General features: G+C 48.7%; 3 protein-coding genes and 2 non-coding genes across 9 annotated transcripts in view; 2 read left to right on the forward strand and 3 right to left on the reverse strand.

Annotated features, from left to right (window-relative positions):
• The window catches only part of Bmp8a (bone morphogenetic protein 8a), a 30,381-nt gene extending 10,744 nt beyond the window's left edge, over positions 1 to 19,637 (forward strand). Inside the window, exons 2-7 of the mRNA XM_027399189.2 lie at positions 8,668 to 8,857; positions 9,267 to 9,415; positions 15,752 to 15,946; positions 16,520 to 16,599; positions 16,959 to 17,069; positions 19,488 to 19,637. Coding sequence (XP_027254990.1) covers positions 8,668 to 8,857; positions 9,267 to 9,415; positions 15,752 to 15,946; positions 16,520 to 16,599; positions 16,959 to 17,069; positions 19,488 to 19,637 — 875 coding nt within the window. The remainder of the gene's footprint in view (positions 1 to 8,667; positions 8,858 to 9,266; positions 9,416 to 15,751; positions 15,947 to 16,519; positions 16,600 to 16,958; positions 17,070 to 19,487) is intronic.
• Positions 10,367 to 12,035, forward strand: LOC100772647 (succinyl-CoA:3-ketoacid coenzyme A transferase 2A, mitochondrial). Its single transcript, XM_027399188.2, has one exon. The coding sequence runs from the start codon at positions 10,367 to 10,369 to the stop codon at positions 11,939 to 11,941; it is 1,575 nt and encodes a 524-aa protein (XP_027254989.1). The 3' UTR covers positions 11,942 to 12,035.
• A 10,290-nt stretch (positions 19,638 to 29,927) lies between the features above and the next one.
• Pabpc4 (poly(A) binding protein cytoplasmic 4) lies at positions 29,928 to 46,587 on the reverse strand. 5 transcript variants are annotated; one of them, XM_027399185.2, is made up of 16 exons: positions 45,720 to 46,587; positions 42,494 to 42,687; positions 40,398 to 40,513; positions 39,148 to 39,287; positions 38,733 to 38,827; positions 37,718 to 37,855; positions 36,611 to 36,706; positions 34,909 to 35,181; positions 34,580 to 34,667; positions 34,400 to 34,471; positions 33,820 to 33,906; positions 33,601 to 33,725; positions 31,482 to 31,575; positions 31,251 to 31,381; positions 30,910 to 31,022; positions 29,928 to 30,244 (listed from the first exon to the last, which is right to left on the reverse strand). In XM_027399185.2, exons 1-15 carry the CDS (start codon positions 45,910 to 45,912, stop codon positions 30,921 to 30,923), a joined length of 1,944 nt encoding a protein of 647 aa, XP_027254986.1. In that variant the 5' UTR covers positions 45,913 to 46,587; the 3' UTR covers positions 29,928 to 30,244; positions 30,910 to 30,920. The 5 variants fall into 5 exon arrangements, with proteins under 5 accessions (XP_027254986.1, XP_027254985.1, XP_027254987.1 ...); XM_027399184.2 differs by having other exon boundaries at positions 34,352 to 34,471; positions 45,720 to 46,586; XM_027399186.2 differs by lacking the exon at positions 33,820 to 33,906 and having other exon boundaries at positions 34,352 to 34,471; positions 45,720 to 46,586.
• LOC113833920 lies at positions 36,258 to 36,390 on the reverse strand. The gene has a single exon (XR_003482109.1). It is a non-coding gene; the product is annotated as a small nucleolar RNA SNORA55 (small nucleolar RNA).
• LOC113833921 lies at positions 38,102 to 38,234 on the reverse strand. Its single transcript, XR_003482110.1, has one exon. It is a non-coding gene; the product is annotated as a small nucleolar RNA SNORA55 (small nucleolar RNA).
• Positions 46,588 to 70,113: the final 23,526 nt, after the last annotated feature.

Raw genomic sequence — 70,113 nt, forward strand, 5'->3', positions numbered from 1 at the left:
GTGCCTGGCTTGTTTTTGTTTTTGTTTTGTTTTGCTTGTTTTTCCAAGACAGAGTTTCTCTGTGTAGCTCTGGCTATTCTGGAACTCACTCCATAGACCAGGCTGGCTTTGAACTCACAGAGATCTTACTGCCTCTGCCTCTTGGGTGTTGGGATTAAAGGTGTGTGCCACTATGTCTGGCTTTGTTTTTGTTTTTAATGTGGGTTCTGGAATTCAAACTCAGGTCCTCATGATTCTCTCATTGTCCCTCTAGCCATTAGGAAGCCCTTTCAATGTCAGCTTCTTAGTACGCTTTTTTTTTTTTTTTTTGAGATTTGGGTTTTTTGGGTTTTTTTCTCCGTTTTTACTCTCTCTCTCGCTTTCTCTCTCTTTTCTCTCTCCCTCTCTCTCTCCCTCTCTCTTTCCTCTCTCTCTTTCCTCTCTCTCTTTCCTCTCTCTTTCCTCTCTCTCTCTCTTTCTCTCTCTCTCTCTCTCTCACTCTCTCTCTCTCTCTCTCTCTCTATCCCTGGCTGACCTAGAACTTGCTCTGTAGACCAGGCTGGCCTTGAACTCATAGACATCCACCTGCCTGTGACCCCCCCACAAGTGCTGAGATAACCTGAAAAGGTCAGAAGAGAGCACCAGACTCCCTAGAACTGGAGTAACAGTTATTAGCTGCCAGCTGGGTGCTGGGAACGGAACCTAGGTTATCTGCAAAAGCAACATGTACACTAAGTGCTGAACCATCACACCTTCACTACGAATATATAGTCAAATTGCTCCGATTTAAAAATCACAAAAAACAAAAACAAAATTTTCCTCATTGTAGCTAAGCCCCGGACACAAGATACAATTAGTTCAATTACTGTGCTTTGAATTTTGCTAGGTTTGCATCGTTATTCTTGCATTTGAATTGATTCTTGTTTCATATTTTTGTGACATCTTTACAAAACAGATAAAGCAAGGAGCCTTGTCAAGCGGTCTGATTCCTTTTCCATGCCCTAAACTCTGTCTCTGTCTCCTCTCACCACTCACGAGTAGTAGTCTTTTCTTATTATTTTTTTATTTGCGACTTAAATTTAAAATTTTAATTTTAATTTTAAAATCTATAGTTGCAGAGCTCGGGCAGCAACTCAGTTAAGACCCTTTGCTCTGCCCATGAGGATCTGGTTTGAATCCCTAACACCCATGTTAGAAGCTGAGCACAGCTTTATATGCTATAACCCTAGCATTGGGAGGTGGAGACAAGCAGCCTACTGGCCAGCCAGCCTCACTGCATCTGGAATCTTGCTGTTCAGTGAGAGACCTGGTCTCGCACACAGAAGGTGGAGAGTAACAGAAGAAGACACCCAATGTCCTGCTCTGGCTTCCACATGTGTGCACACAGGCATACCCCCCATACATTCACATGCATACACCACACATACTACATATGTACCTGAACCTGTGTGCATGATAGATGTATGTGTTCATAGTATTTCTTTTACCCTTTATTAGATAAAGGATTATTATCTACTTTGCTCCCGTGCTTTTTCCAGAGTTGTGATGTTTCTAGAGAGTATGTCATGAAGACTACACATTACATGCTTCAGCGGTGTTCCCAGCTGTGTGGCATCCCGCTGAGATGTCCTCAATTCACAGCTTGTCTCCTATTGCTGCTTGGATTGTTTCTGGTAGTTAATGCTGCGACAGCCTTGTACACATCTCTTTATGTATTTTTGTGACTGTCTTTGGGACATTTTCTTGCAAGTTGAATTTGGAAGTCAAAAAAATTTCTAATTGTTCTTGATTATTACTAAGGCACCCTAAACCAACAGGGCTGAAGAGAGAGGTCTGGCGTCATTTAAGGGAGGTGCTTTCCAACCAGGCTCAGGCTTGCCTCCCGGGGGCCTTGGACAGTCAATTTTGGTCATTGCTAATGGGGAGGGGAAAAGGCTGTGGACATTGTTAGCACACCCTTCCCTCTACAGGACTGTGCCTGTGACAGGCCAGCCTGAACATGAATCTGGCTCAGGAGAATCATAGATGAGGAGCACACCCCAAGTGAGCAACTCTTGGAGGGTCCTTACCACCCCTAAAGTAACTCCACTCCAGACTGGGCCTGGAGGCCAGAGTCTGAGCTCAGATTATTGCAATAGCTGTGTCATCGTGAATACATGGACACAGAGGACAGGTGCATGCTCAGGTGTGGGCTAGCTTATTTCTTGACTCTGACCACTGAGTCGACCTAAAAATGACACCCAGTAGTCATGAGCAACCTGGTACCCAGACCTGCTTTCTAAATGCCCCTCCAGCAAAGGAAGCTAAGCTCCCTGGGGAGAGGTGGAACCTACATCATCAGATGGAGACTATGTGTCAACAATCTCAACATAGAATGGACAAGGAGCCTTGTGTGACAGTGCACACTTTATCTCAGAATTTAGGAAGACTGTGACTTTGAGGCCAGCCTGGGCTACCATAGTGAGAACCTGAGCCAGGAAGGAAGGGAGAGAGGAAGGGAGGGAGGAGGAAGAAGGGAGCGGTAGTATAGGATGTTAGCCTAAGGTATAAAATAAACAACCACTAATCCATAATGATGTTAATGTAATTAAGAAAAAGGGCTGGGCGTTGGTGGCACACGTGCTCAGGAGGCAGAGATAGGTAGATCTCCGTGGGTTCAAAGCCAGCCTGGTCTGCAGAGCGAGTTCCAGGACAGCCAGAAAAAAAAGAGATAGAGATAGAGAAAAGACAACTCTTAATAAGTGAGGAAGGAAAACAAAATACTATTGCAGATACTGTAGAGTGATGCAGGCAAGATTTACTTGTGGATATTAGCACAGGTTTAAAAAGAAACACGTTATTCACATCCTGGAGCTGGAGAGACGGCTCAGACATTAAGAGCACTTGCTCCAGAGGACTCAGGATTCATTTGCAGCACCCTCATGGCAGCTCACAAGTATCTGCAACTCCAATTCCAAGGGATCTGATGCCCTCTTCTGGCCTTCCCAGACACCAGGTACACTTGTGGTGCATGAACATATAAGCAAGCAAAAACCCCCATACACATACGTTTAAAATAACAAGAAAAGCCTGGAAATACCTTCCCCATATTATAAAAGGGAAAATGGTAACCTCATAGCAGGGGAAATCTGGCAGACACCAAAGAATTGGCTACTGTCATGGACATCGTGCGTGTAATACGATGCCCTGAAGGAGGTGCGGCCACTTGTACCCTCCTCCAAAGTGCACTGTCATCATGCTCACCAGGAGAAAATGCCACCAGCACCCTTCAAAGGTGCCGAGGTACTAAGAGATAAGGGAAGACTAGCCATTGTGACAGATCAGAAAAGCCACGGAGAGATGACAAGGAAACGCAGTGTGATCCTGGACTATAGCCTGAAACAGAAGGAGGCATTAGAGAGAAAAGCCTGGCCAGATGCACTGGTATCGGCCTGCTCTTCTTCCTGATAATCTAGATTAGTTCAGACAATGTAGTAGCAGAACGTATAGAAGGAATAAAAGATCTCTGTTATTCTTGTAACCTAAATAGTTAAAATTATTTCAGAATAAAGTCAAGAACATAAAGTGGCCCTAAATAGTCCCTGCACTATTCTCAGTCTCACTGCTCCCCACCCCTCAAGGACACACACTAGCTCTGTAGTGCAGGCTGGCCCAACTCACCCTGTAACCCAGGCTAGCTTTGAATGCAGTTGGCCTCTTTCCTCTGCCTCTAGACTGCTGTGATTACAAGACAGTGTACGATGACTGTGGGTATGTATATCTAGATAGATAAGTAGACAGAAACACATACACACTGAATTAATGAATTAATGTAATTTAAAATGTGATGAATAAATGAGGTAATCTTTGTGAATGTTATTAGGGAAAATGAATGCAGAAACTGAAGGATTAAAACAAACAAAATTTTTATTTTATGTATGTGTATGCCTGTGTGCATATATGCGCACTATGTGTGTGGAAGCTCTCTGGCCAGAAGAAGGCATCACATGCCAGGCAGTGGTGGCACAGGCCTTTAATCCCAGCACTCGGGAGGATCTCTGTGAGTTCGAGACCAGCCTGGTCTACAAGAGCTAGTTCCAGGACAGCCTCCAAAGCCACAGAGAAACCCTGTCTCAAAAGAAGAAGAGAAGAAGAGGAGGAGGAGGAGGAGGAGGAGGAGGAGGAGGAAGAGAAGAAGAAGAAGAAGAAGAAGAAGAAGAAGAAGAAGAAGAAGAAGAAGAAGAAGAAGAAGAAGAAGAAGAAGAAGAAGAAGAAGAAGAAGAAGAAGAAGAAGAAGAAGAAGAAGAAGAAGAAGAAGAAGAAGAAGAAGAAGGCATCACACACACAGAAACTGGAGTGACAGGCAACTGTAAGCTGACAAGCAAGTGCTGGGAACTGAACCTGGGTCCTCTGCAATAGCAATAGATGCTTTTAACTTCTGAGCCATTTTGCCAACAAAATTGAAGGATTTTATAAAGCTGTCAGAACTGTGAGAAGAAAACATCCAGAACCTTCTCCCACCTGCCTCAAAGTAACATTCTAGGACCCCCCCATTTATGCATTATTAACTGCACAGCGAGAAACTTCTTCCACATACCCCAAAGTGAGATTCTGGGACACCCCCCAACTTATTCATTATTAACTGCACAAGGAGAGACACCCTACTCAGAGACAGTATTCCAACCACCAACCACTCCTCCTGGAGTCACCTCTGAGAATTCCTGGAAGGGCATATCTCACATGGTCAGGATGCAGGACAGTGGCCAGGAAATTGTCAGTGTGTTCCCCCAGACTATCTGATTCTTCCAGGGACCGAGTTTTGCCAGCATCACAGCCAGCAACAGGATTTTACTGGGAAAACCCAAGAAACCACATCTTCCAGGCCATGCCCTTTCTCAAATTCGCTCAGTGGACTCTACAGCCAGGGGCTGGGAAGCACGGCAGGCCTTTTATTTACTTCCCCTGGTCATCTGTCCTGATTTTGGCTAATTCTAACTCATTTTTACACCATTGCTTTCATCAGCACATGGTGTCAGGATGCTGTGATGGAGAGGACCCTGCTGAGAGCTAGGACTCCTGGGTCCCATGCCCAGATGAAACAAAAGTCCAAATGCTACATAATGCTCTTGTCCCAGCCGGAACATTGTTGAGGGGCTGCCTCTTGGAGTGTCGGCATCTTTGGGAGATTCCAGACCCTAATTTATGGGGAGGTGAGGGTTGGGAGTGTGTGGAAAAGGAAATGCTTTTCATGGTGATCTTTTGGCACCATAATGAAGGTTCCCAGTGAACTGTCAAAAGATCAGATGGGTGGAAAGACAGCGCCTTGAAACCTTTCACAAATATGCCTTTGAGATGAAATATTTTCATGGCATGGTTTCTTGTTCATAATTGTTTAGAAAAATAAAACTGAGGGCTGGAGAGATGGCTCAGCAATTAAGAGCACTATCTGTTTTTCCAGAGGACCCAGGTTCAAATCCCAGCACCCACATAGTGACTCACAGCTGAGTGTAACTTCTGTTCCAGGGAATCTGATGTTCTCATACAGACATACCTGCAAGCAAAACACCAATGTACATAAAATAAAAATAAATACATTTTTTAAAAAATTATAAGAAAAATAAAATTGAGCTGGAAATGGTAGCACATGCCTTGAATCCCAGCACTGGGGTGGCAGAGGCAGGAGGATTTTTGTGAGCTCAAGGCTTGCCTGGTCTTCATAGCCAGTTCCAGGGACAGACAGGGCTACATAGAGAGACCCTGTCTCAAAAAGAAAAAAGAAAAGAAAAAGAGAAAAAAAAGAATGTGCCTCCTGCTCTTCTGTGGCTTTGCGTTTCAGACACACCCTTCAGATGGGACTCTCTGAAGGCTGTCCCGTTGACACACAGACTCTCTGAAGGCTGTCCCATTGACACACAGCTCTCTGAAGGCTGTCTCATTGACACACAGGCTCTCTGAAGGCTGTCCCATTGACACACAGCTCTCTGAAGGCTGTCTCATTGACACACAGGCTCTCTGAAGGCTGTCTCATTGACACACAGCTCTCTGAAGGCTGTCTCATTGACACACAGGCTCTCTGAAAGCTGTCTCATTGACACACAGGCTCTCTGAAGGCTGTCTCATTGACACACAGCTCTCTGAAGGCTGTCCCATTGACACATGGGGAAAGTTGAGAAATTGGAGCTCAGATGGCTGCTACTCATCCCTCAGGTCCTGCACTTCTGTAGCCCTGCATGCAAAGGATCCCGGTGTGTGTTCTCGTCACATAGACATGCTAAACTCATACAGGGGATGACCCTGGGAGCTGCCATGATAAACAGGCTACACTTCTCAATGCTACCACATGACTAAAGCAGAGACAACTGTTGAGAAGTTCCATGGGGGAAATCGAGGTCCCAGCAAATGCACTTGGGTGCCCCCACCCCCTTTCCAAATCCAAGTCAGCACAGAGCATCCACCATTCTGCAAAGAAAAGTGGTGCTTCTCTTTAGCCACTTCCAGCAGCAGTGTCTGTTTTGGTGTGGCATCCCAGGACCTTTGATCCACTTTAGACAAAAATCACATCCATTTTCCGAAAAGCTTTCCAGATCAGCCTGCTGGTGATATGGCACATGCCTTTGATCCTAGCACTCAGGAGGCAGAGGCAGGCAGATGTCTGTGAGTTCTAGGCCAGTCTGGTCTACATTACAGAGTGAGTTCCAGGACAGCCAGGGCTACACAAAGAAACTTTGTCTCAAAAAAAGAAAGAAAAGAAAAGAAAAGGAAAGGAAAGGAAAGGAAAGGAAAAGAAAGAGAGAAAGAAAGAAAGAAAGAAAGAGAGAGAGAGAAAGAAAGAAAGAAAGAAAGAAAGAAAGAAAGAAAGAAAGAAAGAACTCAACAAAAAACCAAAAAACCAAATTCTGTCTGGAACAACCAAGACAGAATTTCTTGTGCTGGAATCCCTGGCTCTTTATTTCACAAACCCATAGCACAGAAGTCTGGAAGTGAGAGCCAGTTCAATCCAAGAGTATTTAAAGACACACATCATTAAGGGAGGGTGGCCACAGAGCTCAGGGTCAGTCTCCTGATAAAGTTCCCAGGATGCACTTGAGTGCCCCACTGTGTCCTGAAAAAGGTGGAGAGGAGGATGTGCCTGAGAGACACGATCTGACCATACCCTGTTACAGGCAACAGCCTGGACCAACTGTATCCTGTACATCAGGACCTGTGAGCACAGTCATGTAGCTGAGGTGCCTGTGCAGCTCCTGGACCCACTGAAATTGTCAACAACACTGTGGGTGTGTAAGTAGCTAGGTAGGGAGGAGGACACATGAGGATAGATTTTCACTGCAGAAAAAAACATAGGCCAAGGTTCAGAACCCACCCTCAATGATGTCTGCTGTGTCTCAATCTGTCTCTTGACTTTTGGGCTGGCATGTGCTGTGTGCCCACCATCTTTTAGTGCTGTAGGACACTGTCCATTCCTTCCTCTCCCTTTCCACCTGCTTCTGCCCAGATGTGCCTGTCCCTTGGCTCTGCCCAGCACATCTGTATTCCATTCATCACTGGACCAGGACTCTAGAGAGAGGACAGGAAATACTCCTCACATCCGCTCACCCTGGTGCTTTTTAAAACCCGCCTGTGGTCACTGAGCCCATAGCCACAGAGAGGATTTTTTTTTTTTTAAGACTAAACATACAATTAAAATCTCTGTTGGGTTTTGGGGACAGTGCTGGGCGGCTCCCCACCCCTTCTTTCCGGAAACACAGATTTTGGCATTTGAAAGTGACAAGTGGCTGAAATGAGGCTACCCTAAATATACCATTCTGGGCACATCAGTGCAGCTGGGGAGCGGGTTTTATTCTAAAATCTTGGCCTTTCCATAGGGAGCACAGTTAGCTTCCATCCCGAGCTCTTCCTCAGCTATCACCCTAGACTGCCAATACCTTCATTCACCTCCAGCAGGTCTTGTATGGGGTCCCTTAGACCACATGGCTCCCACTAACACAGCCTTGCTCCCAGCCCTGGATTTCAGCCAAACCCACTGCTACACCCAACAGCCATGGTCTACAGACAACTGCCCTCTGCCTAGAGCATGTTTGGCCACTGCCCAAGACACCTTCTTGTCCATCAGTTCAGATGTCACCATTTCCTCTTGCTTTCTGCCTGCCTTCTTCCCTTTGTTCTCTAGCAGATCTTTTGTCCCCTAGTTGCTGACACTGGTTGGTCCCTCCCTCGCTTTCCTAAGGTCCTTCTGTTGCTGATCTTGTAATGTGGCCTGCGCTCTGCACATCTCTCTCCCAGGACACTGAGGAAAACTCAAACAGAACTAACAGCCCAGATCAGCTGACAGATCTGAGCTCCCCCACCAACCCTCTCATCAAGGACAGGCTCTGGAGTCCTCTGTCCCACTGAAATTCAGACAAATTATGTCCCTATAGTCAGGTTTTCCCGGGAACTGTGGTAATTTTCTACCTTGGGACCAATGTCCATCTCACTGTTGACCTAGGAGCTCTGAGAGGAGGCACTGTGATTCATTGCTGGGTCCAGGGGCTGCAGAGCACTTGCTGAGTTTCCCACTATACCACGTCCTGGGGCCTGGTGTGCTTCCCAGAGCAGACCACAAGCTGTGTGTAGAGCAGGAGCAGGCCCCATCCAGGCTGCCTGGGGTCCTACTATTAGCACAGCCATATTGACTCCTAGAGATGACCGTGTTCCTACATTGTCTTCCAGTGGAGCGCGACCGTACCCTGGACTACCAGGAGCCACACTGGAAGGAATTCCTCTTTGACCTGACCCAGATCCCTGCTGGGGAGGCTGTCACAGCTGCTGAGTTCCGGATATATAAAGAGCCCAGCACCCACCCACTCAACACAACCCTCCATGTCAGCATGTTCGAGGTGGTTCAGGAGCACTCCAACAGGTACCTTCCCTCTGCCAGGGTGCCCACATCACCTCATGCTCTCATGGTCTAGGCTCTGGCAGGGCCTGTCCAGAGGGTGCATTTCCAAGAAAAGAAAGGGGCACCTGCTGGGAGAGGCACCTCAGACATGAGAATGGGGCTTGGCCTGAACTCCCTGCCCTGCCAGTGACTGTGGAGCCATCAATAGGTCACAGCACTGAGCCATGGAGCCAGTGTCCCCACCAGCACACGGACACAGTAAAATGTCAGGGGTTGGTTATCTATGGAATGTGGAGGCTCTGTGTGACCTAAGGAGGTCAGTCCAGAGCCAGGCAGGGAAGGGGCTCTGAAACTGATCCCCAGGGCAGGCACAAGATACAGGCAGGTGTGCCAACCTCAGCCTTGGTTAATTGTTCTTTCATGTCCACAGGGAGTCTGACTTGTTCTTTTTGGATCTTCAGACGCTCCGATCTGGGGACGAGGGCTGGCTGGTGCTGGACATCACTGCAGCCAGTGACCACTGGTTGCTGAACCATAACAAGGACCTGGGACTCCGCCTCTATGTGGAAACCGAGGATGGTGAGGCTCCAGGCCTTAGCAGGGAGCTGCCCTGGGGGTCTTGGGAGGTGGTTCCAGCAGAGGCTGCCAGCCTAGTACACAGAGCCCTCTCCCTGGGCCATACTTGGCCTTTCTTGAGAACTCGGTGGGTAGAGGGGTGAGGCCCTGGATGGGGGAGGCCCCAGCCAGGCTGCCTTCCTGCTCCTCCTAATAGCAACTGACCTCCTGAGAGCCAGCTCTGGTATCCTTTGGGGGAGATGGGGGCCGGGGGGGGGGGGCACGGGAAGTGAGGTGGGGGGACTTCTCCATGGGCAGCAGGCTCCACTCTGAGAGGTTCTGTACTAGGAAGGAGGGGTGGGGGATCTGCACCCCACGTTCTGAGTGTTGTAACTCAGTATCTGAGTCTCAGTTTCCTGGCCTACACAGGTTTATAGTCACTGATTCACTCACAGGGTTTTTGTGGGACATTTCCTTTATGTCGGGTAGTGAGGACAGAAAGGGCAGCTGGGGTCCAGCAAAAGGCTGGAAGGATAGCTTGGAAGGAGAGGGGCAGAGAGGTGTCAGGGGTCACTCTGAGTTAGGGAAAACTGGCAAGGTACTTGGAAAGTTTAGAGCCCTTTAACAGCAGTGGGTGACAGATGTGACTGTGGCTTTAGAAGACCTAGCTAACTTCAGCCCCTCAAGGAGGGGAATCCTAACCCTGCCCCCAGGTGCACTCTCCTGGGTACCACAGGGCCACAGCGCTGGCAGCCAGTTGTCAGCAGCATTACCAAGGGTTTCCAGTGCCTGTCCAAGATCTTGTGAGACAGGCCAGGCCACAGGGATGGACAAGGCGGTCCTCAGTGTTTAGACCCGTGGCAGTCACGGTCGGTGTCCTCCCTGCTCTATGACGCAAAACAGAGGTGGCGTGGGGCAGGCTCACAGGGTGCACCCGGCCTTTCCCCTCTCTGGGAGGCCCGTGGTAGGTGGACCATGGCGGCGCTGAGGCTTCTGGCGTGGGCGCTCCCGCGCGGGGTCTCCGCTTGCCGCCCACGGCCTGCGCTGCCACACCACCTTGCCCTCCGCTTTGCTAGCGACCGCTCCAGCAACCGCAGTGGACGGGTCTACTTCTACACCGATCCGGTGAAGGCGCTGGAGGGCGTCAAGGATGGGTCGACCGTCATGCTCGGGGGTTTTGGGCTGTGTGGCATCCCCGAGAACCTGATCGCTGCGCTGAAGACCAAGGGCGTCAAGGACCTGAAGATCGTCAGCAGCAATGTGGGCGTGGATGACTTCGGCCTGGGCATCTTGCTGGCCTCCAAGCAGGTCAAGCGCGTGGTGTGCTCGTACCTGGGGGAGAACCAGCTGTGCGAGCAACTGTACCTGTCAGGCGAGCTGGACCTGGAGATGACTCCGCAGGGCACCCTGGCCGAGCGCATCCGCGCAGGTGGCGCCGGCGTGCCCGCCTTCTACACGCCTACGGGCTACGGCACGCTGGTGCAGGAAGGGGGCGCCCCGATCCGGTACTCGCCCGAGGGTCACCTGATTACCCTGAGCCAGCCGCGGGAGGTGCGCGAGTTCCAGGGCCGCCACTACCTGCTGGAGCATGCCATCCGCGCCGACTTCGCCCTGATCAAGGGCTGGAAGGCCGACCGCTCAGGCAACGTGATATTCCGGGGCAGCGCGTTCAACTTCAACGTGCCCATGTGCAAGGCCGCGGACATCTCGGTGGTGGAGGTGGAGGAGATCGTGGACGTGGGCTCTTTCCGCCCGGAGGACATCCACGTCCCCAACATCTACGTGGACCGCGTGATCAAGGGGCCGAAGTTCGAGAAGCGCATTGAGCGCCTGACTACGCGCGACAGTACACCAGCGTCTATGAGCAAGCAACAGGAATCCTCCAGGACGCGCATCATCAAGCGCGCAGCTCTCGAGTTTGAGGACGGCATGTATGCCAACCTGGGCATCGGGATCCCTCTCCTGGCCAGCAACTTCATCAGCCCCAAGATGAAGGTATACCTGCACAGTGAAAATGGGATCCTAGGCTTGGGCCCGTTCCCCTCGAAAAATGAAGTGGACGCCGACATCATCAACGCGGGCAAGCAGACGGTGACCGTGATTCCCGGGGGCTGTTTCTTCGCCAGCGATGACTCTTTTGCCATGATCCGCGGGGGACACATCCAACTGACCATGCTCGGTGCCATGCAGGTTTCCAAATACGGTGACCTGGCCAACTGGATGGTGCCAGGCCAGAAGGTGAAGGGCATGGGCGGGGCCATGGACTTGGTGTCGGGTGACAAGACCAAAGTGGTGGTCACCATGGAGCATTGCACCAAGAAAAAGCAGCCCAAAATCTTGGAGAAATGCACCATGCCGCTGACCGGCAAGCGCTGCGTGGACCTCATCATCACCGAAAAGGCCGTGTTTGACGTGGACCCGAAGAAGGGGCTGACGCTGGTGGAGCTGTGGGAGGGCTCGTCACTGGATGAGGTCAAGGCCACCACAGGCTGTGCCTTTAAAGTGTCCCCCGACCTTAAGCCCATGCAGCAGATCAAACCTGATGCTTGAGGAGTTCTGACCCCTCCCTCCAGGGCTGATTTGTGACCATTGGCTTCCAGCTGCCAGATGGTATCTTCTCAAGAGCCGAGTGATTTTAATTAAAAACCCCAAGCTGAGCCTGTGTCTGGTGCCTAACTAAAGCCCTGCACTAAAACAATCAAGGACACTGGTTCCGGGCTCCCACTTTCTGTGACCTTCACATACAAGGCTCCAGATCATCCCATGACAGGTGTCAACACCAGTGCTGCTGCTCCTAACTGAATCATGAGGCCTGGAGACAAGCACGGGGTGGGGTGGGGTGGGGTGCCAGGAAGGCGGGGGCAGGAACAAATCCAGAGTTCACCTGGTGCCATTTACTGCTGCACGAGATGCAGACCTGTAGTTCTGTGAGCAGGAGGAACTCTGGCTTCTCTTCCTGGGCCCTGGATTCTGCTCCTAATTTTGTTTCTCCAAATCTGCCCCCACCCGACTTCCTCCGGGAAGCTGCATAGGTGTTCCGAGAAGGGAGGCATGCAGGCAGGCCTGTCGCCTTTAGATTGGGACTAAGGGAAGATGGTTGGTGCTGATACTCCACCTGGAAAACCCGCTGTACTTTAGCAGTTCCGGCATGTGTCCACAGAGGCCTGGGCTCAGCATGCGTGGTCTAGAATCTAATCATTGCCATGGATGGATTCTCACCTAGTAAACTGCAGTGTCTCCTGTTGTCCCTACAGTACTGACATTCTGTTCTGGAAGTCCAGCTGGCCTCCCTTCCTTACCCCAATGTGGCAGCTCTGGGGTCTGTCATTCTGAGTCTCAGGGTGAAAAGTGAAAAAAGTTATAAAGAGGTGTGTGTGTGTGTGTGTGTGTGTGTGTGTGTGTGTGTGTGTGTACCCTGAGAAAGCACCCCCACCATGCTTTTCTGTCAGAGCTGGAAAGCCTGATGGCCTTCCACCAGATAGGGTCCTATGTGATGATAGTGACAAGGAGCAGAGTTGGGAGGGAAGGTGCACTCGGTTTGGACATGAGCAGCTTCTCTGGGTCTATCAGATACAGGACTGTGAAAGAAAGAGCAGCATCAATCCCCATGGGCTTCTGCCCACCTCACCCAGTCTCTGCCTTGTCTGGGCAGGGCAGGAGTTTTTTGGCTCTGCAGCTGCTTGGTCCAGGCCTTGAACAGTTGATGCCATCTCTGGGTCTTAGCTTGTGCGCCTGTAAAATGGGAACCTTGGTTTAGCTGCATCCATGGGCTCTCAGTCCAGCTCACCTTGACCTGAGAGCCTCCAGAGGTCCCCAGCACCCATGCAGGCTGGCTTTGCACTCTACAAGGCTCTTCATTACACAAGACCAGTGACATGATAGGAAAACAAATGTGGCTGGGGGACACAACCCAGGGGACACTGATGGCCTTTGTGTTTCTCAGAAGCCAGGGCTCTGGGACTCCACAGTAAGTAGCAGGAACACAGGGCCTGTTCTGGGTCCAAGCCTGCCCCTTGTGTCACTTGTAGGGCCTGACACTGTGGCTTTCACTGCCCTTCCTGCTGCCAGCTGCTCCATCCTCCCAGTGTGTGACCCTGGGGCCCTCCCTGTCTGTCTCCTCTGCCTGAAGCTTCTCTGCCCCCTCATGCCCCATCTGCTGTCCCACCGTCTTCACTCTGGGCCCCATTCTTCCTGCCTGACCTCCCTGGAGTCTCTGTCCCAGGCCATGCCTCTTGTCCCACAGCTCTCTGTCACAGTCCTGGGATGGAGTCCCACAGGCCTACCATGTTTGTTAGTGGCAGGTGAAGTCATAAGTCAAAGGTTGTGTTGGGCTTTTCTTTCAAGTGGCTGGTGGACATCTGTAGAATCCAGTTGCTCACATACGACCTTTAGAGTGGACTGCCCACCACAGGCGGACAGCGGCCTTGACTCAGTGTGTAATGAAGAGATGAAGAGCCTTGTAGATTGCAAGTGGAACAAACAGTCCTGAGTGTGCACACACAGAGGAGTGTTGTTTCGCCATGGTTTTGTGTTGGGATTTTACCTAAGGCTTCATGCTTACTAGGCTGGTACACTACTGCTAAGCTGTGGCCTCAGCCCTTTGGCTTCTTTTACATTTTTCCAGCACTGGGGTAGAACCCAGGACATTGAGCATACTAAGCAAGAACACTGATCCACATTATTGTCTGAGATTTTATATATGCACCTACATGCATGTGCATGTGTGTATCAGTGCCTGTTACATGTCAGCTGAACAGTGGTGCTGAGTTTCGTGATATAGGAAGTGAACATTGTCGAGCTTTAGTGTAAGGAATCTCATATGGGCACAAAGGGAAATGGTTCTGAGTCCTAGCATGACACCAAAAAAGGAACCTGACTGCCTGGTGGGAGGTGACCCCACCCAAAGTGAGCTGCTGAGCGTGGGTGGTTTTCCTGGAGAACGTTCTAACAATGGGAAAGGTTTGCAATGCTAAGAACTGTTTACAACTTAAACCAACAGGACAGAAGCAGCCCAGGGTATGAAAGGAGAGCTTTGGAGCTGTGAAGGGAGTTTATGGTCTCTTTTCCTTCTTGAAAGTTCCTTATCCCCCTGTGGTTATTACACTCTTTACCTGTTTTTATTTGGTTTGGTTTTATTTGGTTTGGTTTGCTTTGGTTTGTATTTTTAATTTTTAGTTGTTTGTGAGGTTGGTTGTTTTTTTGTTTTTTGTTTTTTTTGTTTTTTTTTTTGAGACAGCCTTGGTGGGTCTGGAATTCACCTATGTAGACCAGGCTAGCCTCAGACTCATAGAGTTCTGCCTCTTTCTGCCTCCTGAGTGCTAGAATCAAATGTATGTGCCTCCATGCCGAACCTTGTTTGATTTTTTGAAACAGGCTTTTATGACAGGCCTTGACTGACCTCCAACTCAATATGAGTAGAATGACCTAGAATTCCTCAATCTCCTGCTTTCCTCTGCTGAATGCTGGGTTTACAGGAATGTGCCAACACACCAGCTTAACATGCTACTTTTACAGCTAGGGCGGAGGCCACTGACGGGGGACCACCAGCATAGCCAGAGCTGATGCTGGAGGCTTTGCTCTCCCTGGGTTGACATCTTCAGTCCTTAGTGGATCAGAGAACTCCCCACTCCTTTTATAGGTTCCACTCTTCCTGTGGACAAGCTCAGGTCTGTCTCTCTGAAGCCCCTTCCTTTCTCTGAAGCAATCGGCTGGCCTGGTGAACACACACTGGAATGAGCCTGATGTGACCCCAACCCTGGGCTTTGTGACCGTTCTGACCTCTGGCCCTGCTCAGCCTGGGGCCTTGGCTGTGACTGCACTGCCCTTGGATGATCAAGTTTGCTACGCTGGGAGAAAAAGCCCCAGCGATGTCTTGCAGAGGCTGCCATGAGCTAGTGTGTCCTGACCTGCACATTCTAGTCCCCAGAAAGCACAGGAGGAAGTTGGGACCTGGCTGTTAGATCACTGGAACAAGGAAATCTGGGTCCTGAGCATCACCAGCAGTGAACTCTGTTCATCTCTGAGTGACTGTGACTTGGGTTACAGTGAGGACCAACTGAGGAAAGTAATGGGCGAAATCCTTGACACCTGCCAAATGTTTCCCATCTGTCAGGTTAGCAGCAGCAGGAATGCCTGTGGATACTGAGGTCCCTGTCCCTGCCACGGCAGACCTGCTGGCCAAAGTGCTTGGGATGTTCTCCAGATGAGGAAACTGAGGTTCATGGTGCCATGTCACCACCACCAAGTCTCTCTCTCTCTCTCTCTCTCTCTCTCTCTCTCTCTCTCTCTCTCTCTCTCTCTCACACACACACACACACACACACACACACATATATCTCGGTCTCTGTCTCTGTCTCCCAGGGCACAGCATGGATCCTGGCCTGGCTGGTCTGCTGGGACAACAAGCACCACGATCCAGACAGCCTTTCATGGTCACCTTCTTCAGAGCCAGCCCAAGCTCTGTGCGGGCCCCTCGGGCAGTGAGGCCACTGAAGAGGAGGCAGCCAAAGAAAACAAATGAGCTTCCACATCCCAACAGACTCCCAGGGATCTTTGGTGAGGGTGGGGTTGAGCCTCATCCGAGGCCTCTTTAGAAAGTGATGGCCTGCCAATGGATCTAATTGCTGAGCCTGGCAGGGAGGGGGCTGTGCCTGGCTGGGAGGGGGCTGTGCCTGGCTGGAAGGGGGGCTGTGACTGACAGGGAGGGGGGCTGTGCCTGGCAGGGAGGGGCCTGTGCCTGTGCCTGGCTGGGAGGGGGGCTGTGCCTGGCTGGGAGGGGGGCTGTGACTGACAGGGAGGGGGGCTGTGCCTGGCAGGGAGGGGGGTCTGTGCCTGGCAGAGAGGGGCTGTGCCTGGCTGGGAGGGTGGACTGTGCCTGGCAGGGAGGAGGCTGCAGTCAAGAGTCTGCAGAGGAAAGCAGAAGCCATGTATGCCCAAATGCCAGTGGGGAGCCACTGAGGACTGTTGAGCTGGGATCCAGAAGTAGAACTTGTGATTCCAATGGTTTAGTTTCCTGTTGTCCTTCATTTGTAAATGTGCCTGTCATATCACCCCCACATTGGGAGTACCCACGGCAACTCCATAGAGCAGGATCCCTGAGCAGACTTTGCACCTTTTTGTCCCCCACAGATGAAGGTCACGGCTCCCGAGGAAGAGATGTTTGCCGTAGGCATGAGCTCTATGTCAGCTTCCGGGACCTCGGCTGGCTGGTAATTTCTGCCTCTCCTCCATGAATGCCACCTGCAGAGCCTGGTGTCTCCAGGGTGGGGGTGGAGATACTGTGCCTTTAACAGCGCATAAAAACTGTGGCGGCAACCTGAGCCCTCTGCCCAGTAAACTGTCAACAGGGAAACTGAGGCTGGGTGGGCAGGGCCTTTGGGCTCTTCCTGCTACAGCTGCAGAAGGAACGGGGGCAGCTGTGGAGGAGACAGCAGAGGGTGAGGTGTGGAGGACTGAGCTGGGGTCCAGCCCTGCCTGCTGAGGGTGGCTGAGGGGATGAGGGTTCACAGCCCCAGGTCATCCTGTGTCTATGGAAGGACACTGATGTGACTCCTTTTCCCACCCACAGGACTGGGTCATTGCCCCCCAGGGCTACTCAGCCTATTACTGCGAGGGGGAGTGTGCCTTTCCACTGGACTCCTGTATGAATGCCACCAACCATGCTATCTTGCAGTCCTTGGTCAGTATCACAGTAGCCAGCTGAGAGAGCCAGGGGGCGGGGCAGATGGTAGTAAGAATGGCAACAAAGAGGGACTTTCTCTGCAGACTCAGCTACCGGGAGAGTTTGATTCTGGAGCCTCAGGAAGAGTTGTTGCTCACATGGGCGTCTGTGCACAGACACTTGAGCATGCATTCACTGTACACGCACAAGTGGGAGCCTGTGAACCTGTGTGTGGGCCAGACTGACATACCACAGCCTTTGTGGTCCCACTGGGGCACACATACAACAGATGGACACCCCATGGGGGCCTGTGTGACCTCAGTGCACGAATGCCCAATTGACATGGTGGATTTCACCTCCCTGGTGTGCACATATGCTCATCCATCCTGCCTGGCTGGTGGGTCTCCCCCGTGGGCTCTCTGCTATTCTGGGCCTTGGTTCATTCCTGATGCCTTTCCCTTATATATCCCAGACTGGATTCAGACTCAGTATGTAGCCAAGGATGACTTTGAACTTCTGACCCCCCGTGTGCCCCCCCATCTCCAATCCAGAGTGCTGGGGTTATAAGTGTGCAGTATTAGGCCTAGTTTCTGTCATGTTGTGGGTCAAGTCCAGGGCTCCTTGCATGCAAACAGGCCCACAGCAAAATGAGATCTATCCAGAGCCATGCCCCTGTCGCTGGTTTTTGACCCCACTTCTTTCCTGGCTGTTCCTTCAATGGGTAGCACTGGTGAACCTTAGGTTCTGGGCCATGGAAACAGGTTCTAGCAGGAGCCACACTGCAGCCTGTATTGACAGGCGTTTGTGTTTGTTGACTTTGCTGTCCAGACTTTCTAGAATGTTCTTCCTGGAATCCTGGTGTCTCACGGTTTTGTGTTAGTCTAGCAAGAAGCTATGCCAAGTGATGCCCTGGAATGAGCATCATAAATTAAAAAGAGCTGTCTGAACTGACACTAAGGCATCCTTTCACCATGGCCACTGGCAGTTGCTAGACACCTGGAACCACTGTCCTGGGAGGAGCAGCCCCAGGTGACAGTGAGATATGCAGTCATTAGTTTCCTATTCCCAGAAGTCTTGTTTCCTCCCCACTTTGCTCTGGCCTCTGTTTCCCCTGTTGACAATGGCTCAGCCAAAGCAAGTGCTCATGGCCTGCCTCGCAGCAGCAGACAGGACAACCCCTGCGCCCTGGGGAGGCTATAGTAAACATATAAGCAAAGCAACAGTGACCGAGTGGAGGACCATGTGTTCTGGGGTATCGTGGCTCACTGATGATAGAGGGAGCCTGGCTTGGGCATCTGTATCAGGAGCATCCAGGACGTCGACAGAAAGGAGAAAACCAAGCCGGGCAGTGTGGTGGCGCATGCCTTTAATCCCAGTACTCAGGAGGCAGAGGCAGGTGGATTTCTGTGAGTTTGAGGCCAGTCAGGTCTACATAGCGAATTCCAGGACAGCCAGGGCTACATAATGAGACCCTGTCTCAAAACAAAAAACCAGACAAAAAACACAGATGCCTAGTTTGTAGCTACTGAATGAATATATACTCCACACCATCACCTGATGATGCCTAGGGCTGTGGCCAGTGTGAGAAGAGAGAGGTGCCTCAGCTCCAGTGTCCCACCTCAGAAGAGGCTCCCTCTGGATTCCAGCCATTTCAGCCGCCCTCCCTCCCCTCCTCTCTGTCTCTCTGTCTCTCTGTTTCCCCCCACCCCTGACATCTCCTAGTTCTGTCACATGTATTTATGGATGGAGAGGTGGCAGCAGCCACCCCCAGATCCCAGTCTGGCTGTATGTCACCCTGGAGGCCTGTCCTCCTCCTCAGCCTCAGGGAAGCTGCTGCCCCCCCCCCATACCAGGCCCATCAGCTGGACTGCTGTGCAAAGGCTGAGGAAGAGGGTACCCAAATGTAGACCATGTAGTTTAATGTAGACCAGGCTCCTAGGACCCAGAGAGCCCGAAGAGGCTGAGGGCAGCTGAAAACACACACACACACACACACACACACACACACACACACACACACACACGGCTCTATATCTGTTAGTGATGTATTAAAGCGCAAAGCAGTGTGGGGCCGTGAGGTTCCAGAAGAGGCACCTCAGAGGGCACCCACGGCACCCAGTGCTGGGGGCAAGCAAAGTTGTCTGTGTCTGGGCAGAATTGGATGAGACAGTGGACTGGGGCCTGAGTGCCAAAGGGTTTGCGTGCCAGGCCCGCTAAGTCATGTGGCTGGGGACTCATGTGCTCTGAGGTCACTGGGCAGGACTAATGTACAGGGAGGGAGCTACTCTAGCCAAAGGTGGAGAATGACCTTGGGTTGGTCAAAGGGGCTAAGACCTTCTGGAAAGGAAGCAAGTGAGAGCTGGGGCTTTGCTGGGGAGGTCTTTGAGGAGGGCACCAGGGTCATGCCCTTGTCTGCATCGCCTCCCTCCCTGCCAGGTACACCTGATGAAACCAGATGTCGTCCCCAAGGCGTGCTGTGCACCCACCAAACTGAGCGCCACCTCCGTGCTCTACTATGACAGCAGCAACAACGTCATACTGCGAAAACACCGCAACATGGTGGTCAAGGCCTGTGGTTGCCACTGAGACCCTGCTCAACAGCCTGCTTCTGCTACCATCCCCATCTGGCCAGGCCCCTCTCCAGAGGCAGGAAACCCTCATATGCTATCATAGCTCAGACAGGGGCAACAGGAGGCCCTCACTTCCCCTGGCCACTTCCTGCTAAAATTTTGGTCCTTTCCCAGCTCCTCTACCCCCTTCTTGGGGTTTGTGGCCTATTGCCCTCCCCTTCCCAATCTCCTCTACCCCAAGCACAGACTGAATGCACACGGCATCCCAGAGCTGTGCTGACTGAGGGGCCTGGAGTCAGCACTGTAGCCCACATTAGGGGAAGACTGGTCCTTGGCCATCCCCAGCCCAGAATGGCCAGTTTGGGATGGTCTAACGTGGCCCTGGAGTCTGAAACTGGCTGATCTTGGGCTCTACATCATTCCTTCCCCACCCCACTGCAGTGGGGAAGTGTCTAGGTGTAACAGACACACACACTTAGATCAGTGCATTGCTACCCTTCTCTCATGCAGAGTTAGCTTGTTAGAAAAGACTAGTCAGAGGCAGGTGTGGTGGTGCGTGCCATTAATCCCAGTGCTCGAGAGGGAGAGACAGGATCTCTGTGAGTTCAAGGCCACATAGGGAGACCCTGGCTCAAAAAAGAAAAGAAAGAGAACCATCTGGCTGGGCTTCATGGATTTCAGGAAAAATGAGAGGGACATTTCATGATATGCATCCTGGGCCTGCCCTTCTGCCTAGAAGCAAAGGACCCTGGGAACTTCTAGTTCCCTCTACCACCGCTACCATGCTGACCACTTTGGGGATGGGCACGGAGACAGAGTGAGCTCTTAGCAGAATCAAGAACACACTGAGGTGGCTGGTCCAGGTTGGCTCACACTGAGGTGGCTGGTCCAGGTTGGCTCACACTGAGGTGGCTGGTCCAGGTTGGCTCACAGTAGGTGCCACTGCTTCTTCTACTATTGATGGCCTGCGTCAGTGATCTTTCCAAGTGTCTCATGCTACACCTGGACACCTTCAGCACAGAGCTGCAGATGGCCACCACCAGGCTGTCCTCTTTCTCCAGCAAGAGCCATCCATTCCACCCAGGGCACCCACAGCCCTCCAGCCAGGCGTGGGGCAAAGGGGAGGAGCATCTGCGTTTGCTTATGTCTGGGAACTAAGAACAGGCTGGTCACCAAGTTGGCGTCACCCCGGGGGCCCAGCAGCCCCATCCTGTTTCTGGGACCTGTGAGTCAAAGAAAAGGTCCCTGTCCCAGGGGACTGACAGGTGGTAATTAGGCTGAGTTGGGTGGGGAGGCTCGGAAACCACTGTTCTCCTTGGAGCAGCCGCTGGGAGCTGGAGTGTTTATTTGATTTCTGACTTGCTAAGCCTGTAATTTACCTGCGGGAACAGAGTCCAGCTGCCCAAACTGTGTCATTAAGAGCAGGTCGTGGGCCCATCCCCATCTAGAGACACACCCAGCGGAGGTGGACACACCCAGGTGCCCAAGGATGCACTCTATGGAGTTCATACTCTGTACCCCTGAATGGGCCTCAGGGAGCATGGGACGAGCAGCCAGAGCAAGGCTGGAGGGAGTAAGACTAGGGTCACGCTACAAGATGGTGGCCTCTCACCTTGGACCTGCGAGGGTTTCCTGTGTGAGGACGGAGGAGGGGACCCTTTCACGTATATGAAGAATGGACCCAGACTACCTGCAAGATAGCCAGTTCCCCAAGAGCTTCAGGCTTCTAGGGGCTGGAGAGATGGTTCAGCAGTTAAGAGCACTGGCTGCTCTTGCAGAGGACCAGGATTCAATTCCCAGCACCCACATGGCAGCTCACAGACAACTATAACTCCAGTTCCAGGGGATCCAATGCCCTCTTCTGACTTCCAGTGGCTCTTGCATGTATGTAATACACAAACGCATGCATGCAGGCAAAGCACTCATATACATAAAAATGAAAGTAAATGAATCTTTAAAGATTTAGAGAGGAGAGAGAGAGAGAGAGAGAGAGAGAGAGAGAGAGTGTGTGTGTGTGTGTGTGTGTGTGTGTGTGTGTGTGTGTGTGTGTGTGTGTGTGTGCACGTGCGCTTGAGGCTTTGGACTAAGCAAAGCTGGCTGGGATTGCACAAGTCCTTAGTCTGAGCATCAGGACGCTGACTTGCTCAGTGCCTGGACAAAGGACCTTTCTTACCCAAGCTTAAATTTCCCATCTGGCACGATGCTGGCTCTCTGTTATTGTAACAAAATGCCGGAGACAATCAATGTGAAGCAGGCAAAGGTATATCTTGACTCACAGCTGCTTCAGAGGTCTGTGGTTAGTTGGCCCCACTGCTTTTGGTTGGTGGTGAGGCAGCAAATTGTGGCAAAGAGCGAGGCAGGACAAAGCCACTCAGCTCATGGTGGACGGGAAGCTGGAGAAAGGAAAAAGACTAGATTGAGCCCCAGCCTCTCCTTCAATGACACATGCCCCGTGAACAGAAAAACAACCTCTTTAGCTGTAGCTGCCACCAGCTCCCAAGCCTGGGACTAAGCCTCAAGACCACAGGCTGTTGGGGACATGACCACAGATCTAAACTGGAGCCATGGTTTTCATTCCAAAGATTCTTCCTGCCAGGAGACCTGCCTGCCTCCCTGGCCATCTCCTCTCAAAGGTTTGACCATGGGACTCACAACTTAATCCGACAAATCTCCCCGCACCAAAGCAAGAGGTAGAGGCACCAATGTTTGATATTGTCTGTGCCAGCATCTAGCCTGGCTTGGTCAGGAACACCTGTGTGTGTGAAATGAACGTTTGGAAGATGCAGCCTCTGTACTGTCCCAATGCAGAGCAGGAGCACGGACACAACACAGCAAACACCAGGCAGTCATAGCCTCTCAGTGCTTGGACATCTGGCACCAGTAGCCAAGCAGGCAGTCATGGATGACACCAAATGGAAAGGGCTTAGAGAAGGGAGATATATAGCACTTGGGGTGTCAGCACTGTCACAAAGACCATCTGGTTTCACAGTGATCTCTGACCACCCAGGTTACACATTAGAAGCAAAAATGACCTCCACTGAAGGTCCCTAAGGACAATAAGAAAACACCACAGGACACAAAGGCAGGGCTGACCGTGGGGCCATTCTATGTGGGGGACAGACCCTCACGACATCTTCAGGGCTGCAGCCCAGACATCTGGCTGCCGGCTGGGTACAGTGCAGCTCCTTAGTCTAGATGCAGCAAAGTAGGAGACACACAGTGGCAAAACTCCCCACAGTTTACAGGAAGAGAGGCAGAGAGCACAGGTTTGGAGTGGAGTGTAAAAGAGCTGCCGCTGTCAAGTCCTGGCCTGGCTCTGGCTCTGACTCTGACCCCTGCCCAGCCCTCAGTGCTAACAGAGACCCTGTAGGTGCTGGGTTAGCGCTGCCCTTGTGAGCCCCTCACCCAAGGCTCAGATGTGCTCACAGAGCCCTCAGCACCCGCCACCTGTGAGGGTGTGTGTAGACTGTCTTTCTCTCCCTCCCTCTGTCTTTTAGAGACAGGGTTTCTCTGTGTAGCCCTGGCTGTCCTGGAACTCACTCTGTAGACCAGGCTGGCATCAAACTCACAGAGATCCTCCTGCCTCTGCCTTCCAAGTGCTGGGATAAAGGTGTGCGACGCACCGCCCAGCTGATATTATCTCATTTTAAATGGACTTGGCAGTGTGGCCCAAGCCAGCCTTCCTAGCAATGCCACCTTCTCCCAGAGTGTGCTCTGCTGTTGCTGTATTGACAACAAAGTTGTGCTTACCCAAAACATCTCATAGTAAGAGATGGCTCTGCACCTTGCCCACCTGTGAGAAGGCCCAAGCTGTAGCCCTGGGGTCTCTGGGGCATGGAGATGGCACGTGTGGTCCTCCTGTGTCCTACTAGTGGTCAAGTGCCCACTGTGTCCTCATGGGTGAAGGGGCTTTGAAAATTTCCTTCTTGTTGGGCATTGGTGGCACATACCTTTAATCCCAGCACTCGGGAGGCAGAGGCAGTCGGATATCTGTGAGTTTGAGACCAGCCTGGTCTACAAGAGCTAGTTATAGACAGCCTCCAAAGCCACAGAGAAACCCTGTCTTGAAAAAAAAAAAGTTTCCTTCTTACTGGGAGGGAAAGCTGGAGCAGACATTGACCTTTAAAAAAAAGTTCTTTATTTAGGAAGCTTACATATATACTGGAGAATGTTTTTAAGTTTAATTTAAAATTTCAAGCTTAAAGCATAGACTACAAATCCCATAATTCCACTGTCTGGATAATCAGGGTTAATATCCCCCATCCCCACCCCCAGGTCTCTTCTCAGAGCCTGTGTATACATGTCTGCCCAGGATTTGTGAGAAACTTACAAAGTTAGAGTTATACTGTACATTGCTGGTGAACTGATTTATTCAATATATGTTGGACTTTGAAATTTTATGGTATTACATATTTTTGAAAATACATTTGAAAGCGTCTATGCCTCGATTTCTGCCTCCTCTCCACAGGATAGGCTCCTCGGCAGGTGGCAGGTGCCCTTCCTCACTGGGCATGATCTCAAGATTGACCCACAAGCCCAGGAACCCTGAGGCCAGGAGCTAGCTCCCTCTCCGTTTGTGCGGCATCCGGCATGAATGGGACTACAGTAGGGTGCTGTGGAGGGAGCTGGTGACAGCACAGGGCAGGGGCCTCACCTCTTGGGTTCAGGAGACCTTAGAATATAAGCCACATGGGGGTCAATGAAATAACCTTGAAGAAGCCACCCAGTGACCCCGTCTCTTAGTCCCACATCCCCAAGGTAATCACGGGAGCCCTGAGACCACCCTACTTTTATCTCTGCTTCACAGGCTTGTGCAAACCTTTCTCCTGGGGGCTTCAGTCCAGCATGCTCTCCCTGGCCACATGCCAACCTGGAATCAGTCATGGTTGATCCCTTCATTCTCTTTTCTCTTGAATCTCACACTAACCCTCAGTAGCTGACATTACCTGGATTCACAGCTGCAGGTGGATGTCTGTGATTTCAAGGCCAGCCATGGTCTACAGTAAAAGTTCCAGGACAGTCAAGGCTACATAAAGAAACCCTGTCTCAAAATGAATAACCAAAAACAACAAAAACAGAAACAAAACAAAACAAAACAAAAAAACCAGAACACTAAAAATCAAGAGCCAAGCTCTACTGGGCTCTCAGTCAATGAATATGGCCCAGTGTGCCAACATGCAGCTGGTCTGAAGCCACCAAGGCTAGGGCAGCACGCTTCCTCATCTCCTCCAGGTTTATCCTGAATGTGACCCCAAATGAAAATACACCCTAGAGCAACAGCACCACCCACAGGTTCCTGATTTCAAAAGGGACACTGGAGCAGGTGGCAGCTGGTGGGGGCAGCATTCCCTGGTGACTGGTAGGACTTAGCCTCTACATACAAGATGCCATAGGAGCATGGTCTGTCCAAATCAGGTGTAGGGAGTGAGGCCAGCCTACTGTAGGCCGCCATTTCCAGGCAGGACTTGGGAGAGGTGGCATAGGAACAAGTCTGGCTGGTGTATTTTTGCCAGTTCCAAATGGGACCTGGCAAAAGAAGGGCCTGGATACCCCATGGGAGTAAAATTCTGGCATTGTGTCAGTGGGTGAACGGGGAGAGAATATGTTTGTGAGATTGACTACAGACTGTCATTAGACACAGCGTCAGTGTGTGTGAGAGCAGAAATTGGCCAAGCTAACCTGGTCCCCTGCCTGGAAGCAGGAAAACAGCAAAGCACTCCTGCCCAGTTTTGATTTCAACCTTCCTGCACTGAGCACAAAGGGACATCTCCCCAAGATCTCTCAGCCTTAGGGGAACAGCAGCAAGAAAATTAGGTCTGTCCCAACTGCTACCTCTGGGACCTAGCTGGAGGTCATTACAAAAACCAGGGTTTATTTATCAAAACCAAACAACAATGACAAACACTGAATAGGAGCTACAGATGACCCAAGACAGGTTGTGGCAATCCATGCCTGGGAGAGCCAGTGCCTAGGCGCAGCTGCCCATGGTAAGGACAGGGACACTTGTACTGGCTCCCAGGCCCCAGCTACAACTGAGAAAGTGCCAGAGCATGGCAGGCCAGGCCGTACTTTGGAGGAACTTTTCCTGAGGAAGCTGAAGGGTTCAGGCCCACACAGGCTTGTTTCACAGGACACCTTCCAGCGCCAGCACTTGCAAGGCTACCTATCTTCTCCTCCCGAGCTCACAAAGTCAAAGGCAGAGGAGAAGAGAGAGCATTGCTGCACTCACTCCAGGCAGCAATGGTCACCTGCTTTGGCTTCTTGTCCTTGCTGCTTTGGGCCTTGGCAGACAGCGCAGAGCAGAGAAGTCAGGGATCAAAGAGCAGGAAAGCATGAGAGGCTGAAAAGCTCAGGGTTTTCCATCTGCACCCGGAACATGACCGTAGAGAGCCCTCTCCAGACCTTCTGAGGCTTCCAGCCTTGGCGGGGCAGGGTGACCTACCTCCACCTGCTTCAAGACAACGGGGCCTTCAGGCCTCCCCAACCACCCAGCTGGCCCGCTTTGCCCAAGTTAGGAAGACCTGTAAGTCACTGATGTTTGGACCTAGCTGGCCTCAGAGAGGCTTGGGAAGAATAAGCATGCTCTCCCTGCACCCTGTGCACAGCCCCTCTGCAGGCTGGTTCAGGCTCTGGGATGGAACCTGGTCCTTCCCTCACCAGTGAAGCAGGCTAAGGAGGGTTGTTTTCATCTTTTAACACTGGTTTCTTTTCTCATTCATTTAGCAAATACTAGCTATGTGGTAATGAGGCTCCTGTGGAGGTCCCAACCATGGGGAAACTAGTGGGTGACCTAGTTGGAGAAGTCACCCAAAAGATGACTGTAGGGAGGCTGGAGTAAAGTGCTCGCACTCACATGGGGAGCACCCATGTACAAAGTCAGACACATGCCTGTAACCTCAGCACTGGAGGTAGGGGTGGAGATGGGCAGCTCTGAGAGCTTGCTGTCTAGCCAGCCTAGCTGCAATGGCGGGCTTCCTTTTTGGTGAGAAGCACCAAACATCCTTCTCCGGCCTCCGGAAGCTGGAGGGTCAGATATCCAAGACCATTCTCAGCTACACAGTGAGTTTGAAGCCAGCCTGGACTGCATTAGACTGCCTCAAAAACAATCAGAAAGGGAATTTAAAATGTAGAGTTCTGACAAGATGGCTCAGAGGCTAAAATGCTTGCTGAGTCTCATGACCTGAGTTCTATCCCCGGCACCCATATAAAGGTGGCAGGAAAGAACCGACTCCAAAGTTGTCAACTGACCTCCACACAGGCATCATGACCTGTGTGCCCCCACATCACACACACAGTAATAACAAGTAAATATAATTTTACTTATTGGTTTTTCAAGCATGCTTTCTCTGTGTAGCTCTGGCTGTCCTGGAACTTACTCTGTACACCAGGTTGGCCTCAAATTCAGACATGTTCCTGCCTCTGCCTCCTGAGTGCTGGGTTTAAAGAGGCCTGTGCCACCACTGCCTGGCTGTAAATGTTACTGTCCAGGCATGATCGCCTTTGCATATAAATCCCAGGACTTGGGAAGTAGAGGCAGAATGGCAAATTCATGGCCAGCCTGGGCTATGTGTCAAGTTCCAGGCTTTCCAGAGCTACATAGTAGGAGCCTGTCTAAGCAACAACAAGGAGACGGCTCTGACCAAACTAGCAGGAGGCAGAGACCACCCTGGAGACAGAAAGAGTACCTAGGAGAAATGTGTGGTAGGTAAGAGTAGGAAGGGGGCAGGGCAGCTGGGCCCAGATGAATGTCAAGAATGAGCCCCCAAGACCCTGACCAGCAAGCTGGCTGGTAGTTTTCTGCTACAACGGTTAAGTGTGGAGAAGGATAACTCGGTGGCTTTGATCTGAGAAGTCTAAGGGGTCTATGTAGGCACCACTGAAGACCACAGGCAGACAACAGCCAGGAGCAGGAAGGCGTCAAAGACTCATATAAAGACCAGTTCAATACTGCCATGCAAGTCCTGGGGCAGGATGCGTTTGCCCGGGACCGAGGCTCTCAGTGGTGTGGTACTGCTCTCTAGAGGCTACTTGGAAACTGCAAGGTATCAGTGATCTTTGGCCTGACTACAAAGCCAGACCCCGTTTTAAAAACAAACAGCAGCCCAGTGGTGGTACACACCTTTAATCCCAGCACTCAGGAGGCAGAGGCAGGTGGATCTCTGTGAGTTTGAGGTCATCCTGGTCTCCAGAGTGAGTTCCAGGACATCCAGGTCACAGAGAAACCCTGTCTTGGAAAACCATACACAGATAAAGCCTGTCTCAAACAACAAAAACAAAACAAAACCACATGTGTTCCTCAGCTAAGGGCACTGTTCTGGGAGGTGGGGGACTCTCTAGGGTATGGGAACTCAGCCACACCCGAGTCACTAGGGTGGGCCTTTGAAGGTGATGCCCGCCCGGTTGCCCGGTTGCTGGCTCATGCTGCTCTATTGGATGCCCCTTCACCAGGAAGTTCAGACTTCATGTAATAGTGACTGAAGTGGGGACTGAAGAGATGCACCAACCTGCATAGGCTGGAGCCCTCAGCCAGGAAGGAAAACCACTGACGTGACTTTAGCACTTCAAGTCTGAACATGGCCAGAAGACAACATTGTTGTCCCTCTCTTGAGTTCTGTACTTGTTTCTAGAAAACACATTAAAGCCCATACCTTCCACCCTAGCACTCAGGGAGAGGCAGTGAGCTGACAGGTCAGCTGAGCCAATACAGTGCAACTAAAAATAAAAATTAAATTAAAATAAAGTATTGAGGAGTAAATGGGGCATGATGTTCTGCTTCTTCTCAACTAGTGCAGAGTAAAAAAAAAAAAAAAGGTATGTTTGTGTTCATCTCCTTTATGTACATACACACAACACACCAATATGTACATAAAACCTGATTACAGAAGGAAAATGATGCTAAAGGGCCTGCCTGGGTTCAGTATTAGTAGTCACAGAGACAAAGACAAGAGGGAACAACCAGGCCCCTTTGGAAAGCTCAGTAGGTACAGCAGCTGTTGCACAAGACTGAGGACCCCAGTTCAGATCCTCAGTACGGTGCTATCTTATGATAGTGACCCAAACTCCCAGAGCGTGCGTGCGTGCGTGCGTGTGTGTCTGTCGGGGGGTGGGGGATGGGGGAGGGGTGATGCAGGCAGAGCCCAGAGGTTCAGACTCAGAAAGAGAAACATGCTCTAAATGAATTAAAATGGCAGTTAACAGACTTGACTGGTCACAGACGGTTTAAAGGCAAAGCCACATGCAAGTGATGGAACCCCCTTAGAAGCTGGGAAAGAAACAGGCCCTACCCACAGAGCCTCCAAAAGGACATTCCTGAATGAAACACCCTGCTTTTTAGCTCAGTGAAACCCACTTTCCAGAACCGCAACCAAACCTGTTGAATTTCTTTCAAAGTGCCCCACCTGTCACAATTCCTGCCTGTTAACTGTTTACAACCCACATGCTTCTACATTTCAACCCTCCTCTTGATCCCCCCACCCCACCTCCCATCTTCTCCTCAGAGAGGGTAAGGCTCCCTTAGGAAGGCTGTCCCATCATCTTGTTGAGGCAGGACCAAGGCACACCTCCCACCACCCCAGTTTAGGCTGAGCAAAGTATCTCTCCATAATACAGAATGGTACAGTCCAACTTTTCAATTAACTGTGTGTGTGCAGTAGTATCTATGTGTGATAGCCAGAAGTCATGGTTAGGTGTCTTTCTCCAACCCTCACCCCTTAATATGATCTGTTGGTTTTTCTAGACAGGGTTTCTCTGTGTAGTCTGAGCTGGCCTTGAACTAACCAGTTTTAACTGCAGCTCCTGTATGTGTGTGAACATGCCCAAGGAAGGTAAGTCTCAGCTACCCTGGAATTACAAGTGGTCTAAGCCTCGATGTGTTCAGAAATAGTTTTAATTAAGACTAGGCTTTTGGATCCATCACATACCAGTCCTTCAAGGGAAGAAGACAACACTAAAGGACTACCCACAGGCCTAAGTAGGGGAGGCTGGACAGACAGCAAGGCAAACAGAGCAGCTGGCCTTGGCTAGAACTTGCATCTGACACCAGATTACTGAGCACTTTCCCACAGCTGAAGAAGCCTTGTTGCAGAAACTGTGAGCAGGGTGAAGTGACTGTGGGGGACTGGACAAGCCTTAACCTTAGTCCAAGGACAAGGGCCAATCAGCCAGAAAATCTTACCTGTGCTAGGGATGCAGCCACCCGGGGGTGGGGGTGTTTGTCAAGTCACTAGCTATATTCAGAGCCTAATACTACTTCCAGCAAAAGCCCCAAATTATGGAATAAAACCAACAACAACACACAAATATGGCAGCCAGTTTTATACAGATTTTTTCTTTATTGAGAAACTCAAGTCTTGGGTACATCAAAACCAATTTCTGGGAAGGGGGAAAAATTAGAACCCACATAGAAAAAAAAAAAAAAAAAAGTTACCACCTGGGCCATAGCAGAACCCAGAGAATATACTCTTATATAATCGAAAAATTCTAGGTGCCTCATAATTGACCTTTAGATACAAAATGACCTATTGAATTTGCAACTTGTGGTTCTTGGTGTGGAGGTCCACAGACAAACAAGGAAGTCTTCAGACCTTAGCTGAATGCCATGAGGGGTTATTTGGCTTTTGACTCCTAAAAGAGAAACACCAACACAAATAAGTGAGCATGTTGAAGAACCAGATATGCTCAAATAGCATCAGCTGCCCACATACAGCTAACTTGTCCATCACTCCTCCTTCCTCAGTCAAGGAACCCACTAGTCTAGGTCATTCTCTTATAATTGTGCAGACAGAGGCCACAGCTCTGAAGTCACTGAGTGTGCCCGCTTTCCCACTAGAATCGAAGTATCAACACCCTCCTCTGCCCATTGCACTCCCAGGGCAGTGAGCATACCTCACCAACCTCAGACAGCAGGCAGGTTTTATGATGTAATTCTGAGTGTGAGAACTGTTTCTTTCTGTCATTACTTCAGGCCAGTAAGGTGATTCATTTTTATTAGGTGGGGAGCACTGGGTCTTGAGAATGCTGAGCCCCATATGATTAGGCAATTTGAAGGAGACTACTTTTGTTGTATGTGTGGTAAAGGACCTTCTGAGTTGCTCAGATGAGCAATTGGGCACAAGTGATCTCTGGTCTTAGCCACATGGGCAGCTGGGAATAGAGGCAGATGCTGTTATGTGTTATGTCTTTAAGCCCAGCATTCTAGAGACTGAGTGAATTTAAGGGCAGCCTGGGGCATATAGTGAGACCTTATCTGGAGAAAATCAAGCCAAGCAAAAATCAACTATCAAACTTACTTTTTCCTTGTCTAAGAGGTAGCAGCAGCAGCAGCAACAGTGCCCACCCCCACCTTCTGGGCGGCTTCTTTCTTGGCATGATGAGCCTGCAGGACTGCCACAGCTTCATCCACCTGCAAAAGACCCCGGGTGCCCAGTGTCTCTCCCCACCATCCAGACCTAGTGGATGAGCAAGGGATCCCCAGGCCTCTTCCGCTGTCTTCAGCAGTAGGCCAGAACAGACAGGCATGAATGAGAGGGGTCACAGGAGCAGCAGACCTTTGCCTAAACAGACCAGACCTGAGCATTCTAAGCACCCCACCCCCATTCCCTGATGTCACAGGGCCCGAAAAGCAGCTCACCTTGGAACGGAGAGACTCAGGGGACTCCAACATGTGGAGCAGCTCAGAGTTGTCAATTTCCAGCAGCATTCCTGTAATCTTTCCAGCCAGGTTTGAATGCATTGTTTGGATAAGTGGGAACAAACGCTCCCCTGTGGGCAGAACAGTTGTCATCACCACAAGAGTTCAATCCCAGTGAACCAAGCCAGCATCAGGCTCACCACTCTCTTCTATAAGCACTGGGACGCTTACCCAGCATCTGCTTCTGTTCCTGGGGTGGTGCTGCAGCCAGCATCGAGGCAGTTAGTGGCTCCTGCCCCTGGACATGGACTGCAGGCTGTGGTGCCTGTGAACCAGGATAGGCAGTAGGGTTAGCACTAAGAAACTCAAGCTAAACATCTGAACATGTACCCATGTGAAAAAAGAGTGAATGGAGGTGGCCGTCTTGTGCTTAAAGAACTAATCCTGTTCTTGGGGAACTGAAGGACAGCAAGGTACAGAATTGTAGAAAGAATAAATGACAGCCTCAAATAACAAGCTAACAGAAGTCATAGTCCTCTGGCCAAGCAAACCTGCATGCTGGGCGAGCCTTCGCTGGTGTGCCACTCACCTAACTATTCAAGTCCTTGCAATAAAACTCTGGCCACAGGAAACATAATTGTGGTTTTTGTGTGGTCTTGGCTGGCCCTGAATTCTTGATCCCTTTGCCCCCAACTCCCAAGGGCTGGAATTATAAGCATGTGCTAGTTTCGCAGTAAACTGTACGAGTATCCTTCTCTTCAGTTTCTTTCACGTTACTCCAGTACAAACGAACCAGAAGCCAGAGAGTGAGAATCAAAACATTCCTAAATATAGCTCATTATCACCTTACCAGATGTTTGGTTTTCCATGTGGTCTCTTAACCTGGACTGGCCTTGAATTCAGTATGTAGCTAAGTGCTGACCCTCAACTCCTAAGCCTTCTTGCCTCTACCACTGCAAAGACAAGACTACAGGCTATGCCAACATCCTGGCTAAATTCAATTTTTTTCTATAGCACTGGGGCCTGGACCAGATTTTTTTTTTTTTTTTTTTTTTCCAGACAGGGTTTCTCTGTGACTCTGGAGGCTGTCCTGGAACTAGCTCTTGTAGACCAGGCTGGTCTCGAACTCACAGAGATCCACCTGCCTCTGCCTCCCAAGTGCTGGGATTAAAGGCATGCGCCACCAACGCCCGGCCCAGATTTTTTAAATATATAAAATATATTTATATAATAAATATAAAAAACCAAGCAATTACTTGAGCATTAACAGTAACATTGCGCAGAGCCCTAAAAGGCCTTACAGGTCAAAGATAACTCATACATTAGCACCAAGCTCTAAGAAACTCCCACTTTAGAGAATGTGGAGAAAGACACCCAAGAATCATTCACAAAGCAGTTCACATTCTTTGCTATCTGTGCAAGCAAGGCCCAGGCCCAGCAAATCACTACCAGGCCCAGAAACAAGCTGGTTGTACTTAGTGGAAGCTAACAGCTTAGGCGACATAAGCTCCCAACATTCAGTGAAGCCCGTTCTTGTGTGTGTGTGTGTGTGTGTGTGTGTGTGTGTGTGTGTGTTGAATATATGTGTGTAGGGGCCAAGGTCAACCTTGGATCTTGGTTCCTCAGGCACCACCCGCCCAAGCTTTTTGACAGAACATCTCCCTGGTCTGGAATCTGCCCAGTATTGCCTCCCCAATACTGACATTACAAGGATGAGCCACCCTGCCTAGCCTTCTGTGTGTGGTATGCGGTATGTGCCAGTCTGTGACACATGTCTGTCTCCCTCCAACACTCACCACCTGATTTTCTAAGATATGGATGGTCTTTCTTGGAACCTGGAGCTCACTTTGGTTATTTATACCGGCTAGCCTACAAGTCCCAGGGTCTGTCTGTCTCTGACCCCACAGCACTGGGGACAAATACCACTGTGCCTAGTTTTTACACGTGTGCTTGGGGTCTGAACCCAGGTCCTCATGCTTTACAATGCAAAGTATGGTCTTGAGCCTTATAAAGACTGCCAACTGAGCTGTGTCCCTAGCCCCTGAAGCTGAGTTTTATTTCTAAGTTAGAGGTTCCTAACTGCCTTTATTTTCCACAGCCAGTGATCAATTAGGTCACTGGATGTGAAGGTGACACCAAGGCTCACAGAGCTGAGACAGGCAGGTGTGTCTTAAGGGACAGGAAACACCAGCTGCTTCTTGTATTCCTGAACTGTTACCAATCAGGGCCAGTGTCTGAACCACCACACAGGAGACAGAACAGGTGTGTAGCACCCGCTGAGAGGAATCAAACCAAGGCATCTTTAAACAACAAACAGGACAAAGGCCTACATGGCTGTGGTGGGCCTCACCTGCAGTGGCTGAATGGCAGGGTGAGGACTGCGGACACTTGCGGCGTATTTGTATGGAGCCACAGCCCTGGGAGCAGCGGCAACTGTGGCACGAGGTGCAAGGCTTGGCACAGCCGCAGGAACGCCTTGTAGGAAGAACAAGCATAATTAAAGCCCATCAGCCTGGGCAAAGGCCCGTCAAATCCCAGCTTTCCCCCTTCTGTGTGCAGCCAATACCACCTCCAGACTGGCAGCTGTCAGTCAGCCCTTGCTGGGCGGCACCAGCCCCACCAAAGTCCATAGCCAAGCGGTCCGGGCACTCAGACCCTACAACAGACCAGCAAACGCACATCAGTGTTGGCAGATGTCCAACTGGCCACGTCCCACGGAAGAAGAATTTCCAACACATGACCACACACGTCTCTCACAGGGCCAAGGGACACCATTCAAGTCTTTGCACATCTAGAATATGACAATCTAAATGTTCCCTTCTCCCCAGCCCCCTTAACAGCAGGTTGTGATAGTGATCCAGAAAGAACATTTTTGGTTGGTTAACCCTTCATGTGCCACCGATGAGCAAAGAATGTTCAAAGTAACCCACCAGGACTCACTTGGCCACTGTTCCTGACTGAAGAACCTGCCTAAGCACACCACTAAAGAGACAGAACCAGGACTTTGGAAAATGAGTCCCAGCCTGACCATGCCAGGGCACAGCTATAGTTATCCTGATTCCCTCCTCCCCGGCCATGCTCCTACAGGCCAGTTTGCTCACCGACTCTCTGAGTGGTAGTAGGAAGGCCACGAGAGGCCGGAGCATTACCAGTTGGAGCCAGATGGCGAAGAGCTGGACGAGGCCCAGATTGCCGTATAGCACTTGGCATTCCTTGGAAGCCTGGTGAAGAGATAGGGACAGCAGGTCACTGACAAGCCAGTTTGAGCTTCAGAAGCAGAACTAGACAGGCACACCCTAGTGAGCAAACCCCTGCTTCCTGCTACCTACCTTGAGGTCTCCCGCCTTGCTGCCAGCGTGGATTAGGCCTCATCTGTGCTAGCTGGTTAGGCGTGTAATATGGAGGCCTTCCCTGAGCCTGTAGGGAATAAGAGCACCCAAATACTGAAAACCCGAACCCACCCACACTACAGTCCTGACTCCCTCACCTCACTACTCGGCCTCGGGCTAATGATTTGGGTGAAAGGATCGGTTGGTGGGCAGCTTTACTCTATCTCTGTGACCACGTAGCTAATGATCACAGGATAACTCCTTCTCACTTGAACACCAGTACCCCAACCCCCCCACCCCAGCTGCAGAACATCACCTGGCACACCCACCTGTGGAACTGCTGGCACAAAGTAGCCGCCAGCTGCAGGCTGGAACTGACTTAAGATGGCATTGGCAGGGAGTGCTCTCATGCCAGCCACACGCTGCATATACTGGTTAGTCAGGTGAGCCTTCCGCTCTTCCTTCCTCTGAGCCAGGGCAACGTACAGCGGCTTCGAGCCTACAATCCTTCCGTTCATCTCAGTGACTGCTTTGGTTGCCTCTTCAGGAGATGAGAAGCAGACAAAGCCAAACCCTTTGCTTCTTCCATCTTCTAACATCACCTACAAAGACAGCAGCTAATGTTGAGGAAGGCACAGGTATCAAAAGGGATGGACACCCACACAGCCCCCCACCGGCCTCTGCTTCTAGGTCTGCACTTAGGAGACAGGCAGGAGGTTCAGAACACCAAGAGCGGCTGCAAAACCCTATCTCAAAAAACTCTTAATTGCGGCTTTTAGTTTTTTTTTCAGGTCACCAATAGCTGTCACCATAGTACAGTGACAGGCAATTACCTGGAGGACAGGGGACCCAGATTCTCATTGTTTTACCTGCCCTGAGCCTGGATTTCCACAACTATAGACCATTAGCCCTGAACACAGCACACAGCCACGGCTTCTTGCAGTCTATCTACAAAGTCAGAAACTACTGCTTTTCCTTCCCTGAAAGGTCACTTAATTGCTTTCTGGTATTTTGAGTGTTGGCACCATCAGCCTACCAAAGTTGTTATCAGCTCAATTTTCTACCCATGGAACAGTGCCCTGCCATGATCTTGAAAATGGCACCAGGGACTTCAGGGTACAGAGCTTTGCTTAGTGCAGGGGGACTCTGCAATGTGCCAGTCAAGCGAGTGATACCAAGAGGAAATGGGAAAACAAGAGTTTGTCAGGACTAAAACAGTTACATGTAACCCCCATGCTCTGGTTAACCACTTACACTCTCCAGGGTTCTTTTTGTCAGCTGGGTGTAGTGGCACACACCTTAATCCCAGCACCCAGTAGACACAGGCAGGTGGATCTCTGAGTTTGAGGCTATCTTGGTCTATTTAGTGAGATTCCATCTCAAGACAAAAAACTTAAAACCCTCTGTACAATGTCCCTACCCCGAGAGTAAATTATACTAAGGCCAGGGCAGGGCCATCAAATCCTACTCAGCCACCCAGTCTTTCTCACTACCAGTGGCAACCACAGCTCCTCTCTAGCAAGCAGCACCTTGTGCCATGCCACACATATTCTAGACACCCGTCTGTCACATTCCCTAAGTGCCAAGGACATGCTAGAGATGATGTCCTCATAACCATGACTACCCAACCAGACTTTGTCAAAAGTTCACATGTACCTGTACCTATGTGTTCAGGAGGAAGTGTGGCAGAGCTGTAGGGACAGGCCCCAGGACAAATGGGAAACGACCTGTCTGGATATTCTCTGCTCTACTGTAGCACCGTCTGTCCCCAGACCGGCACCAAGCAGCAGGACTGGGAAAGATTTGAGTGCTGTGAGGGCCACAGGGAGGACATGGGTCAGACTCCAAGCCCCAGTCCAAGTAGACAATACAAGTATACTTCTCCAGAGCACGACCCCCCAGGGGCATCTGAAGCAAGGAGGGGTATGCTGGACACCGTACTCAGGACCACCAACAAAAGCAACTAAACATCAATAACTCAACAACAGAACGCTGTTTCCAAACACACATGCTCACTTAGCTCCCACTCACCTTAGCACTGGTGATTGATCCAAAAGGAGAAAACTCTTTCCTTAATTTCTCATCATCAATGGTGTCATCTAAGTTCTTAATGTAGAGATTCACTCCCTGGGAAAGGGACCACTGTTAATCACACCTGTATACACAGCCACTTCCCAAACGTGGGCCCCAGAACAACATGCCTGGGGACTTATCAAATTAAAATGCTTGCCTGCAAAAATTAAATAAATAAATAGACACACCAGGCCATGGGGGCACACGCCTTTAATCCCAGCACTTGGGAGGCAGAGATAGCCTGGTCTACAGAGCCAGTTCCAGGACAGGCTCCAAAGCCACAGGAAAACCCTATCTCCAAATAAACAAATGAATTTGGGTAGCGGTGATGCACACCTTTGATCCCAGCACTGCAGAGGTAGGCGGATCTGAGCTGCAAACCAGCCCAGTCTACAGAGTGAGTTCCAGAACAGCCAGGGATATACAGAGAAACCCTGTCTTGGGGAAGAACCCCCCCTCCAAGAAAACCATAAACCCTTGCCTGTAACCCCAATACTCAGGGGGCCAAGGTGAGGGGTGGGGGTGGGAGAAACTATTGAGTGTTTGAGGCCAGCCTAGGCTATACAGCAAGACCCTGACTCAAAAACACCAACCAAAACCTGAGAACTCCAGATCTGGGGCCCAGCATGTTTTGAGAGATGGTTTCTGAGAGTTCAAGGTCAGCCCTTTAAGCTACATTGTTACTTTTTCCAGGCCAGAGTGGGTTAACAGTAACAGTGTCTCAAAAAACAATTAACAAAAACAAAAAACAAGACAACAAAAGGATTCTGGTACAAGCCTAAATTGAGCAACCCTGCTCTAAAACTGCCAGGGCCATTAATGCAGTCATGTCACCTTCTCCATAGCTGCTCTGGCCAATCACTCATCCTCCAGGGTTCTTCTTTTTAGCTACTACCCCAAAGGGGGACCAGTTTAAGAAAAATGAAGCCACAGAGTCAAGAGCAGTAAGTGGACACTTTTGGAACAGAGGCTGGGATCATTGTACCTGCTCAGCAGTGAATGCCACACCTGATAGGTCATGACCTTACACCGGAGGCAAGCACTCTTTGAAAGCAGCCAGCTCACCTGGTAACGACTAATTCGCTCCTGCTTCAGCTGCTCAAATTTCCGTTTTAATTCAGCCTGGCGCTCTACTTTTTTCTGTGCACGGCCTACGAATATTGCTTTCCCACTCATTTCTTTTCCATTCATTTCTTCCACAGCCTAGAGAGAAAATGTATGTCTTTAATGCAGGTTCAGAGACATGGTCTTCTGGAGCAGAGTCCAGGACACCCAGAAAAACCTATCCCACTGGACCGAGAATTTGTGTCATCCCACCTGAAGCCTGCTACACTGATCTGGAAAGCGGGGTTAGCTACCCGCTTTCTAACCCTAGCCACACCTCTTGTTCTTAATTCCCAACCCTAGCTCTAACACCTTCCAAACACCCTCACCTCCTTGCCCTGGAGGAAGTGTGGCAGAGCTGTAGGGACAGGCCCCAGGACAAATGGGCAACGACCCGTCTGGATATTCTCTGCTCTACTGTAGCACCGTCTGTCCCCAGACCGGCACCAAGCAGCAGGACTGGGAAAGATTTGAGTGCAGGCCGGGCATTGGTGGCACACGCCTTTAATCCCAGCACTCGGGAGGCAGACAGGCGAATCGCTGTGAGTTTGAGATCAGCCTGAACTACAAGAGCTAGTTCCAGGACAGCCTCCAAAGCCACAGAGAAACCCTGTCTCGAAAAACCAAAAAAGGATTTGAGTGCAGAGGGCAAAAAGAGGGAGAGAAGATGCATGCCCCCCTCCTGCGCCCGTGCATTTGTATGGGCAGATGCCCTGATCTAGCAAAGGGGCTTTTCAGGCCCCTTTGCAGGCAGAAGTTCAACTTTGGAGGCTTCAATTTCCCTACCCAAGAATGGGTACCTGTCCCAATCTTTCAACAGTAGGAGGTGACAGGTATGAGCAAATGCTGGGTGATGTAACTGTGGACTGGACTGCATCTGTGCTGATGACATGGACCACTACGCAGCCACTCACTGGGCTCTACCGTGAACTAGGTACCGCCTACAGGTTCTTCCCGACACTCACAGTACACTCACCTTATTTGCATCCTCGTGTTTTTCGTAACTTACAAAGCCAAAGCCTTTGGATTTCCCACTGGGATCTCTCATCACCTTGACACTTAAAGTTTTACCTATTACCAAAGGACAGAACTATTAGTGACACCATCTCTACCACATCCCAAGACTTCTTGTTAGTAACTCAGCTGAAGGAATCTCTGGCTGAGCCCAGATAGGTCTGAGGCAGGAAGAGGTAAAACTCAACCAAGCATCTAGGATAACCTCAACAGACGGAGCTAAGATAGAGCCAAGAGAAAAAAAAAAAAAAAAAAAAAAAAAGGCCTGGACTATTCATTCACCCTCTGACGCTAAGTGTCCTGTTTCTTTAAGTAAAAAACAGGTTATTTCTTGAGCTGATGGTCAGTACAAGATGACACTACAGACCTCAACTTACCAAACTGGCTGAATAGCTCTTTCAGATTATCATCATCCACTTCCTCCCCAAAGTTTTTGATATAAACATTGGTGAATTCCTTGGCCTTGGCCCCGAGCTCAGCTTCCCGCTCTTTGCGAGACTTGAATCTGCCCACAAACCTACAAAGAAACCGTGAACAGTGATTAGTTACTCAGAAGGAACAAACATCATTTCCAGGGGCCCAAAGGAATGCAGGTTAAAGGCTGACAGGAGAGGTTAAGACATGAGGACCCCATCCACCATGAGAACAAGCTCAGATGCCCCAAGTCCCCAGCAGAAAAAGAAAGAGGCAGGACTATCCTGCAAGGACCAGTCCCAGGGCTCCTGGTTCAGACCAGGGCCACTCCTACCACATCACACTGCCTTCGTGAAGAAACCTGACGACCATGTTTTTAAAACGTTCATTTCTGTGCATCTATGTAAATGCATAGAAAATGTCTGGAAGGATACAAACCAAACTGTTAACAGTGGTTAGTCTAGCAGTGAGAGTCCTGCGATTGGAGGTAACCCTTGCTTTCCCGTTGTGTTCCCCTGACAGGAAAATATCTCCACACCCCACACACAGACATAAACACAGCCTTGTACATTCCATACCACAAAGGACAGAAGTAATTGTTGCTTGTAATAGCCCTTATGTAACACTACTTTCGATTTCCCCCACAAGGTTCAGCTAAGTTCTGTCCCCACCCCACAGTAATGACAAGATGTTATACAGTGTCTCTGCAAAGGGATGGTTTTTCACTGTATGCAAACTAAGCATACAGTGAAACAGAATTGCAGCTCAGAGGAAGAAGAACTAATTTGGTGCCAAAAACTAGCAAAAGACCCACGGGCAGACCTGAGTCAAAGGAAAGCCAAGGTCACATAGCTAGTATCCAGCTCCTGGTCAGCCCAGGGCCTCTCCACTCTGCCGCTGGCCAAGACCCCTGCTCAGAGTGGGCTCAGAGCTGTCCCAGCCCCGGTTGCTGATGCTCACAAAACCCACAGGTGAATTTCCTCCAAGGGAGAGGCAGCAGGCAGGCCATGGCTCGGGCAGGGAGCCGACTGTGGCGAGTCAAAAGGGCTGCCATGGCTCGGGCAGGGAGACTCACCAGCCCTGGAGTGGAGAGGTAGGAGCAGGCCACACTTGGGCCGAGAGAACCAGCAGCCGCCTTGTGTGTGCCAGTTAATACCGAGGTGGGGCCATGGCTGGCTCATGCGATGGCTGTCCTCCAGACTGGGACACTCACACTTTGCGGTCATTGAGGAGCATGCCATTCATCTTCTCGATGGCCTTGTCAGCAGCCTCTTGGGTCTCGAAGTGGACAAAGGCATAACCCTTAGAGCCATTCTCATCACAAACCACCTGTTGAAGAAAAGGCAGACCACCTGAGCATCACTGCCTGTCGCACCAGCCGGGAGCTAACATTGCACAGCTCCACTTACAAATGGTTAGCCTGTGCCTAACCCAAATCAATCATGTTTGTGGGGGGTAGGTCAACCCAGCTGGTTCTTTTAGGATACAGGGTCTCCCATCAGTCTGGAACTCCTGATTGGGTCAGGCTGGCTGACATGCAAGCCCCAGGAATTCTGTGTCAGCCTCCCCAGTACTGGTATTATACAAGCATGCCCCCACGTCCACTTTTTATGTGGACAAACTCAGATCCCTTCTTGTATAGCCAGTACTTTACCAAATGAGTTTCCTGCTGAGCCCAGGCTTTTTTCAAATTCACTTTTTTTTTCTAGATCTGGCAGAGTGTGGTGACATGCTTGTAATCCCAGCACGTGGGGATAGGCCACAGCTCAGATGAGGTTCAAGGTCATCCACAGTACATGTGATATTTTGGAGCCCAGCCTAGATTATGAGATCCAGCCTCAGAAAAGAAAGTGTATGTGTGTTTATGTGGTTTCACTGGGTAAAGGTGCTTACCACCAAAACTACAGCCCCAAGTTCATTCCCTGGGATCCACAAGGTGGAGCAAACTGACTCTTGTTAACCATCCTCTGACCTCCATGAGCACACCCACACCGTGATACAATTTGTTTATAAATAAATAAAATTTAACTCAGAGAGAAGATAGGGAAGGCTAGAGACTGGCTCAGCAGCAGAGCACCTGAACAACATTGGCCAGGCCCTGGGTTCAACTATCAGCCAACAAAATGGGGGAAAAACAAACCCAGGAGATCTGGGTACAAACCAAAGTGCTCAGAAAGACAAACTGTATCCCAAGCCTACAAAAGAATTTAAGTCACCATGTGAAGGTTACAGAATACAGTTAACTAATGCCTCTAAGATTTAAGTAAGGGTTTCTGGAAACAACGGGCTTATGTCCTCTCCTCTCCCTTATCCAAGCTTCTAAAAGTAGGTAACAAAGTGGTATGTGTATGAGTGCTCATGAAGAATAAAGACACAAAAGCACCTGCAAGGCACTAGAGCTCATCTGACAGAGTGCTAGCCCAGAATGCCAAGTCCCGAGCACACATTTGTCATCTTAGCATCTGGGAGCTAGAAACATGACAACCAGAAGTTCAAAAGCCAAGCTGAGCTATATGTATCCCCATCTCAAAACAAAAAATTTCCAGGTTACATGAGGCTGTGGCTGGGATTATCTACAAGTCCTTTATTGAAGCCCCTATTCCCAGAGCGGGAGCCAGCTTGGTGGATGAGCATTTGCCTAATGGAAGACCTCTCATAACAGCTATTCAGGATGTGGAGACTCATGACAATCAAAAGCTCAAGGCCAGACTAGGCAACCTGGTGAGATCTCAAAAAAAAAAAAAAAAAAAAGAGGGCTGGGGATAAAGCTTGCTGGACCCCAGAGGCTTTATACAGAGATGGGGGAGTTGTGAGCAACTGTAATGAAATGCACTGGGTTGCGCACGCGCCCCCCCCCACTCACACAGAGAACAGCAGTAGGTTTGTTAAGAACTAGGGATAGGACTATGGGAGCAAGCTAAGAGAAAGCAATGGGGATATACCCATCAAGAGTATTACGTATAGGCATAAAAATTTCACAATGAAAACATTACCTGTCACTAACATGTGCTAATAAAAAACACGTCAGTGGTAGAACACATGCCTTACATGCATGAGGCCCCAAGCTCAAACCCCAGGACTAAAGGAGGGAGACATTCCATTTCCAGCATTTAAGAAATTATCATACCCAATTGTCCAAGGTACCTTCCCTTTGATAGTACCTTGTTTTGAGTCTTTCTAAACCCCAAACTGGCCTTGAACTCCCAAGATAGCTCCTATCACAGTCTTGAGAGTATACCACACCCAGCTTTAATATTTATCTCATTTTCAAGATGCAGTAATTATTTAGTTAAAATAATTAACGTTTACCTTACAGGACAGGATGTTTCCAAAGGCTGAAAAAGTATCATAAAGTGCCTTGTTGTCTATAGATTTATCCAGGTTCTTGATGAAGACATTCCCTACACCAGACTTTCTCAAAGAGGGATCCCTCTGAGACCACATGATCCGGATTGGCTTTCCCTTAATCACATCGAAGTTCATGGTGTCCAAGGCTCTCTCAGCTGTAGAAGAGGAACATATTTTAATTAAGAATGCTAAACATCAACTAAGATGACTGTCACCATTCCAGAAAGATCACTGAACCGTTACTACCTAAGAAAAAGAAAAGGTACCAAAGTGGCTCTGGGCACCAAGGTCCTCACCATGGACTAAGCTCATGTTCAAGGGACTTTATACCCACCAATGACCACCTTGACACAGGTGAGGAGTCAAAATAGTCATGTTCAGGGCAACTAAGCCAGGTGGTTCATTAGTAAATAGAAACTTAACTAGAGACTCAAGTACAATTTTTTATGTTTTCTTCTTGAGGCAGGGTCTCTAGCTCTGGCTGTCCTGGAACCCACTTACAGACCATCAAACTCAGAGAGCCACCAGCCACTGCCTAAGTTGTGGGATTAAGAGAATGTGCCACCACACATTTTTTGTACAAAAAGTCTCTTAACTAAATGGAAGTGTGCTCAGCATTGCTGTGGCAGGGTAAACCGGCACACCTTTATCTGAGGGCACAGACAGTACAGACAGGCCCTGAGGCCTTGTGGTGCCCAGACCTTTCAAAGGTTTAATCAGAATTCTCGGAACCCTAGGAATTCAGCTGTCTTTCCTTCTGGTAGGTCAGGGAGCTGCCCAACCACACCCACCAGGTACCACAGAGGCACAGTGAAGGACCAAAGATAAACCTCAGCACAGGAAGATCACTCGTTGGAGTTCAGCCTGGGCTACATGAGATTCCCCAGTCCTATCAAAAAACAAAAAAAGTCGGGGCTGGAGAGATGGCTCAGGGGTTAAGAGCGCTGCCCGTTCTTCCAGAGGTCCCGAGTTCAATTCCCAGCAACCACATGGTGGCTTCCAATCATCTGTAATGTAGTCTGATGCCCACTTCTGGACTGCAGGGTTACATGCAGACAGAACACTGTATACACAATAAATAAATAAACCTATCTTAAAAAACAAAAAACAAAACAAAAAGTCAAAGTAGGCGGCTGGATGCAGAGCTCTTAATCCCAGCAGTTCTGTGTAAATTTCCCCCCAAATGAAAACATTCCATCCTGAGAAAAAGCTCCTTAAGCAGGAAGGTAAATAAACAATTCAAAAATAGCTTCAGGAAGTCCCTGAAACTGATCAGATTCACTAGGGCACTCCCTGCCCCACCCCTCCAAAAAAATGCTGAGCTGCCAAGATGCTCAAGAGAAAAGCCATAAAAACTGTTACAGTAGATCAGCCACCTAGAAAAAGCAGAAACCAGCCAAGCAGCCTGGAAGAGGGTTAGACAGCCTGAAAGGGACACTCTACAGCCTGTTGAGCTGCCTGAAGTCTATGCAGTGTGCTTGCTCCAGGTTCCCAGCTTTGTGAGCTATCACACACTGGGGTGGGCTCAGGCAATGTAGCTGTCTCAGGCACATTTCTGTAAGTAACCACAATAAAACTCACTGGTTTGTGGTGGGCTTCACTGGTATCCATACTTTGATCTGTCATGGGCCCTTATCTGGGGTGAGCAGATATGTGTGCTGCACAACAAAGGCCAGCCTGGTCTACATTAAGTAGTGTGTTCTAGGACAGCCAGGATCACAGAGACCCTGTTCTCAAAAACAAAAAAAAAAAAAAAAAAAGCGAGTTGGCCAGGCGTTGGTGGTGCACGCCTTTAATCCCAGCACTTGGGAGGCAGAGGCGGGCAGATCTCTGTGAAGTTCGAGGCCAGCCTGGTCTACAGAGTGAACACCAGGATAGGCTCCAAAGTTACATAGAGACCCTGTCTCAAAAACAACAAAAAAAGCAGGCAAGCCTATTTCTCACCTTACCCTTCTGACTTCAAAGAAGGACAAGGACTAGCAGTAAGCCTAGTAGTGGGGCAACTGCCCAATACAGCCAAGACCCTGGGTCTCTTTAGCATTGCAAAGAAATCAATCAGCCAAGTCAGATCAGTGAAAGTCAAGTAGAAGCTTGCCCCTAAGTCTGCAAACTTAAAACTATCCCATGATATTAGCAGTTAAGGAGCCCATCCCAACACAATTCCTGATCTATTTCAGACAACACCAGTGGAGCTGGTAAGCCGACAAATCGGGCTGCGCTTATTTATAGCCGGGAGAAGTCCTACAGTGGTATGTGTTGGCACACATACTGACCAATGGCTTCTGCTATCTCTAAGAGACACAACTTGTTCAGAAGCCAAAAGAGCAGGCAACAGCTAAGGGACTCCATCACTCCCCCACTAAAAAAGTTCCCCTTTGACACCCTGGTGGTCGAGTATGAGTACTAGTCTCTATATACTGGATAGAAATACCCATGTCAAGCACACCAATTCCCTGGCCTCAGCTGCAACCTGCCTCGTGGACAGTGAACACAAAACAAGGGAATGGCTGGTGAGGCAATTAACTGCCGGGTAGACTCCAGTGACACCTCCCTAGATTACCCAGGTACCATTCTCCACAGCCTACAGCTTCACCCAGAGCTGAGAAAAGCCCCCAAAACAGTGTGGCAAATGACAGGGGGGTGGGGGACTGGCCTGGTAGAAGCTGCTGGTGACACTAGCAAAGCCTCAAGGCTACGTCAGGAAATTGCTTCCCACTACCCTACAGCCATCCCTAATCAACACAAAATCAAGACTCAGTCCAGGTTAAGGGGCCGGAAGGGCCGGCAGCTTTGCAACCTACACTTTGGAGGGTGCTGCTTCAATCCATTGAGAGCCAGTCCATGCCAGGGTCTATAACAGACCCACTTCTACTTGAGTGGGACTAGACACTACAACAGCCCAGTCACTTTATCCAGATCCCAATTTACACAGTCTCCTGGATTCCAACCCCCACCCCAGTAGCCCAAGGTCATCAGGTTAGCAAGTGGTGGAAGCAAGTCTGGAAGCCGGGGTCATGACCACATGCTCTGCTCTCAACCACTACCCACTATACCTTGATTCCCGTATGGCTTCTCTGGCAACATGCTGTCACGTTCCTCCCCAGCCAGCCCTTGCCAGTTCGGCCTCCGCTACAGGACTCCTAAGGTCCCCTGGAATCTCCCGACTGTAGACACCGCTGCTACTCACCATCAGCTGGCTGCTGGAAGTTGACGTAGGCATAACCCAGAGATCGGCGGGTGATCATATCGCGGCAGACCCGGATGGACAGCACAGGCCCCGCAGGACTGAACTTTTCATATAGCATGGCTTCGGTGACGTCCGAGTGCAGGTCGCCCACGTACAAGGAGGCCATGGGGTAGCTGCTGGCCGCAGCGTTCATCTCCCCACCCCCCACCACCCCGAGCCCCGCCAGGACTTCTTACAGGGCTCACTGCAGGACAAAAGGGGCTCCGAGGAGCCGTGGCCCGCGCCGCAGCGCACAGGTGGCACCAGAGACACCGGGAGAGGCTGAAGCCGGCGGGACGGGTGTGCGGGAACGACTTGCAACGGAACCGCAAAAAAAAAAAAAGACAAAAGGCTTTCAAAAAACAATATGGCCCTCTCCTGGAGTTTGTACTCTAGCTGTCCTAGCTTGGAGCTTAAAAATAGAAAATTAAAGTAGGGAAACCCTTTGCAAAAGGGGCAAAAAAAAATTTTTTTTTCCCCAAGAGGCAGACAGATGCTGCGCTCACAGTGGCCTTGGGGACACGCGTTTCTCGATAAATATAGGCCCCGGGCTCCCGGCGGTTTACAATTACAGCGGCCCGGGAAGGGGGAAACCAAATCTTTGCGGGTGCCGGCGAAGGGCAGCCGGACACGTGGTGCGGCCGGCCGGGGCGCGGGGCTGCCACGCGGCGCAGAGGCGTGCGGAGGCGGGCCGTGAGGGCCGGGGGCGGCTCACCACCGGACGGACTGACGCGGACAGACAGGCAGGCCGGAAACGTGCGAAAGTCACTTCCCCGCGGGCTCCCAGCACGACTCGCTGTCTCGTTCTTTTTTCTTTTTTCTTCTTTTGCTTTTTTTTTTCCTTTTTCTTTCTTCCTTTTTTTTTTGAGGTTTTGAGAGCTTTTTTGTATTTTTTTTAAGCTTTTTCTCTTTTTTGCTTCAGGCTTGCTGAGCCCGAACGCAGCACAGGCTGCTGCGACCCGGGGCGGAGAGAGGCGGCTGGAGCAGCCACCGCTCCATTTATACCCGCCCGCCCCGGGCGCTGCTGGTCGAAGGGCGCCTCGCGACCTGGGCGCAGTCGTGCCCGCCCACTCGGCCCGGGGGCCCGAGGCGGGGCGGCCACACGAGAGTGACCTGGAGCGGCTGCGAGGCGCCACAGCGACCCCTGGCGTTCGGAGGACCGGCCGCTCACACCTGCGGAAGATTCTCTTTCCACGCTACAACTGTCAACCCCAACACCCATCATCCTGAAAGGAATAGTGCTAGAAACAGCCACAAAATGCCTTCTTCTACACAAAGGGACGCTAAATTACAGTTAATAGGTGGCCCGCCAAATGGTTGAGCTGAATACACAAGGCATACTGAAGTTTTGAGAACATATAACCTTGAAGTTGGATTGTGAAGGCCATTAGAAAGAGTGGCATGATTGGTGGTGGCGCCACGCCTTTAATCCCAACACAGGCAGAGGCAGGTCGATCCCCGAGTTCAAGGATAGCCTGGTCTACAGAGTGAGTTCCAGGCCAGCCAGCACTACACAGAGAAACCCTGTTGTCTGGGGCAGCGGGGCGGGGGGGGGGGGGGAGAAGAAATAGTGTATGTGATATAATTGTTCTGAAAAGATGAGCAAATCTTGGCAAAACTTTAATAAAATCTAACCATCCCCTCTGTTTCTGTTCTAGTGGCACTCCTGCAATTAGTTTGTGCTTTAAGGTACAGAAGGAGGAAGAAGAGAAGAAAGAAAAGAGGCTTATTTGAGCTAATGATTGTGGTTTAAGGGCAAGGAGCTACATCTCGTGATGTCCTTACTTGCAAGGGCATTTCATGGCAGCACACAGAAAGTCCACCTATGCACCTGTATATGCATGTGATACAATGTTTTTTTCTTTTTTGTTTGTTTCTATGTAGAAACTTTTTTGTTTTGGTTTGGTCTGGTTTTTTGAGACAGGGTTTCTCTATGTAGCTTTGTAGACCAGGCTGGCCTCAAACTCACAGAAATCTACCTGCCTCTGCCTCCCGAGTGCTGTCATTAAAGGCGTGTGCCACCACCACCCTTTGTTACAAGAACTAGTTCCAGAAAAGGTTCTAAAGCTACACAGAAAAACCCTGTCTTGAAAAACAAAAACAAACAACAACAACAACAAAAAGTTTAGGCTTGGGATGGGAGGTGGTGACACACCTTTAATTCCAGGCCCTCCTGGTCTACAGCGTGAGTTTCAGGACAGCCAAGGTTACACAGAGAAACCCTGTCTCAAAACAACCAAAACAGCAACAACAAACAAACAAAAAAGCCTGGTGGTAGTGGTGGAAACACCAGGTTAGGGATATAGCTCAGTTAGATTGCTTGTCTCACAAGTACAAAGCTATAGGTTCAATCCCCAGAATTTTTTTGGGGGGGGTATGTTTTGAGACAGGGTTTCTCTGTGGCTTTGGTGGCTCTCCTCAAATCTTATAAAAATGGGCAGAGTGGTACCAGGAGGTGGTGGTGCACGCCTTTAATCCCAGCACTCAGGAGGCAGAGGCAGGTGGATCTCTGAATTTGAGGCCAGCCTGGTCTTGAACACCCCCTACCTTCCCACCCCCACAAAAAAAATGGGCATAGTGGTATGAACAAGCATCCTTTGGGTATATGACCAAAAATGGTATTGCTGGGTCTTAGGTAGATTGAGTCCCAATTTTCTGAGAAACCACCATACTGATTTCCAAAACGGCTGTATAAGTTTGCACTCCCACCAGCAGTGGAGGAGTGTTCCCCTTTCTCCACATCCTCTCCAACGTAAGCGGTCACTAGTGTTTTTGATCTTAGCCATTCTGACAGGTATCTCAGAGTCATTTTGATTTGCATTTCCTCGATGGCTAAGGATATTGAGCAATTCCTTAAATTGTTTTTGGCCATTTGAGTTTCTTCTGTTGAGAATTCTGTTTGGCATGTGCCCCGTTTTTTAATTGGATTATTTGGTATTTTGATGCCTAGTTTCTTAAGTTCTTTATATGTTTTGGAGATAAGCCCTCTGTCAGATGTGGGGTTGGTGAAGATCTTTTCCCATTCTGTAGGCTGCCATTTTTGTCTTATTTACTATGTCCTTTGCCATACAGAAGCTTCTCAGTTTCAGGAGGTCCCATTTATTAATTGTCGATCTCAGTGTCTGTGCTATGGTGTTATGTATAGGAAGTGGTCTCCTATGTCAATATGTTCAAGGCTACTTCCTACTTTCACTTCTATCAGGTTCAGTGTAACTGAATTTATGTTGAAGTCTTTGGTCATTTGGACTTGAGTTTTTTTCATGACAAGAGATATGAATCTATCTGCAGTTTTCTACATGTTGACATCCAGTTATGCCAGCACCATTTGTTGAAGATGCTTTCTTTTTTTCCACTGTACAATTTTGCTTCAAGGGCATGGGTAAAGGAATTCATTACTGCCATTTTCTTGCTTGAAGAGACCCAGGCTACCAAAACAAATAAGGCATCACTTTCCCTGTGACACAATCTCATGGCAATAAATGGGTAATTGATTACATCCATCTGTTACCAAGGCTTATGGAGTTAAGTGCTACAGATAGGGCCCTCGGGCAAAGGAAAACATAATTTATACAAAGGTGGTAATTGGGAAAGGCTTCCCAGAGAAGGTGGTAAAAGAGCTGTACTTTTATGTTTTACATTTCTTTAAAATGTTATTAAAAGGCTTCATGTAGCCCAGGCTGTCCTTAAACACACCATGAAGCCAAGGATGGCCCTGCATTCTTAGATCTTCCTTTTAGGCTGGAATCTTACAGCTAGCTGTGCACCACCACACCCACCTTTATTTATACTAGAAATATAGCTCAATGGTGGAAGTGTTTCTTAGCAGGCACAGGCCCTAACTTCAGCACCATTAAAAAAACAAAACTAAATAAATGAACAACAAAAGAAGGGCCAAGAGAGATGGCTCAGGGTGGAAAGTGCTTGTTGTGCGAGCCTAATAACCTGACTTAAATCCTCAGAACTCATAGGAATCCTGGAGAGCTGACTCTACAACGCTGTCCTCTGACCTTCACACATGTGCACCCCCACACACACATACACAAATAATGAGTAAAAACTCATGAATAAAATAAACAATAAAAAGGCAGTATTTTAGAAGATGGAAATGAAGTGAGGGGCTGGAGCAGGGCTCAGCAGTTAAGAGCACTTGCTGCTTTTCCAAAAGACTGGGGTTCGAAATTCCCAACATTCACATGGCAGTTCACAAACCAGTAATGGCAGTTCCAGGTTGATCCTATACCCTTTTCTGACCTCGGTAGGTACCATACATACGTGCAGGCCAAGCACTCCCACATATGAAATAAAATAAGTAAATCTAAGAAAGGAAATGAAACAGGGGCAATGATCAAATTCTCCAAACAGATGTCCAGAGAAAACTAAGCCATGTATTAGCTGGGTAAGCCATTCCCTAGTTCTTGGCCTTGATTGCCTCAACACTAAAACAGAAGTAAGATGAGAGACTTAGAGATAAACCTCCACACAGGGCCAGGTTAACGTTCGGTTATTACAATGTATCATTTTCAAGGTTTCTGTGGACAGATAAATAAGGCTACACCTTCGAAGAGTGGGGAGGAGGGCAGTGTGTCTCCTGCAGAGTATGTGTCCTGGGTGTGTGCCTCTGTGTGTGTCTGTATGTGTGTGTTCCTACCTATGTCATAATAGAAAACTGCAAAGCAGAGTTGAGACCTCATAGACTTCCTGCAACATCTCTTTAAAGCAGGACAGTTCCAGAAATCATTTCTCTAGTACTATTATTTGAAAATAATGACACAAATCCGTAATACAATGTAGTGTCACCTACATGCTAGGCACTATTCTCAGCCTGGAGAATCACGAGCCAAGTCACGAAAGCCAGCAAGAGTGGGCTGAGATTTAACTATCTCCTTGCTCTTACTCTCACGCTGCCTACACTAATGCTAATAATAGCCACGGATGGCATTTATTGAGCTTGCACGCATCATTTCACTGAATCCTCTCAACAGGTACAGAGTGTGTAGCGGCATCACCACCATTCAGGGGGAGGAACCCTAGGCTTGAGAGGCTGAGTAACTCCTTGGTGTTCGGCAAGTGCCACAAGTAGCAGAAGTAAAAATCCCATAGACTTATCCATACCCCCTTCCTGGTTCAGACAGAATGGTACACAGCTTTTCAAGGGGACATCATGATAAGGAGCAGTCATTCAGATGTCCACCATCTGAGACAAAGTAAGAGACCTGGCTCCGGAATAATCCATCTTTTATCTCCACTGAGGTGAGCCTTGTTTTTTCACCCTGACAAAGATCATTGTTAGCCAAGTAGTTTCCGGCCACTCTTTTTTTTTTTTTTTTTTATTTATTTTTTTTTTTTTATTTTTCGAGACAGGGTTTCTCTGTGTAGCTTTGGAGCCTATCTTGGCACTAGCTCTGGAGATCAGGCTGGCCTCAAACTCACAGAGATCTGCCTGCCTCTGCCTCCCAAGTGCTGTGATTGAAGGCGTGTGCCACCAACACCCGGCTCCGGCCACTCTTAAAACAAGCAAGCAAACAAAATTGGAAACCTCCTTAAACTTAATTGCTTAACACCCATTAAATTCCCTTAGTGTCTATGTAATTTTTACTAGAACATACAGACTCTGCCCTACACCAGGCTACCAGGAGCTAAATAAACACTTCCACTATCTCCTGTCTCATTCAACTGTGTGAGCCGATTATGCGTTGGGCATACCACATCCATACCTATCCACCCCTGTGCATGCTTTTTGTTTGAATCTCTTCTATCTCAGGCTTCTCCCCGCAACCCCAAACCCAGAGTGATCCGGAAGCTGCAGGGAAACAGGTGTGGACTGCAACGATCAGCTTCATTCTCATTCTTTCCGTGCTCCTTGGCCCTGGACAAATTGCAACAATTTAGTTTATCTGTCTCCGTTGGTTTTGTTTTTGGCTCTAGAATCAGACAACACTTGGTCCCATTAAATAGAGTGCTACCGCTGAACACAATAGTTTGCTTTTGTAGACAGAAAAGGGTTAAGAAAAGCAGAACAAAATTGTCCCTGTAAGGCAGAGACAAGAAGACAGTTGGGGGACAGCTGATTGGTTACCCGCAGCTTACCTCAGTTATTTTGTGTAAGGATTAACTGGCATATTTGGGAAATTCAGCTGTTGTCTCTTTAAATCTGATTTTTTAGGCAAAAACAACAACAAAAACTTAGTTTCAACTTAGGGATATGGGCCTTTAGCATGAGTGATCCATTTTTACATTTTGCCTAGACAGTTGGAGCCCAATGCAGGAGCTTAGATCAAAATAATGACCTCTCTTGTACTGTGTATGTGTACTTTGGTGTCCTCCTTGGGTGTCATTCCTCAGATACTGTCCACCTTGTTTTATTGGCTTGGGGTTTTATGATTAGTCTAGACTGGCCAGGCATTCATCTGCCTTTACCTCCCCAGCACAGGGATCACAAACACAGGCCACCATGCCTTTTTACATATGTTCTGTGGGTCAAACTCGGGTCCTCACTGTAGGGAAAGAAACACACCCTGAGCAGAACCAAAGAAATGCACCCTGACCCTGAAACCAGTGACAAAGAAACATACTTGGTCCCTGGAATCAGAGCCAGTGAAAGACATACAGCCTGGCCCTAAAACTAGAGCCAAAAGGCTAAAAAGGACTAGTGAAAGAAACACACTTTGGCCCTGAAACCAGAGCCAAATCTGACCCTAAACCCGAAACCTGTGCCGAAAACTAACAAATCCCTGAACATAAGATTTAGCCATCCTAAACTCAGGGATTGAAATCTGACCAATCCCCACCCTGGAAAAACTCTACCTCCCTATATAAACCCGATGTGTGTTCAGCTTGTGGCTGTTTGGGCAGCCACTCTCCTGGATTCTTCCCTCCCAATAAATCTCCTAAATGAGGTTTGGGTGAGACCTTTCCCCGGAGCAGAGACAGCCCTGGGTGGATCAGAGCAGAGCAGGCATGTAACACTTTTCACTGGGGAAGCCTTCCCTGGCAAAGTGAAGTTGGTACACTCCGCTCTCTGGGGAACTGGAGCCGAACTGTAACAACTTTGCCGGGGAAGCCCTCTCCTGCAGGAGCAGAGCTGATACACCAGGGAAGCCTTTCCCTGAAGCAAGGCTGTAAGCTGCTATGTGATTACTGTGACCTGTGGTATTCCTTGGCTCCCCGATGCCAGAATACCTTTCTTTCTTTCTTTCTTTCTTTCTTTCTTTCTTTCTTTCTTTCTTTCTTTATTTATTTTTTTATTTTTTTGAGACAGGGTTTCTCCGTGACTTTGGAGGCTGGCCTGGAACTCACAGAGATCTGAATGCCTCTGCCTCCCGAGTGCTGGGATTAAAGGTGTGTGCCACCAACGCCCGTCACCAGAATACCTTTCTATCCAAGCTGTAACACTCAGTATTCTTTGGCTCCCGAGGCCATAATCCATCCCTGTCCATCCCATCCTGAGCCATCCAAATGCTTACACTCACATGTGTAAAACCAGCATTTTACTAACAGAGATGTCTCTTCTGACTGCGGTACTTCTTATAGCACCTTTTAGGATCACTGTCCCCTGAAGAAGACTTCTCATGACAATTCTGTTGAAGGGAGTGTCACCACCACTTTGCTCTTGTCCTTCACAGTTGGCGTCATTGTTGGTTCTAGTACATCTGTCATCCTAGACTATGACCCACACCAAGTCATAGTCACTGTCTCCATGGGGTGTAGCACTGAGGGAGAGTGTGTACTAGGCATGGATAAGACAACAACGTTCTGTCTGCCATTGTATCCCATTGCTAGCACAATAGCATAAGATGTTAGCTACAGAAATTTTGATTAGATAAAACAATGGCCACATAGGTTTGGGGATCACCAAAGGGTAGACACGGACTCACCAGAGGGTCAGTGATGGAGATCAGGAATTCCCAGAGACATGGCTACAGTAGCAGTGGTAACAAGTGAATTCCATGGAACGTGAATCCATCTTAGGACACAGCAACTTGATATTGTTGCCTTAGGAGATTGCCAATTGAAGAAAAGAGAAGGAAGGCCACAGAGAGAGTGAAGAAACCTAGAGGCATAGAAAGGGGTGGGATCTGGTGCTCAAATGAAGGGACTGGGCTAGCCAGTGGGACATGATGCTGTTTACCTGTCATCTCTCCCTTAAGGAAAGAAAGGAACAGAGATGGATGATGAGGCAGCTCCTGGCTAATGACCTCAGTTTTCTGGGAAAATTGTGGTAAAGGATACTGAGTTCAGATCCTGTTAGCCTTTATGGAGCATTTGACAGGGCTTCCCAAGCTTCCTTCTCTTCTGTGAATTTAGTCCTTTCTACTTAACTGCAATTATTGCCTACTGAACCTAGGCATGGCTAGTGTAGGAAAGATAATGGAGACTGAGACACTCCCCCACCCCTGGGCTTCTAACATCCTAGGGAGGATGGGTATCAAGTGATTATCACAGTTTCTCTATACAAGCCGTTCCTGCCCTAGCCATCCTTTACAGCAGAGGTTCTCAACCTTCCTGACGCTTTGACCCTTTAATGCAGTTCCTCAGGTCATGGTGACCCCCCAATCAGAAAATTATTTTGTTGTCACTTCATAACTGTAATTTTGCTAGTTATGAATTGTAATGTAAATGTCTGATATGTAGGAGGTCTGATATGCCACCCCTGTGAAAGTGTTGTTTGGCCCTCCAAAGGGGGTCAAGGGGCTGAAACTCACAGGTTGAGAACCACTGCTTCATATGGTCCTGTTTGTCCTTGGGTGCTGGGCCCTCCTCCTTGCTAGGAAACATCATCATCCTTTAAATTGTCATCTCTGAGTCAGCATCTAATCCCAGGGAATGGTCAAAAGTGACAGGCCTCAACCTTAAACCCACTGAGTTAGAAGCTGGAGGTGGGCCACATGGAGCTCCATCATTTGTGTTTTAACAGACCCTTCAGGTGATCCCATGGCAGCTTCCTGTTTCCCATAGGCCCTGCATTCTCTCTCTGCTGTCTGACTCCTCTGACCTCTCCTCATCTGGTCTGGATGAGCAACCATGCAGACGACTCCTCCCTCGAACTCATGCCCACCTGAATGAGAGCAACCCATCCAGAGAGAATCCCAGGCCATCTCAAACTCATGAAGCCACAGGCTGACCCGGGCCTCCTTCCTGGGTCCCTGGCCTGGTGCATCCATCACTATAAGTGTTTCCTCTGGGTCCTCAGAACGACACCCAGACTTCGTGCCTGAAGGTCTGATCAAGGAGCCAGGCACAGTGGCACTTATGTGTAATCCCAGCACTTGGGAATCAGAGGCCTGGGGGGTGGGGGTGGGGGCAGTCAGGAGGCCAGCTTGAGCAACTTAAAACCCTGTTTGCCTTTGCCAAGCTACACTGGTCCTTTTATCTTGACAGGGAAGAGAGCTCTGTACTAGGTCTAGCCTCATTAGGGCCTGGCTTCCCATCCTTCAGTTCTAAGCTACAGCATCTCCTCCTCAGCCATGTTTCTAGGTGCCTCCACGACTATTGTGTGCTCAGCTCATCACCTTCCCAGACATGCAACAGGAATCTACCACGCACTCATCCATCTGGAATGCAAGCTCTGTTAGGGGCCGGCCAGGTAGGTCTCATTCCTTCTTGTATACTCAGTTTCCACCAGCATAGGGCAGACTCGACAGCCCTCCCTATTCACCCAAGTGCCCAAGCTAGAAGAACCTGGTGTCTGCTTGTTTCTCTTCTCATCTGTGCAGCTGACCTACCAGCTGATAGCTCCTGACCCACCTGGAAGGACCCCAGACCTCTGCCCTTTCTATACTGAGCAGTACCCAGACTTCCACCCCCATCCACCTCCACCCCCTCCCATACTCAGCACCCCAGACCTCTTCGTCAAACTAGAGTTCTTCCTGCTTCCCAGTGCTAGGATTACAAGCACAAGTAGAGGTCAGATGACAACTCCACTTCCATCCTATGAGTCCTGGGGATCGAACTCAGAATATCAGGTTTGGAGACAAGCACCTTTACCTGCTGAGCCACAGTCTCCTTCCCCATCAGTCTTGTTTACCTTTGCATGGTTAACTCCAGCATCTTGAGCATGCCTTTGACTCAACCTTCCCATCACAGGATCGTTGAATTGGCGGGATAGAGGGCAGGCTTGTGGGAGTTTTAAAGGTGCTGGAGCCCGAACAGGTGCTGCATGTCTGTTGTTCTGGAATTTAGAAGGTTGAGGCAGGAAGAGCCTGGGTTTGAGGCCACCTGGGGCCTCCAAGATCTTTTCTCAAACAAAACAAGAGGGCGCCTAGTTTGATGACATGTTCCTATAATCCCAGTACTTGGGGAATCATGGGTTTGAAGCTAGTTTGAGCTACACAGGGGTACCCTGACACAAACACAAAAACAAGAGCACAAACAAAATGGGTGGGGGAGAGTGGGGGTGTGGTAGTTAAGAAATGATGAGAAGGATGGGCCATTCCCCGGAGAAGCCCTCGGGGAGGACATCTGGAAGGATACCATCTTCCCAAAGGAACTTTGGGGGAGGGGCAGGCCACAGGGGGTGGGTCATGAGGGTGCCTGAAGCAGTCGGTGGAGAGCCACTGTGAGAAACAGGATCCAAGGCCTCATGATGCTGTGTGCATCAGCCTTTTTTTTTTTTTTTTCTACTCAGGGGAAGCAGGCTGGCCTGGAATGTCCACATAGGCCAGACTGGCCTGAAATTCACAGAGATCCGCCTGCCTTTGCCTCTTGAGTGCTGGGATTAAAGGCGTGCATTACCACACCCAGCCAAGACAGTATTCTTGACTTCGAGGCAGCAAAGAACTTCACCGTGAGCCAGTATGAAACACAGTTGGAGTTTATCAAGGAAAGATTTTAACATGGATTTAAGCAGGGGATTTTCGTGTGTGTGTGTGTGTGTGTGTGTGTGTGTGTGTGTGTGTGTGTGTGTGTGTATGTGTTTGGGGTGGGGGTTGTTTCCAGACAGGGTTTCTCTATGGATTTAGAGGCTGTCCTGGGAAATAGCTCTTGTAGACCAGACTGGTCTGGAACTCACAGAGATCCACCTGCCTCTGCCTCCTGAGTGCTGGGACTAAAGGCGTGCACCACCACCACCAAGCTAAGCAGGGAATTAACAACAACAAAATAACAAAAAGATAGGCACTCAAGGAAAAGATAGCATATACCCAAGTGGCTGTGGGTTCTCAAGGGTTCTAGAAGCACACTTGAATGGCTTAATTTTATTCCTGTGTACAAGTGTTTTGCTTGCATGTGTGTATGGCTACCATATGTGTGCAGAGGCCAGAAGAGGTCATCAGATCCTCTGGGACTGGAATTACAGATGGTTGTAAGCCACCATGCAGGTGCTGTGAATAGAATCAGGGTCCTGTGGGAGAGAAACAGTTGCTTCTAACTACCGAGCCATCTCCCCAGCTTAGTAAACGCCTTAACCATAATCATATGCATGATTTTGGTGGTCTCTCTCAATTTATTGGGGGTTTGTTTGTTTTGGTTTGGTTTTTGTTTGTTTGTTTGTTTTTCGAGACAGGGTTTCTCTGTGTAGCTTTGGAGCCTGTCCTGGCACTCACTCTGTAGACCAGGCTGGCCTCGAACTCACAGAGTTCCGCCTGCCTCTTTCTCCCAGGGCTGGGATTAAAGGCGTGTGCCACCACTGTCCAGTGGCCTCTCAGTTTATTCTCAAAAATTTGCTAAATTTCCCCTTAAGCTGGGTGTGGCTCAGTTGATGGAGTTCTAGCATAGAGAAGGTCCTGGGTTCAAATCCCAGCATTGCATAAACTGGGCATGGTGACACACACTGGAAACCCTAGTGTTTGGGTCCCGGACAAAGGCAGGAGGACCAGAAGTTCAAGGTTACCCTCAGTTATTCAGCAAAGCTAAGGTCAGCCTAGGACATGTGAAGCTATCTCAGAAACAGCAGCAAAATGTTTTTTCCCCCTTCTTTTGGGTAAATGACATTCTATGGGATTCCTGAGTTAAAGAGGATAGTATTAACACCTGATAAGATAGACGCACTGGTCACAAGGGTTGCACACAAGGATAAGAAGTCTTGTACTGGGCTGGAGAGATGGCTCAGAGGTTAAGAGGTCTTAGTTCAATTCCCAGCAACCACATGGTGGCTCACAACCATCTATACTGAGATCTGGTGCCCTCTTCTGGTGTGCAGATATACATGGAAGCAGAATGTTGTATACATAATAAATAAATAAATTCTTTAAAAAAATTAAAAAAAAAAGAAGTCTTGTTCTGTGAATGGATTTTATAGTCTTGTTTGTGGCATTCCTAGAATATTGCAGGTTTCCATCTGAGAAAGGGGAAAGACCACACTAGGTCAAACCCTCTTGGACTTTAAGCATGGCTCCTTGTTATGTCCACATTCTTACCTGAAATATCCCCACGTAAGAGGCAGACTGTCTCCGTGTCGGCAACCTCCACAGCAAATGCTGTTAATTGCATTAGCATTCTTGACTCTTGACTGTTCAGAGACTTCAACAAGACTCCAGTGAAGGCTTCCCCTCCTTCCTATACCCCCTGAATGTTCTCAGTCTTTATCCCAATTCAGCTACATAGGTGGACAGGCCATCCGTGTTTAGGGGACAAGAATTATGTACCCTCCTTAGTTCCTGACAGAGGTAGTCAGTCAATGGAAGAGACTTGAGAGCCCAGCTGGCTGTCACTCCGTAGTTCTCCCTGGGGTCAGCCTGAACGAGCCAGGAAGCTGGGCTCTTATATGCAGTGGACACACCGTCCTGAGTCTGGTGGCCCTGGGGCTGATACAAAGACTGGAGGCTTGAAAACGCTACATTTATCTGGTAAGGACTTGCGTCAGCACAGAGAGATAAAAGAAAGAATGGCTTCTTGAAGGGTGGGACCGGTGCAGGCACTGGTGGAATCCACCAGCAGGCTCCCCATTCCCTGCTGCCCAAGTCAGAGCCTCCAACCTCCATGTGACCTCGACAGCCTTCCCTGCCTTCCTGTGGTACCGCACTCCTGCTGAACTTGCATGAGGCAGCCAGAGTCATTTATCAAAAAATGTAAACGAGACCCAGTCACCAGCCTCCCCCAGCTGCACCGTGGTTAGACACTTCCCACGGCTCTTAAGATAGGAGCTGGCAATGGTACCTTCAAACAGGTGCGGAGAGGGAAGGATTTCAGTCAGGGCCAGGCAGAACATTTCATAATGCCAGTGTGGCTTAGTGAAATACAAGTGGCATATGGGTCATTTGTTATTATTACCACGATGATTATTACCATATTTCAATTTTTAAATTTAAAATTCAAATTTATTTATCACTGCATGTATGATGCAGCTCGAGTGAGGAGGTCAGAGGGAACTGTGTGGCTTCAGTTCTCTGCTTCTGCCTCCCTGTGAGTTCCAGGGTTTGAACTCAGGTCATCAGGCTGGCATGTGAAGCATTTTACCCATAGATAAATCTTCCAAGTTTCCATGCCAGTCTTTGGTATTTTGAACTCATAAATATCCTTGCTTAGAAGAGGACCCAGAGATAAAAACAAAAGTATGAAAAAAAAAAGAATAGGTAAAACCCACTTGAAGGAAATTATAGTAAAAGCATTACCTAATTAGCCGGGCGTTGGTGGCACACGCCTTTAATCCCAGCACTCGGGAGGCAGAGGCAGGCAGATCTCTGTGAGTTCGAGGCCAGCCTGGTCTACAGAGCGAGTGCCAGGATAGGCTCCAAAGCTACACAGAGAAACCTGTCTCGAAAAACCAAAAAAAAAAAAAAAAGAAAAAGAAAAAAAAGAAAAAGAAAAAAAAGAAAATTGAGGTCGAAGAGCCAGCTCTGTGGTTAAGAGAGCTTACTGCTCTTGCGGGGGACCCAAGTTTGGTTCCCAGCACCTATTCCATGGCTCACAACCACCTGTAACTCTGGTTCAAGGGGATCTAGCAACCTCTTCTGGCCTCTGGGGACTCCAGCATGTATATAATGTATAACTCATACAGGTACAGGTACAGGTACACACACACACACACACACACACACACACACACACACACACACACACAATAAACCTTAAGGGAGGGAGGGAGGGAGGGAAAAGGGAGGAAGGAAGCCCAGGTGTTGTGGCACATGCCTTCAAAACCAGCACTCCAGGGGCAAAGGAAGGCAGGGGGAAGATCTCTGCGAGTTCAAGGCCAGCTTAGTCTACATAGCCAGTTACAGGCAATCCATAGCTGTAAACTGAGACCCTGTCAAAAACAAGAAGAAAATTACTGAAATAACAATAAGTGGACCCCATGTAAGGAATATATTTAAACAAGGCTCAGGGCATTGGGCCCCTCTTCAATCCTATCTGGCTCTTGGCTTCTCCCTCTCTGGTGCTAGCAACACTGGCCTTGCAAGATGTTAAAGATACAGCCCATTCCTCTACTAGAATGTTCTCCTACCCCAACCCCAGACTACTTCCCCATCTTTTCATCAGCTCAGAGCTCTGAGCTGTCTGCTCCGAGTCACACTGGAGGAGTCTCTGGCCAGCGGCCCCTGGTGTTATTGTCTCACGAGTCCCTCCTGCTTTCTCTTACTGCATCTATTTGTTGTGTCTGCGATGACATGGGTACCCACCCTAGAATGTAAGCTTCCTGAAGCTTGGTTGTGCTTGCTCACCACAGTATGTCCAGCATCTGCTACGTGGTGCCAGGCTCACTAAGAAATCAGTTGAACAAATGAATTTGTGAATGGTGAATGAACAAACCAGTGATTCCACCTGCATCCGTGTCTGGCACAGGGGTGTAGATGCCCTCTGGAATCACCAGTCTCCAGCAAGATGCTCCCTCCAGCTGCGCGTTTAGACAACATCTTACAAACTATGCATGTGATCCTGGATAGAAGTCAAAGTCAAATGAGCTCAGGGGAAGGTGATGGTTCCCCTCACAGCATGCAGAGACAGAAGGAGTTCTGGGAGTCTAAGAGACGCTTCTAGGCCTGGTTCTGGTTTTTCCCCAGGGCTCATTGAGACCAGAGCTGGGTCCTATCCGGGGACTCAGGGAGCCATTTAGCTACTGTGAAGGCCTCAGGTTCTAAGGCACTCCACCTTTCTTCTATGGCCTTGGAGTTGGCTTCTTCCTCTTGGATCTCAATAAGCTTCCTCGCTGCCTTAAGCCAGACACTACAGCCCCTGATGCCAGACTTTTGCTATAGGAAAGTTCAGGTCCAGAAACATATTATTTTCATTCTGATTTAAAATCAGAAAACCCTGAGACTAATTTATGTGCTGATTGTCCAGAATATAATAATCAATATACACTGAGTTGAAATCGGGAATTTAGTTGAAGAGAGGGAGGAATGAAAAGCGAAGGGGTCTGTACCAGGTTGGAGATACCCACAGGAACAGTTGGCCTGAACAAGGGAGAGCACATTGACCCCAGATGCTGTCGGGGAGGCCAGTATAAGACTGATCCAGACCCCTGAACATGGATGTCAATAAGGAGGCCTCTGCACTCCAGGGAGCCTCTGGTGGTGGATTCGTATTTTTCCCTGGTGAAAAGAAGGGACTTTGAGAGGCCATCCCATGTGAAGGGTTACATTCTAGTCCTGGACACAGGGGGAAGGGCCCAGGACCAGCACAGGAAGATTTGGTGGAATTTGCAGAGCCCCGGTTGAGGGCCCTACCCTGCCTGGGGAGTGGTGGGAGGATGGGATGGGGGGTAGCTGGGGGTGGGGGAGGAGGAATGGGGGTGAGGGGAGGGAGAGGGAGAAGGGACTTACATGTGAAACAAGCTTGTTCCCTAACTAGAACTAATAAATAAATAAAAAAAAATATAATAATCAACTATGAACACTTTTGCTTCATATATATCTATATGAAGCAAATATATATGAAACAAATATGCTATTACCTGATTGTTATATTGTATATATTTACATATCTATATTTTTGCATTTTATCTTTTTCCTTCCTTTCTTTTGTTTTATGAGACAAGGGTCTCATGCTTTCTAAGCTGGCCTCAAATTTCCTATGGAGCCAAGAATGACCTTGAACTCCTGATTATCCTCGTCCTAGCTACTGGGATTATAGATATACAACACCACCACACCTAGCTTTTGTATTCATCTCTTTTTTTATTAGAATTTGCATTTTATTTAATTTGTTTGTTTGTGTGTGAATGCTGGTTTGTAGGAGTCACCTAGGTCAGAGGATTGAACTCAGATCAGGTTCGACAGTGAGTGTCCTTATTTACTGAACCCTCTCACCGATCCTGTTTGTTATTTTTGAAATAGGATCTCACTGTAGAGCTCTGGCTGGCCTCGGACTATGTGGACCACTGGACAGGTCTGGATCTTGCATCTTGCAGTTCCCTCCTCTGCCTTCCAAGTCATTGTTTTGATTTGAAACCAGGGTCTTGTCAATCCTGCTGCCTCAGCTTCCCAAGTGTTGGGATTATAGGCGTGAACCACAACACCTGGCTCACATACATTTTTATTTTAATTTTATTTTGAGACAGGGACTCATTATGTAGAACTGGCTGTCCTGAAACTAGCTATGTAGCTCAGGTTGGTCTTGAACTCATAGAGATCCACCTGCCTCTGTCTCCCAGGTGCTGGAATTTAAAGGAATGCTCTGAAGACCATATTCAGATACATTTTAATTTTTTAAAAACATTTTATTTTATTTTTTTAAAGATTTTATTTATTTATTATGTATACAACATTCTGCTTCCATATATATCTGCACACCAGAAGAGGGCACCAGATCTCATAAGGGATGGTTGTGAGCCACCATGTGGTTCCTGGGAATTGAACTCAGGACCTCTGGAAGAACAGTCAGTGCTCTTAACCTCTGAGCCATCTCTCCAGCCCAATTTTTTTCTTTTTTATGTTTATTTTTATATGTCTGCATGTTTTGTCTGCATGTATGTATGCATACCATATGTGTTCCTGGTGCCTTAAGAGGTCAGAAAAGAGCACCAGATGCCCTGGGACTGGAATTCCAGGTGACTGTGAGCCATTATGCAGGAGTAGGAACCTAGCTGGGGCCTTTGCAAGACAAACAAGTACTCTTAGCAGCTGAGCCATCTTTCCAGTCTCTGAAGTCTCTTGTTCCTCTGGCTGCCCATCTCACTCCCTTTAATTTCTAGGAGCAGTCATTATAGTTAATCTGATATGTATCTACTGTCCAAAACAGATGTGTGCTCATGGCAGTGTTATTCATAAAATAAAACAACTTTAATATCTATCAACTGATTAACAGATAAAAAGTAGTATGTCCAATGCAGACCTATAATCCTAGCAGTTGAGACACTGAGGCAGGAGGATCTCAACTTTGGGGCCAGTCTCGGCTATGTAGCATAGCACTATCTCAAAATAACAACTCAGTTGTGCTATGTTTATACAATGGAATATCATTAAACCAATAAAAAGAAAGTATTAGGAGCTAGTGTGATAGTTCAGTGGATAATATGTTTGCTGTGCAAGTCTAAAGACCTGCAGTCAGACCCCTAGCACCTACTTGAAAACCAGGTGTGTATTTGAAGTCAGGCTCTGAGGAACAGAGACAGACTGAAGGGGTGAGGTAGGTAGGGTGGCACTTGCTGGCCCAAAATGGCAAGTTCTAAGTTCAGTGAGAGACTCTGCCTCAAAAAAAAAAAAAAAGAGTTGGAGGGCTGGCAAGAAGGTTCAAGTTGGGCTGTGGTGGAGCACAACTTTTTTCCTTTTTTTGTTTTTTGAGACAGGGTTTCTCTGTGTAGCTTTGGAGCCTATCCTGGCACTCGCTCTGGAGACCAGGCTGGCCTTGAACTCACAGAGATCTGCCTGCCTCTGCCTCCCGAGTGCTGGGATTAAAGGCGTGAGCCACCAACACCGGCCCTGGAGCACACCTCTGATCCCAGCACTCGGGAAGCAAAGGCAGGCAGATCTCTGTGAGTTTGAGGTCAGACTGGTCTACAGAGTGAGTTCCAGGACAGCCAGAACTGTTACACAAAGAAAAACCAGAGAGAGAGAGAGAGAGAGAGAGAGAGAGAGAGAGAGAGAGAGAGAGAAAGAGAGGAGGGGCTCAGGCTCAGTGGGTAAAGACACTTTCTTTTCTTTTAATTTATTTTTTTTGTAATTTTTTATTTGAATTAGAAACAAGATTGTTTTACATGACAATCCCAGTTCCCTCTCCCTCCCCTCCTCCCCTACCACTCCCCCCCCCCAACTAAAACCCTACCTATCACATATCGGTAAAGGCACTTTCAACCTTTGTGTCTTGAGTTTGATCCCAGGGACTCATGGGAGAGAGAGAGCTGACTTTCATTAATTGTCCTCTGACCTCCACACTAGTGCTGTGGCATACATACTTCCACACACATACATAGACACACACAAATAAACTAACTAAATAAAATGCAATGGTTTTTCAATTTTTAAAAGATTCATTTTTGGCCGGGCATTGTTGGTGCACACCTTTAATCCCAGCATTCGGAAGGCAGAGGCAGGGGGATCTCTGTGAGTTTGAGGCCAGCCTGGTCTCGAGAGTGAGTGCCAGGATAGGTTCCAAAGCTACACGGAGAAACCCTGTCTCGAAAAACAAAAACAAAAACAAACAAACAAACAAAAGATTCATTTTTGTTTTATGCGTTGGAGTGTCTTGCCTCCAAGTATGTATATGTACCGTGCGCATGCAGTGCTGGTGGAGTCCAGAAGAGGGCGTCAGATCACATGGAACTGCATTACAGACGCTGTGAGCAGGTATGTGGGTGCTGGGAACGGAACCTAGGTCCTTTGCAAGAGCAGCCAATGCCCTTAACCACTGAGCCATCTCTCCAGTTGATAATAAGCATTTTAAAGTGGAATTAAATTGTGGCAGAGTGTTTGATGCAGCGGGATTCAGAGCACCTTCAATATATTCCAAAGTTGCTCAACATTCTAATTTTTATAATTGGCATTGCTGAACTTGACTTTTTTTGTGCTTTCTTTTTTTTATTTAAAGAATTTCTTTTGAGACAGGGTCTCACTATGTAGTGAGGCTAGTTTGGAACTCTGTAGTTAGAGCACCAAAGCCTTGAATAGAGAGACCTGCCTCCTTCTGCCCTTAAACACTGGGATTAAAAGTGTGCTACACCACAGCCAGCTACTTTTTGTTGTTGTTGTTCTTTGAGATAAGGTTTCTCTGTGTAGCCCTGGATGTCCTGGAACTCAATCTGTAGACCAGGCTGGCCTAGAACTCACAGAGATCTGCCTGCTTTTGCTTCCTGAGTGCTGGGATTAAAGGCATACGACACTACACAGAGCATAAGATTTATTTTTTTAATTAATGGCTGTTTGAGTTGCTGGGTGGAGTTTCTTTTTTTCCTTTTTCTTCCTTTCTTTTTTTCCTTTTTCTTCCTTTCTTTTTTTCCTTTTTCTTTCTTTCTTTCTTTTTTCTTTTTAAGTGTCCAATGAACTTTGGTTGGGGTTAGGATAGGATTTCCAACAATTTCTGAAATAGCCCTAAACATATTTCTGTTGCTGGTTTTTTTTTTTTTTTTACTTAGAGACTATATTACTATTTTATTAGTTTCCATAGGCAAACCCATGTAGGTGACATCTTACATATTTAATACACTGCTTTCCTTGTATACATGGAAGAAAATTAAGTTTAACATTCAGTTCCAAGACAGCCAGGACTGTTTCACAGAGGAAACCCTGTCTCAAAAAACAAACAAACAAAAACTAATTTTAAAATTTCATTTATTAATTGTGGTTTTTTTTTTTGGGCAGGCAATATGTACATGCCATGCATACATGTGGAAGTCAGAAGATGATAATTTGAGGCAGTTGGTTCTCTCTTCCACTATGTGAGTCCTGCAGATGAAACTCAAACTTAGGCTGACAGGCTTGGTGACAAAGTTCAGGCCCCTTTACCTGCTGAGCCATCTCACCAGACCCTCATTTTATTTATTTATTTTAGTTTTTTGAAACAGGGTTTCTCTGTGTAGCCCTGGCTATCCAGGAACTTATTCTGTAGACCAGGCTTATCTTGAACTAAGAGAGATCTGCCTGCTCCACCTTCCGAGTGCTGGGATTAAAGGCTTCCATCGCCCAGCTTATTTCTTTTCTTTTCTCTTCTTTACTTTTCTTCCTTCCTTTCCTTCTTTTTTGTTTGTTTGTTTTTCGAGACAGGATTTCTCTGTGTAGCTTTGGAGCCTATTCTGGCACTCGCTCTGTAGACCAGGCTGGCCTCAAATTCACAGAGATCTGACTGCCTCTGCCTCCTGAGCGCTGGGATTAAAGGCGTGTGCTGCCAATGCCCAACTTCTTATTTCTTTATATATATTTTATTTTTATTTATGTTTAAGTGTATGTATTTGTGTGAAGATATGCCGTATGTATGTGGTTGTCTGGAGGCCAAAGGTGGGCACAACTTTCTAAGTTCTAAGCCAGCCTGGTTTATATAGCTAATTCTAGGACAGCCAGGGCTAGCGAGATACTGTCTCAAAAAACCTACCAACCAATTAATAACAGCTCAGATACATCCAGAAGAGTGTCTGGGTACTTCACTCTAATGCAAAGGTGATATGAACTCAGTTAAAGTTGTACTTGGAATTTTGGTCTCTTTATGAGCTAGCTATATGCAGTCTGATACTTGGGATGTTGGACTATGAGCTGCAGCTCCTAGTCATCCATTCAGCCGTGAGGGTGAAGAACAGGTGCTCTGCAGTGTGTCCTATTGTTCTGCTAGCATAGGAAGAAGCACCTCATGCACAGGCCTTCAATGTTTTTATCAGGGTAAGAGCGCCTATAAATTGGATAGCAAGTCTGTTATTTTTAATAGGCCACTAGAGGGCAGTAATGGATAAAGAACAGGCATGTGGGCTGTGAGAAAAAGCTCCTGTCGTTTAAAGGGAATTGCTTAGAAAGCCTAAGTTTGATCCTGAACCCATTTTTATAACTTATCAATAATAGCAACATTATTTATTATTATTATTATTATTATTATTATTATTATTATTATTATTATTATTATTAATTCAATTAGGGAACAGGCTTGTTTCACATGTACTTCCCCTCTCCCTCTCCCTCCCCTCACCCCCATTCCTTCTCCCCCAGCAACATTATTTATTACTAGTGCATGCTATTGCTGTTTTCTCATACAGCTAGTGGTCACACACAGAAATCTCTTCCTTTAGTTGAGCTTGGTGCCTCATTGCAATCCAGAGTTTAGGAGGCTGACACATGAGGACAGACAAACCTAGGCTACACTATAGCTTTCAGGGCAACCTGGGCTTCAGAGTGAGACCCCATATTAAAAAACAAGATAAAAAAGAAAAGAAAAAAAATTCTTTTATCCCTGGTATACGAATGGACTTTGGGAGCTCAATCCACATAGAGGGATACTCCTCTCAGCCTAGACACACGGGGGAGGGCCTAGGCCCTGCTCCAAAAGATATGACAGACTTTGAAGATCCCCCACGGAAGGCCTCACCCCCCTGGGTAGCAAAAAGGGGATGAGATAGGGGGCCTGTGGGGGGCAGGGGAGGAGGGGAGTAAGAGAATTGGGATTGACATGTAAAACAAGCTTGTTTCTAAGTTAAATAAAAAAAAAAAAAAACAAACTTCTTGTCACCTGAAGTATTTTAGGAAGAGAAACTGACAAAAACCAGAAACATTTTAGGTTTCTATTTTATTTATTATTACTGTTGTTGTTGGCATTATTATTTGAGACAGTGTCTTAAAATATAACCCCTTCTGGCCTGGAACTCCTTATGTAGATCAGGCTAGCTTTGATCTTGCAGTAATATTCTTAGTATGAGTATGAAGAATGCCAAAACTAGGGCAGAGAAGAAAGCTGGGAACACTGGGACTAAAGGAAGCATACACTACAGAGAGGGCTGTCAGGGAAGCCCGTATCACATTGGCATCAAGGAAAATCTAAAGGAGACAGAGAGCCAGCTGTGTGGGCATCCAGATATCTAGGAGCGGGCCCTTTAGGAAGAGAAAGCAAAAGGTCCCGAGATAGGACTGTGTACACCTGCCAGGAGTGGCAGAGGCCGGTGTCACAGAGGGATAGAACTGATAGGGTTTGCTGGCACGCTGGGTGTGGGCTGTAAGGGAGAGAGGTTCAAGGGGTTAGAGAGATGGCTCAGCAGTTAAGAGCATTTGCTGCTCCCGCGGAGGAGGTGGGGCTGATTCAACTGCTGTAACTGCACTGTTCTAGGGGATCCGATGTCCTCTTCTGACTGCTGCAGGCACCAGACATGCATGGGGTGCAGTTCATGCATCCAGGCAAGTACTCAAACACATAAAATAAAGAAATCTGAGAGAGAGAGAGAGGGAGAGAGAGAGAGAGAGAGAGAGAGAGAGAGAGAGAGAGAGAGAGACAGACAGACAGACAGACAGACAGACAGGTATGTTTGAGGGACAACTCCAGAACTTTCCTTCCTTCCTCCCTTCTTTCCTCCCTCCCTCTCTTCCTCTTCCTTCCCGTCCTTCCTTCCTTCTTTCTTTCTTTCTTTCTTTCTTTTTTTTTGAGATGGGGTGTCTCTGTATAGCTCTTTCCTGGAACTCACTCTGTAGTAGACCAGGTTGGTCTTAAGCTCACAGAGATCCTCCTGCCTGGCTATAGGAATCCAAGTCTGGACTTTACAGGTGTGAGTGGGAGGCATCAATCCTAATCTTATCTCTGACCAAGCAGAGAAGTTGCTAGAGCTCTGCCCACAACTGTGTTCCCCCTTCAGGCCCTCAAGGCTGGGCTGTGTCAGAAGCCTGCTGCGGCCCCTCTCCCAGCCACACTATGCCACCCCATGTGGAATTTCAATAGGAACCCTGTCCTCGGGCTGAGGCAGCATGGATGACACCCACACATGTTTGCTGCTGGTCATGGCAAGGGCCAGGGGCTTCCGGCTAGTTATTCATACACTGCAGGAACAAAACTGGAAATCCCCAAGCCTGGTTACCCATGAACTCAGTCTGGAGTGAGAGCCAAGCAGAGCTAGTCAGATTCTATAAGGCAAGTGGGTTTTATCTCCTGTGCCAGCAATGATTAATCAAGTTTGGTTCTGGATTTCAGCTGTCTTTAGAAGGGGCAAGGGTGGGCAGGTGAGATGGTATAGTAGGTAAAGTACTTGCATTGCAAGCTGGTGATTGATTGGCGTTCAACCCTAGGAACCCATGTAAAAGCTAGATGTTGAGGTGCCCACCTATGATGCCAGCACTCCTATGGCAAGGAGGGAGGCAAAAACAGGAACCATATGGAAGCTAGAATATGCAGAGCAACAGCAGAAATGAGAGCGATCAGCTGGGCGTTGGTGGTACACACCTTTAATCCCAGCACTTGGGAGGCAGAGGCAGGTGGATCTCTGTGAGTTCCAGACCAGCCTGGTCTACAAGAGCGAGTTCCAGGACAGCTTCCAAAGCCACAGAGAAACCCTGTCTCGAAAAACCAAAACCAAAACCAAAACCAAAACCAAAACAAACAACAACAAAAAGAAATGAGAGAGATCCTGCTTGAAAAGCATGGTAGGAGAGAACTGATTTCTGACCTCCACCCGAGCATCATGGTGCCTGTACACACGTGTGTGCGTGTGCAAACACACACACACGCACGCACGCACGCACACACACACGCACGCACGCACGCACGTGCACACACACACACACACACCTCTGGTTTGAATAGAAATGGCCCCCATAGGCTCATAGATTTGGATGGGCCATCATTAGGGAGTGGCACTACTTGACAGGAGTTAGGAGGTGTGGCCTTGTTGGATGAAGTGTGTCACAGGGGTGGGCTTTGGGGTTTCAAATGCTCAAGCCAGGCCCAGAGTCTCTCTCATGCTGCTGTCCGCCTATCTGGATGTAGAACTCTCAGCTACCTCTCCAGCACCATGTCTGACCTCATGGCACCATGATGATACTGGACTAAACCTCTGAAACTGTAAGCCAGCCCCAATGAAATGTTTTCCTTTAGAAGAGTTGCTGTGGTCATGGTGTCTCTTCACAGCAATAGAACACTGACTCAGACACCTCCAAATAAAATAAAAAATAAATCTTAAGAGAAAATAAGAAGGAGGCAGGGTATGAAATTGATTAGCAATGCCTGCCATGACAGCAAGATCAGGGACCGTCTGCTACTGCCCCAGATATTTGTTTCTCCTCATTTACCTGGACGGACTTTGGACCCTTGCTTCAGGGGTCTCCCGTGGTACTGTGCACTGTGGGTTAGTCAAATCACATTCAAGTCACAGTGGCACACATGAAACACTCCTTATTCTTTTGCTATGGGCTGGGGACTAGGGGAGGGTCCAAGGGACAGAAATGTCCCCATGGGAATAAGTTCTACTCTGCTTCTCAGAAAGCCATCAGCTTTGAGCTAGGGGTGTAGTCCAGTCTGCAGAGTGCTTGCTTGGCACACATGAAGTCCTGGGCTTGATCCCCAGCATAGACTGCAAAAGCCAGGTCTGATGGGG

This window comes from Cricetulus griseus, chromosome 2 (genome assembly GCF_003668045.3).
Source record: "Cricetulus griseus strain 17A/GY chromosome 2, alternate assembly CriGri-PICRH-1.0, whole genome shotgun sequence".
Classification (NCBI taxonomy): Eukaryota; Metazoa; Chordata; class Mammalia; order Rodentia; family Cricetidae; genus Cricetulus; species Cricetulus griseus.

Excerpts from the sequence above, each read along its gene's own strand:
- LOC100772647 (XM_027399188.2), top strand. The coding sequence starts at position 10,367 with ATGGCGGCGCTGAGGCTTCTGGCGTGGGCGCTCCCGCGCGGGGTCTCC.
- Pabpc4 (XM_027399184.2), bottom strand. The coding sequence starts at position 45,912 with ATGAACGCTGCGGCCAGCAGCTACCCCATGGCCTCCTTGTACGTGGGC. Across the intron at positions 40,514-42,493 it reads GAAACATCCTGTCCTGTAAG|GTGGTTTGTGATGAGAATGG; the intron begins GTAAACGTTAAT and ends TTTCTTCAACAG. Across the intron at positions 34,472-34,579 it reads GCAAGGCGGGAGACCTCAAG|GCTTCCAAGGAATGCCAAGT; the intron begins GTAGGTAGCAGG and ends TCTCTTCACCAG.